General features: G+C 38.1%; 1 long non-coding RNA gene across 1 annotated transcript; it reads left to right on the forward strand.

Moving 5' to 3' along the window:
- The first annotated feature begins 9,354 nt into the window (after nucleotides 1-9,354).
- LOC140247351 (uncharacterized) lies at nucleotides 9,355-34,607 on the forward strand. Its single transcript, XR_011902640.1, has 3 exons — nucleotides 9,355-9,414; nucleotides 32,498-32,587; nucleotides 34,488-34,607. It is a non-coding gene; the product is annotated as an uncharacterized lncRNA (long non-coding RNA).
- The last annotated feature ends 37,482 nt before the right edge of the window (nucleotides 34,608-72,089 follow it).

Consider the following 72,089-nt stretch of genomic DNA (forward strand, 5'->3'; position numbering starts at 1 on the left):
CTTTTCTGTTGTTTTCCACATCTCCAGTACATTTTTCCTTTGAGTTAAAAGAACATATGACACACTACAACTTTTAAGAAAACTGGTATCATTTACTGAGGGAGCTGACAGAAATGGTTGCCAAACCACTTCGCTTTGTATATCAACAGCTCTGGTCAACTGAGGAGGTCCCAGACAACTGTAGACTTGTCAGTGTGACACCCGTGTACAAGAAGTGCTGGAAGGAGGATCTGGGGAACTACATCCTGACCTTGGATTGGGAAAAATTGTGAAGTGCAATCACACAGCATGTGCAGGACAAGCAGGGGATAAGACCTAGCCAGAATGACTTCATGAAAGGGAGGTCCTGCTTGACCAATCTGATCTCTTTCTGTGACATGGTGACCTACCTTTCGATGTAGTCTACGGAGACTTTAGCAAAGCCTTTGATTCTGTCTCCTACAGTATTCTTCTAGCAGCCCACAGCTTGGCAAGTGCACTCTCCACTGAGTAAAAAAATAATTGGCTGGGAGGCTGGGCCCAGGTAGTGGTGGTGAATGGCATTAAATCTAGCTGGTGACTGGCCAGGAGTGGTGCTCCCCAGGTGTCAGTATTGAGGCCTATCCTGTTCAATATCTTTGTTGATGATATGAACAAAAAAAATGAGTGCACACTCAGTAAACTTTGCAGATGACACTAGACTGGGATGAAATCTTTTTGATGGTAGAAAGGCCTTGCAGAGAGATCTGGATAGTCTGGATCAATGAGTTGAGGTCATTGTGATGAAGTTCAACAAGATCAAGACTTATGGGGAGCATGTGAGGGAACTGAGATTGTTCTGTTTGGAGAAGAAGTGACTCAGGGGAGACCTCTTTGATCTCTACAACTGCATGAAAGGAGGTTGTGGTGAGGTGGGGTTCAGCCTCTTCTCCCAGGTAACAGCAATACAATGAGAATGAATGACCTTTAGCTGTGCCAGGGGAGGGTCAGGTTGGATGTCAGGAAACATTTATTCTCTGAAAGAGTGATCAGGCACTGAAATGAGCTGTTCAGGGAAGTGATGAAGTCACTGTCCCCGGAAGTGTTCAAGAACCGAATAGACAAGGCACTGAGGGATATGGTTAGTGGGCATGGTGGTGTCTAGATGTTGGACTAAATGATCTTAGTGTTTTTTTCCAACCATAATGATTCTACGACTCTATGTGTTGTGTTGAGCAATATGACAGTGTAATTTCCTAGTATACCTTATTCTTTTTTGCCAGAGTTTGCTTGATCTGTGTGTCAAGGCTAAACCATTTGGCCTGTTATATCTCCATTTACCTTAAAACTGTCTAATCTGGTGTGAAGCATTCCCTATCTCCCATAAGAAAAATGAAGAATTCCTCTCTTCAGAGAGGCTTCACTCCTAAGCCAAAACATCCATAAGGCAGTAGCTACTGTTTATTCACTTGCGAAAAATCTTCTATGATGTTTTACAATTTTTGGATTCAGTTGCAAAAAAAAAAAAAATCAACAAGCTAAATAATAAATCTTTTTCCCAGAGATCTGCCTACATTATTGATGGGGCCTTTAACAAACAGGAAAACAAGTAAGAGAGTAGCAGTCTAGCCCCTGCTTTGATCTCAGCATGTGCCGGGGAATGGTCCTTGCCAAATGGAGAAGGTATGTGTCAAAGCAGAGGAATAAGGGAGGACATTGGCAGGACAGCCTCTAACCTTATGTCTAAACCCTGCCAAGACTTCACAATTTTTGCTGATATATGTGAATAGTTATTAAATACCCTTCTATTTCCATAAGTTCCTCTTTGTGTTACACCACACCAGACTTGCAGTAGCTTGCAGGTGATTTCTCTTAAGCATTGAAGTGGAACTATATCTGCTGACAGGGAAAGCTTTCCTGTAATTCTTTCACAGTAATATTTTGCATACCATTCTGTTTCTACGCATTTAAGAGGAGATAGATATCTCTTCTGCAATAGTAAATTGTGCTAATTTGTTAACTGAATTAGTTCTTAAGGTGTTTGCTGGAAATTAGGATTATTTATGAAGTGTGAACGGAACTGGGAGCTAGGTTCATTGTGAGCTCTTCCTGACGGTGGGGAACAATCTGCCTGCCCATGTGATATTGTCTGTACATAAGGTACTTAGTTAATTTCAAACAACTAAGGTTGTTTGGGTGTTGAAAGCAGCAGATAAAGTAATTGTTATTTCTGGAAAATATTTATATAACATTGATCGCATACAAAAAGTAAGGTTGTAATAAAGTAACCTGGGCACAAACTAGCTCGTAGGTGGTTCACTCTAAACACCAGGAAGAGCTTCTTTGCTGTGCTGGTGTTAGAGCACTAGGAAGGGTTTCTGAGAGACTGTAGAGTCTCCTCCTTGGAGACCTCCAAAAAAAAGCCTGGACGTGGTCCTGGACACACTGCTCAGATTGTTCCTGCTTGAGCCAAGATTGGACCACATGGATCTAGAGGTCACTTCCAGCCTCAGCCACGCTGTAATTCTGTGGTCCCTGAGATAGGAGGTTATATGATTAAACTGAAAACTGAGACTCCCATTAACAGTTCCCTGAACAAATGGCTATATCCAGGCTCAGATGTGGTCCTTTGACAGGAAAAGGAGATCTGGCTGCTGCTCTAATTATAGTACTGGAAAGGAGAACAGAACTGAAGCAGACAAAAAAAACCAAAACGCTAGCTTAAGGATGTCCAAAAGGTAATGCCTGAGCTTGTGAGATTTCACCTGGGGGTCAATGTTTTCCTAGAGAGCTACTTCACTGCAAAGAGAGGGAGCTGACTTGATGCTGAGCTCTTGTTGTCTTAGTCCATTTGCATGTGAAGTTTGTAGAAGCTTTTGAGCTGGGAAACATTGCTAAAGCCACAAACATATACAGTGCCTACAACAAGCTTCCCATTTCCCTTCTATTCCAGACTGCACTGACTCTGTAGTGCTTACCCAGAAATGTTTGAATGTAAGTGAGTTGTGACTATCTTTTATTTGTTACTTCACTAGGCTCTGGAAAAACTAAAATAAACATAAGACTCTCAAAACAAATCTAGGAAGATCCAACAGCCTACATTCCAAATTTTGGCAACTAGTATTGTATTTATTTTTCTTTTATTTGACTCAAGATGCCTTCTCTCAGAAGGAAGAAGCCAAAAGCATATTTTGAGGTGATTCTGTGAATGACTGGAACATTTATGGCACTGAAAGAAAGTTGTTTTGCCCAGCTGTTTAGGAGAATATGCTGGATAATTGGTTTTGCATAAACAAAATGACTATTGGCGAGCACAGATGTCATTTTTATAGTTAGAATTGATGGAGAATCTGGGAGTAACCTGTTAGAGAAATCTGGTATATCTATTTCCAAATTCTTTATTTGGAAGCTTCCAGAAGAGTCTAGAGCTTTTTCAAACAAACATGATGTACTTATCTCCACAGGGAGAAAACCGTAATCATTTTACTCAATGAGATACAGCACTATTTACTTCAGACTCTTAATTTCAATATCCAAAATTTAATTTCTAACAGATTTGCTTTCAGAATTGTGCATGTAAAATGAAGCAATCAAGCCACACTTTATTGGGGCTTTTGTATGTGTAGTTTTTCTTTATTTATTTATGAGGTTAGACTATGATTTCTAAAGCAAACAACTTTCTTTTGTTCAAAAAGAAGCCATATTCAGTAATCAAATTGTAAGAAAAGCTAATGTAGTAAAAAGACCAGTATGTGACTTCTTGGATCATACCTTTGTCAGAGCTGAGCTAGCTTCCTGAAACAGTGAAGAAATAGTAAACTAGCTCAGAGTAGGAATCTTTCGTTTCAATAGTTCTATAAACAGATCCACTCTAGAAACTGCAAGTGGCAACTGCTCTTGGTGTGATGATTTTTCTAGTCATGGAAAGAGGAGAAAGTATCTTGTTAGAACTTTTCCACATTAAGAAATAAATAAGAAAAGATTTAGACACCTTGTTGTCAGGATATGGGACCTTATGGGCTCAGTAAAGACAATGTCAAGTCATGTAGTCTCAAAACTTCTTGGCAGTGGAATTTGGAGGGTATTATAGATGCCTCTCCCTTCACTAAATTGCCAGCTGAGTGGATCACACAGAAGAATATGGGACTGGCATAGAATGAAGGTGAAAGAGGGGAGGACAAACTCTCTCCAAAGGGCTCTGCTTCCTAAAGAAAGCTTGCTGCCAGGCAAGACACTTTGGAACTTATATTTGGTAGAAGAGGCTTATTATTTATTATTTCTATAGATTTTCCAGAGGAAGATTAAGACTGCTACAAGATTCAATGTAATGTTGATTCTGTGACCTGTTCTCACTGCAGGTACTCAGTGACTGAACTGCAGAAAACACTATACGCCAGGGAGCTTTTTTGTGGCCTTCAAGTCTTAGCTACCTGCTTACTGCTCCTTACTGTCAGCCCTTTGCCTTCAGCTTCTACTTATCACTCTTCTGGTCCCAAAGGTGCCAATGGGAGCAATCCCTACATTTCTATGATGAGGAGATTGTAAAACAAATATGAGCAGACAAACTTTAAAGAAGCACCGTCCATCCACCAAAGTAAGAATCCCAGAATGAGGGGGTAGCTTCAGCTTGAGAAAGTGGCTGTATATTCTTTTTTTTCAAAGATTAGAATAATTTACAGTATAAAACCTAACTTTAACTTATTGTTTAAAAAGCCCTGAGAACTGGGAGGTGTAGGACTGTGAAGTTTCCTTAGTGTGTTACCATATTTTCTTAAAAGCTAGTAGGCAGAATCCTAGGTAGCTATGGAAGAGACCTGATGAGAAACACGTGAGGTTAACCTTTTTGAATAATAATGCCATCCACAGGAGTTTCCCAGCCATCAGCCCTTGTCCCAGAAGACCATTTGTACTTCACAGCATTAATATTCATTAGGTGTAACACCATATGTTGCACAGCAGGATGCATTGCCAGCAGAATGTTTGTCATAAAGCCAGATTTAATAAAGCATTGTAAAACAAACATTATGATGATAAATATGAAATGACAGGCTAATTAAGAGAATCTTAATTGCCATTTTTCCATAATAACATTTGTTTTGTATGTATCTATCTTGAACTAGTACCTTCCTTGTACAGCTTTTTACTTTGTATTTGCTCCATAAGGGGACCTGTGCCATGTATGATTTAAAGCACTTAATGTTCTGTTAGAAGAAATAAATTCAAGATTAATAAATTGTTCCTGCCCTAGGAATGTTGAGTACTCATTGATCCCTAATCTTGATGAGTACAGAAAAAAAAAAAAAAATGTGAAATATAGATTTCAGAGGGTTGTGAATTGGTTGGGGAGAAATCTACTGCCCTCTTTTGAGAGAATCTGTCTGAAAATGCAATAGTTGCAGTTCTTTGGACAGGTACTGTGCAGATCTTTTACAGCAGTACTACTTTTATGTGAGCAGCTTTAATATAAATTGCAATTTTCACATAGCGGACTGAAAGTCCACTTCATTCCTTCTTCACTAAGACAAAATTGCATTACTTCTGTATTCCCCTACACTGGTGATTTCATGGGAGAGGAAAGGGTTTAAAGAATGTGAAAAGATATTGCAAATTAATGCAGAGAAGTGACACCTATTTTCCTACTTCCCATTGCCATTTTTTTTATCATAGTAGCTGCTGTCAGTGTCAGTAAAATAATATATATTGCTTCAAACCTGTCAAGAAGGTAAGCTATGAAACTTTTCTAAACTTTCCTAGTATTTCTCCATGTTCTTCTTACATTATGCAATGTCTTCTATTCTGTCAATTTTCTGAATCTCCATCTAAATGAGGAATACAAAATTTATGATGTGAGAAAGGCCAGATCAAAACTTGTGGGTGATTTGCCCTCCATAAATAAGGTTACAATTGGATTTTAATCCTCATCTTGATGATATTTCCTCTTCTGGGGGTATCAGTCGCTCTGGTAATCTAGATTATTTAGGTTTCAGCCTCTGGATGCGTTATTTTGCAGAGATGGATCGGTGATTGTAACTAAAAGCAGGTAGAAAACTGGAAGTCAGGAGGAAAAAAAACAAGCGCACTGTGACATGCTTTGAATTCTACCACAGTTTCTTTCCATCTGGATACCTTATAGCGTTCATACATTTCAGAAAACAAAATATCCTAAGGGACAAAATAGAGTGAAAAGGGGTCAAAAAGATAATAATTCATGTCAAAATATTTATTCTGCTGTGGTACCTTATACAGAATAGTTTTACAGTGCGTGCATTGAAGATTTTGAAATAGCAGCTATTCAAAAACAGTAGTGGGTGTTGTGGATTTATTTATTCATTTATTTTCCTAAATTGCAGTTTCGTATATATGCAATAGACCTTACCAAATGCATGAAGTTTTCTGAAGTGAGATGATGATGTTGATCACTTCAGGAATTCCCAAATTTTGAATCACTATCTTATCTCCTACTCTGTCTCTGTCATCAGATTAAAAGAGTATTTATTAAAAAAAAAAAAAAAAAAAAAAAAAAAAGAAAAGAAAAGATGGGGGTGGGGGAACTTATCTGGTACACTGTTATATACTTCCCCACCCTCAACACCCCTATTATTTTATATGGCTTGTGATAAAACTGCAGCTGAAACAAAATAAATAACAGAAGTCTTGAGCTGTAAAGGAGATCGCTGTAATGTATAAGGACTTTCTTTTTTGGATGGAAGGAGGTGAAAACGATTTTATTTCTTCCGCGAACATTTTCTGAACTGAAATTTATAGTCCTTCCCAGTATCCCACCTGGATCATCTCCCAGTGATAGCTTGTCTAGTATTTTATTCTTGTTTCTCTCACTGAGTATTGCTTCATTTTGTGCTCTTAGTTTTTGACCATACTTCTCAGGTTTCAAGGTTCTCTCTTTAGCACACATAAATTATCAGTGTAGGATTTTCCAGTTTTATTCTGTCCTCCTTTTATTTACTACTTTCACTCTAGGTTTTAACCATATTATAACCATTATTCTCATTGCATTCTGTGCTATCTTCAGATGGCTATCACGTATCTCATGTTGCAGGTGATAATCAATTCCCTTAATGTCATGCAAAGTATGAGGTGAGTAAAATATCTATCTCTATTCTGTCTTGTTTCAACAGATATTGCCTCAAAAGAGAAGATTCCTCAAAACATTCACTGTGGCTAGAGAAAAACTTGTATTATTTTGTAAAATGCTTCAGGAAAAATAATTGAATATTCCAGAAAAGGTACCTGAATTGCTGAATTACCAATTACCTCAACTTCACATGAGGCCTTAGTTTGATAAAGTGCCCTAGTTCTTCAGCAAGTGTCTTTATCTGAAATATCTACTAGTGTTTCACTGGCTTGGACAATGTAATGGACTAGAGAAGCCATAATTTACCTGATTGAACCCCAAAACACCTTGTGGCCACTCCTGGCATGTGTCAAGGCTCACGTGTAAACCTGAAGACTATACCTGAAACTCTCCTGCAAGGACATGGAAGGTCACTGACAAGAATAGCAGTCGTGGTTGTAAAATCATTTGTGTTTGAGGAGAGAAGTAAGATGACAGGGTAAAATTAATAACTAATGTATATTTTGCCTTTGTCATACTCTTGAGCAGGAAAGATGAGTCATTTATAGCAGGGTGTTACTGAAGTACAGAGACCTTTTTTCAGAAGAATGGAGAAGGAATCTGAGGGGACTTACTGAACCATCCAGTTTGGTTGGGAATTGTCAGTGCTATCTTAGGTCTTTGCCAAAGATCTACAAATATTATACAAAGGCTAGTCCAAAAGTAATGCCAGCTATTTTATTATGTTGGCCCATAATGTCAGAGGTAGATGGTGGTATGTCAGAAGATTCCCACAGTTCTTCTGCTACAGTTTGTTACTGTGCAATATATGACAGCAGAGATGCAGACAGATATAATGGTGTCTGACATGAAAGCCTGTATGAAGCGAAGGTGTATCACTGAATTTCTCCATGCAGAAAAAAAAAAAAAAAATTGCACCCATTTACATTCAGTGAGGTTTGCTGAATGATTATGCAGACCAAACAGTGCATATGAGCAAAGTGAGATACTGAGTGACGCATTTCAGCACTGGTGACAATGATGTGAAAGAGAAGCCACATTCTGGACAGTCCTGCATAGGTGGCACACCAATTAAAGAGTATCTTGATCAGTTCATCCATGGTAACCAGTGAATGACCATGGAACTGTGTGTGGAGTGGAGTATTGGCTTCAATGTGTTGGAAACAATAGGATCAGTGTTGAAACACCACAAAGTTTGCAGCTGGTGGGTCTCACTAATGCTCACAGAGAAACAGAAAGAATGTCATATACAAATCTATCAGGACCTATTGAACCAATATAAAGCTGAAGGTGAAAGTTTCCTGGATTGCATTATGACCACTGACATCAAAACAACACTCTATGGAGTGGCGACATATGAATTCTCAATCAAAGATTCATGCTACAGCACTCAGTGGATAAAGTGCGGTACACTATCTTTTTGTATAGGAAAGGAGTGATCCTTCTGAGTTTCCTAGAATCAGGATAAACCAGCTCTGACTACTGCATTGTGACCCTAACTAGGTTGAGGGTTTGAACTTCCAGAGTTAGGTCAGGGAACAGAACAACCTTTCTCTTGCAACACAGTGATGCCAGGCCCCAAGCCAGCTGGAAGACCGTGGAGCGCACTGCTGTCTTGGCTGGACTGTCCTTTCATACCCATCATACCGTCTGGATTTGGTGCCTTTTGACTTCCATCTGTTTGGGCCAGTGAAAAATGGACTGTATGAGCAACATTTTCCTAGCAGTTATGCTATCTTAGCATCCATGAAACAGTGGGTAGCATCTGCTGGAGCTGATTTTTACAAGCATGGCATGAAGACTTTTGTTCATCACTGACAAAAGTACATAGCTAACAGTGGTGACTATGTTGAAAAACAGCGTTCTGTAGCTGAGAATTTGCTTTATCAAATAATGTTATTGTACTTTTTGTATCCAGTGAAATTTCCATGAAAATAAACAGGAGGTATTACTTTTAGAGCAACCTACATATTTGATAGATTGATAGATTTCCATGTCCTGAACTTTAAGCTTGATAATTCAGTTAAAACTAAACTTTTAATCTATCTAATATTTCCTTTTCTTCCACTTTTCCAGTTGTTCTAAAATGAGAATTTTGCAACTCCTCATTGTTTTATGTATGTAAGGAAAACTGTTGATCACAGCCTGAACCATCTGAGGCAAGTGACAGGTCAGCTGCTGGAGCACAGGTGAAAGTAATACAGCTGTGCTTCTGGAAGGGGTGGAGCTTAACTCCACCTCTCCTAGATCCCATTTAAGAGCTGATCACCACTGAGGTAGCATGGTGATTGCTCCTTTGTGGAGTTTTTGTGGTGAGCCCCAACACTGGTGAGCATCCATCTCAGCTGAAAGCCTCATCACTGGTGAGTCTTTTCTTAGGTACCTTCTGGCTATTTACTCTGTACTTACAACTATACACTTGTATAATTCTAACTATACATATGTATAATTTAGTAATTGGGTAAATGTGGTGGTTCCTTATGGCTAGAAGGTTGTCCTGGTCCCACTAAAGTAACAATTCGTACATAAATTAATGGGAATTGCTACTGTCTTTAGCAGAAATCGTCAACCGTAAGGCTTCAATGCCTTATCTGTGTGTTATCTTAGCACGTTTTCTGTTGATGGTATATGTTCTTTGCCAAGTAGTGAGAAATAGTACTTTTAAGATCATTCTAATGGATAAAATAATTTAATCTGCCTGAGAATTAGAACTTGGTGTCCGATATCAAACTGAGTGCTATCTGCTGCTGGAAGCACCTTGTTTTATGGATGACATATAAAACTGGGAATTGGCTCTTTGGAATAACTCATGATCCCATAGCATATAGTGTTTCCTTCCCATTTTTGTCAAGGTGGAGCTGTGAGGTCTGGTATCAGCTGTAAATGGTTGAGTAGGCATTGGTATCTGCATTCTCTCTGCCTTTCAGTCATGGCAGGGTGCTGACTTGCTGACACTGGCTGTGCTGCTTTGCACTGGTAATAGCTTCCATACAGCTCCCTGGTGGCAGCTGCATGGTAGGGAAGGCAGTGACTGATTCACCAACTCTGTCTCAAGGGTAGCTTGGGGTGAATAAATCCACCTAGTTCTTAGTGTGATTTACACAAGCACTGTTGTGATTTATTTCAAACAGCAACTGTTTTCTTTATGTCCTCACACATACCACTAGTGCTGAAATAAAAAATTGATAGACAGATGTTGGTTTCAAGGTGCTATTATGGCCCTATGAACATCAGTGGGACTTCCTGTTTGTAAAAAGGAATATGAAGTCATATTACGTGTTGGGAAATGGTTTGTGTTTGCAGTGCTTGTATTCCGTATGGTTTTAGTAGTTCCTTATTGAGGACTCACAGCTTGAGGTTCGTCTGTGTAGAATGCTTTTTGCGCTGGTGACTAGTCAAAAGTGCTACATAGACAGCACTATGTAGTCAATATCTTAGTTCTTAAATTGCTAATACCATGTTACTCATTAAGAAGAGATCTACAGTATATGCTAAGAAGGGATTTTTATGAGTGTTTTTAAATGAAATGTTTTCAAGAACTTAGTGTTTCTTGAAACCTGTGTTTAACAGTTTTGCGATCTTAATCTCTTGAATGAGCAACAGCAACTACAACTGATCTTTTTCAGATTTAAATGTATCAAGGCTTTCAAAACAGTGGTGATGAAAGGAACAAAAAGTATTTTTGCCTTCCTGTAACAGGCAAATAAACTGGTGCCCTGCTGCTGAGTCTGCCATTGAGAAATAGTTCTCTTGATAAATTTTGCAATGAAATGCTTTGTGGAGGTTAAAAATTTCAGAATTGAATGCTTGTAAGCTTGTAGGAACAAGGCAATAAATATCAGTATAGAAATGATAGAGTACCTCTGCAGCAGCGATGCTGTTCTTTGATTTATGGTTTCTAGATCTGATTTAAATAATGAATGAATAGAAACCTAGATAAAAATCAGAGCTGAATACTACTGAAGTGCTGCACATCTCTCAAAAGCAACTATCCTTATTTGTTTTTTAGTACTAGTATATGGCTTTACCTCAAAAGCTCTGAAGAGAATTTCACCTCTCAGTGCTGCTGTAATGCTTGTAACATCCATTTTCACACAGTCACAATGCATATTTCAAGATGACGTGCAAGATGAACAGTAGTTAAAGTATATAAAATAATTGATATTAAATACAGTGTTATCAAATAAGGCTCAGAAAGAACAATTAACTGGAGGTTACAAGGATATTTAGGGAGGCAGAAATCATGGCTGGACTCTCATTCTGACTTGGTGGTGCCATTCTGGTGATGACAGGAAGGTCGGTGTAGGAAAGCTGCCAGATAGGCATGGATATCAGAGGTGGTGCTTCTCACAGCAGAAGTTCATTTGCCTCCTAATTGGACTTGGAGTAAACAGAGGAAGACCTGTTTTTCCTGAGCAAGTCTTCATGATTAGTAAGGACTGCTACTCCTTTTAGAGATGCCTAGTTAGCCAAAGGGAGTAGCATTCATCTTTTATCAGCAGCTTTTGATTTGGTGCAGCCTCTAAAGCAAGCAGGAGCACAGGTAAGCAGCTCAGCACGTAGTGGACCGTACACCAGCCTGTTATTTTCAAGGACTCACAATATAAATCACCACAAAATGAGATCGAAATGAAACATGGCAAAATGGAAAAGGTATCTGTAGAGATTTTAAGGAGCTTTGGGTTATTTATTGTCAAGCCATCCGACGGTGTTAAGAGAATATAGCATCCTAGACTTAAAATTCATAAACTTTTTTCTGCTGCAATGTCTTTAATGAATATTTAAAACAACGACAACAAAACCATACAAAATACCTGAGGTGCCCTATAGTCCTCCTTCATGTTGCTATCTGGTGTGCTCTTACAAATCATTCTGAAGTCAGAAGGGAGTTGTTATTAAAACATTCTCCTAGAATAGAGAACAATGCATAAATGGCTTCTGAACCTCTTTTCTAACTTCCTCCTGCACAACCCTGACTGTGCATCCCTAGCTCAAAACGGATTGTAACACAGTGAAAATATCTAACCTTATTGAACGAAGGTTTATGCAGAGCTGAAAGAAAACTATCAAGAAGATGAGTTGGGACAAAGAGGAAGGCTTAACTAAGTTTCATAGCTTGTGGGAACAGGTGGTGAAAAGGGAAAAGTAACCAAAAATTTCTTCACTATTAAAAATAATCACAGATGTCTATTTTACACTGGAATCCTTTTTTTAAACAGATGTTGATACTCCAGTATTTTATTATGCATGTGTACTTTCAAAGACAGAGGGTGTTTAGGATGTTTTCTAACTTAGTATTTTTTAGAGCTGGAGCATGAGTGATGGTTTTGCCTCTTGAATAGAGAATTACTGTCTTAAGAATAACAGACAAGAAAGGTCACAGTACTTAATGGGAAGTTATTGCCATTGTATTTTGGAGGAGAATCAATGCCACTGACTGGAAGTTATTGTCTGTGCTGTTAAAATATACTTTTAAAATATTTGTGTAGCATGTGTTGTATACTGTGTGTGCACTCTTCTGAGCTATACTGCACTGTTTCTTTCCACAGTAGAGAAATGCCAGCAGTGTGTTACTAGCCTTATAAATTATTCAGGAACAGTCATGCTGATTTTGATTATGGTTTATGCACACTGACATTTTGTGGCAAGCTGCAAACTTGGAGGAACATGTTAAAACAAAGTACTGAATTGGATGACTATAGGAAATGAAGATACCTGATAGGAAATGAATGAAAGCTAGAAAGAATGCAGTCGTGATTAATTTTAGGAAATGCTGTGAAGTTCAGCATCTAGATGCTGGGAAGAGGCAAGAGAAAGTGCATAGAGCAGAGTAAAGTTATTCATAGACAATCATGAATTGATAGTAAATGAAAATATTTGGGACCTCAAATCACAACAGTAAGAACCAGGTTATCCAATTTCCTGGTTCTAACATTACATAGATTTTGTACATTTGGACATTTGCATTTCAGATTCTGTCTTATCTGGTGTCTTTCTACAGCAAGAAAACAGCAAGTCTGCACTGTAATCAGATCAGTAAGCAATAAATCTTAAAAAAGTAAGCTTAGACTAAAACAGTCTAAATTGTTGTTGTTCTTGAATTTAGCTGGGACTACTCATGCTCTCAGCATCCCCTGGTGCATTTGCTGGAAAATATCTGGCTAGGTGTTTTCACATCTGTCAGTGAAGCCCAACCCCTAAATGCAAAGTTCAGCACTTGGGAACACTTTGTGATTTTGTGATGATCCTCAGAGGACTCCAAGTCTGTAAAAAGCAGAAAAAAAGAGATTAGATGGGCCCAGAAATGCATTACTGTATGTTCATCTGCAGAGGAACAATGTTCCTCCAGCTTGGTCCCTCAGGTTACATCACTTTGGACAATGATCTTGCCAGACTGTAACTACTGCTGTGTTTGAGAGGTGAAAGTGTTAGTTTAGAAATCTTCAAGGTGAAATCAGGAGCGGAAGGAAATATTGTGAATTATTTTAGTATGTACTTATTTCCTTTGCTTTAATATATGACAAAACAAATCCTCTGATGAATGACTTGCAAAAACGTGAAAGAAGTCATGTACAGCATCAGAGAATGAGAGTGACTGATGGACACTGGCAGCCTGTTGGAAGCTGAAATTTCTTAGGTCTTCCAACCCTAGCACAAGTGGCAGCAAGGCAGACCTATACTGATCTTGGAAAAAAGCCATCATCCTCAAAAATATTTGATATTTTCTTCCAAATCTTACCAGGAAAAATATAGTTGCATTGCAGAAGAGAGGCATGTCATCATTGGTGACGCTTCAGGTGGTGAAGGGGACCTAAAAGGACTGGAAAGACCCCTAAAATAACACCCTCAAATAATCATGGTGTGAATTCATATGGGGGACTGTGCAGGAGTTATACCTAATGTTTGTCATTACCTATAGCTCATTTGATGTTTTATGGGGAGATCATTACACTGGAACATTTTTGTTATTATATCATCAGTTAGCTTAGACCAGAGTCAGATCCTCAATAGAATAAGAGATGTTGCTGAGGCAAAGAAGGTTGCTCTTGGAGAATGATTCTTCTTTTTGTTTAGCCCTTCCCGATGACTTCTGAGATGATTAGTTAAAAAGACTTAGCATCCCGTCTAGACAATTATTTCTTAAACATGCTAATGATGATACATTCTTGAACACTGCATGTCTGCTTGCCTTGCACTAAAACTGTGGTGTGAATATGTGATTTTATACAGTGAGAAAGGAAAGGCTGGCAAAAATGTAATTAGTGTGATGGCAATAGCTGTGGTAAACTTTTGACTTAGTGACCTACAGTACTTATTCCTTATTTATTCATTCATATAAATGTTATGCTTAATGTCTATCACAGACTCTTCTGCAGCAACTCTGAAAGCACTAGGTTAATCTGGAAAGAAATCAAAACACTTCCAAGCACAGTATATTTCATCCATGACCAATGGAATAAGAGTTTCTGCTTTTCTCAAGCAGTTGCAACTGCTTGAGGAGGAACACCTCTGGACTAGCAAGCTGCGCAGTCATACAGTAATTTGCCCTCAGGGGATCCTCAGCAAGCTCCCCCATTCCCTCGGTTCCTGAATTCTTGGCACTTGGTAATGCAAAGAGGAGAGAGTCCGACTGCTGATCCCTTTTCTTTAAACACTGAACTGCCTAATTGCTCTTATTTGATGTGATGTTGTGGATTCTTCATCTATTTACTTCCTCTAAAGCCAGCTGTGTCTTTTTATGAAGGCATGAGAGCATCTCCACAGATAGAGGGAATTCTGGACTAGCTGTAGTAAGCGCTTTCCTTGCTTTTGTTTTTTTTTTTAATTTTTTGAGGGAAGGGAGCTGTACTACTGAAAGATTATACTACTTAGAAGCAACCACGGTAATTATAAATTTCAGCTTTTTTCCTTCCAATTTCTGGCAAGAATAAAATACTGGTACACAAGTGACAAAATATGCCAGTAGCTTATCAGTGCAGAGCACTTAGCTTTCATTGCGTGTACGTCTTCTCAGTGCCTAGTAAACAATGACAGACATAATTGTTGAATAAATTCACCACTTCTGTGATGTATTGACTTGATTAGATAATTAGCTAGCTTCTTCTGTACTATCGGGCCTTTCACCTTCAGTCTCCAGCTACTTGCATCTGGAGAGAAATATGAATGGCTGGACTTCTCCACCTGCGATCTCCTTCAAATATTCATTATAGCCCCCGACACATTTTCTGGGCCCCCTTCTTTTCCCACCCAGCCCTCTCTTCCCTCACAAAAATCACCAAAGCGATTTCCTTTTGGAAAAGGAAAGAAGGAAGCAAGATGAGCAGTGAGAGCATCCCTTGTGGTCGAGGTGCTTCTGCACCATTTGAAACTTAGATTTATTGCTCTGAGGGAGAGCTCTGGTATAGCCAATGATGAATCACCAGGGACAGTGTTTGGAGAGATGCTTATCTAGAAATACTATTTGATACCTAGGGAATAGTAGAGAGGGATGGAGGTGAGGTAGAGTTTATTTTCCCAAGCTTGCCCCTATTGACCACAAAGTCCTGTCAAAGGGATTTTTAACTCTCATATCTTGTGTTCAGACATTTGAAAGTCTGCCAGAAAACAGAGGCAATAACTTTTTTTTCTGATAGCCATCTGGAAACAGTCCTCTGTTCTCTCTTTCCACTCCACAGTCCTCTGGGCAAAGCAAATCAGTCTGGTATCAGGAGAAGAGGGGACCACTCTGTTGTTCAAAGCCTCCCAATTTGCAGCTCATTCCTGAGCTGATTTTTTGCCGTGAAGATGACCAGGGAGTTTAATTGCATGTTTGAATTGGAAGCTCTGGATGGGGGCCCCTTTACACGTGTTGCTGGGGCTGCTGCCATGGAGGGCCTAAGGAGATGTTGGTTTCCAGAAGATACTGGGGAGAGAGAGGAACTTCTGAGGTCAAGGATCTGTAATTTTAGGCAACATAGGCTGGGAGAGGAGTGCAGAAGGTTGCTGAAAGGGAGTGTAGTTCTGTGCTTAGCTTCCCCAGGGCTGCTATGTCCATTCATTCTGTGTCTATCCATGTGGGCTTTGTGTTGTTTAAAATATCTCTGCAGTTGAAACTGGGTTTCTTTTGGATTTGTACTTTGGGATCGCTTTGACATTAAAAGCTTTCCCCCAGAATTCCCTTGGCTGCAGAATGAGACCTGTCTGTACCTCCTCCTGCCTGCAATGAGTTTGGTAAATGAATTCTGTGCCTCCAGATTCCAGTATAATCTGATGTGGCAATAAATAACAATCTGTTCCTGAAGCCAGTTTAAATAAATACATCTTAAAATGTCCAATTAAAAATCAATCAAACAGCTCAAATCTGCCTTTCTTTCCTTCAGAAATACCCAAGTTTAGTTTTGAGAGTATGAATAATCTTTTCACTGATAGCAACAATGGCAGGTCATTATATATATTTTGTGTGTACAGACGCAAATTATATGTATGAGCTCCACAGAAAACAAATAAAGTGTACTTACAGGATCAGTGAAGGTACTAGCATGTGTGGTTTCAACAGTTATTTAAATTTTAGTTAAATATTTATTAACAAGTGTTTTTTTGTTTTTTCTTTAAATCTAGTTCTGATTATTGAATATTATTAAAATGGTTGGGTAATAGCTTCTGAGAAATGGACATGGTTCTGCTGTTAGTGTTTGGCTTCCATGGTGGCTCCCAAGCACTTTTGAATGAAGTCAGTCTCTTAATCTCAGTTTTGCAGATGGAGAAGCTGGGACTCAGAATAGGAAAGTGACTAACCTAAGGTTTCACAAAAGCTCTTGAAACCAAAGCTGAGTCCCTGAGTTCCCATCTAGTCCATTCATTTCAGGCAGCTGCATAATACTGCATCCTTATTTGTGTTACCTCAACACGATTGCCTGTTTGCAGGAAAAGAGGGAGTTGCTTGCTCAGTATTTCTAGCAGCTCTTTTATTTATTTCAACTGTTGAAAAGCAATAAATATTATATAAAATAACATATAAATAAAATATAAGATGTCACATAAAATATCATATCAAATAACATATCTTGAAAATTTGTCTCTGTTCACTGGTTATGATTCTGGTTATTTTGAAGTAGTAACTGCTTCCATTTGGTAAAAGATTGCCATGTTCTAATTGCTCTAAAACAATAGTCATCACCGTAGGTATTTTTGGATAGCTCTAGCCATGAGTGACTCAGTCAGCTTGCCTTGCTGTTAGTTTAAACCAACCGATCCATGCTCATTCAGCATCAAATGTGCAGTAGTCACTAAAAGGAAGAGTTAAAAAAAACTGTCCTGAAAGCTTTGTAGTAAAAAAATAACTCACTGTCTAAGGTTCTTCCCTTCCCTCATGGGGTCAGACAACACAGTCCCCTGCTCCAGCATTTGTTCAGTTTTATTTATTAGTTGATTAGTTTTCCTTGGTGTGCGTTTCCCTGAATCCAGCTGTGGTTGTACACTGCACCAAATCAGAGATGACCAATTGCAGTTAATTTAACATGTCAACCAGAGTGTTCTGTGCTCATGTGTCTGCAGTGTGCATGTTTGCAGTGGTGGGTTTTATGACATCTCTGCTCAGGTGTCTTTCCTCCACCTCATAGTGGTCATTGCTTAATAACTTTTATGGGAAGACTGGTTGCTGTAGAGCAAAAAGGGGGTGGCTAAAGCTGAATCTAGGTGAAGAGCCAGCTGTAATAGTTGCTCTGATATGGTGTTTGTGTAATTACCAGACTGGTATATAACTGGGATAAGAGTTGAACCAACAAGTAGAACTATTGGTAGGGCAGTAAGAGCTGTCAGTCACCCTGACAAGAAGGAAAGTGGGTTTGCAGCCTATGTTTTCTAGCTTCGAGGACAGCCTGTCCTTTACAGACTTAACTCTCACCACCTGCACTCCCCAGCAGCACTCAATTATCCATTAAGATTTTTAAGAGAAACAGAATGGCAATTAAGCTTGGTATGGCAGTGCAAAAGCAGTGGAAGCCTTGAGCTTGCTGAGAAATCTATCCATAAATGAATTAACTGCACAAACAGTTCCAGCTAATTAGAGGTATACATTCCCCAAATAACTTGATTCTCTCATTTACTTAATTGAGTTGATAGTTGCTCTGGGATGGGGCAGCAAACTGTTCAGTGGCTATTAGAATAAATATTGCTGACTAAATATTGTTAAACTGTCTTTTTTTTTTTTTTCCTGATAAGTTGGTATTTGTCATAGAATTGAGACTGCTAATTTATTGGTTTGTTTGGTGGGTGTTGTTTGGTTGTTGTTGTTTTTTTTTTAGTTTTTTGTTCAATATTTTAGAAAATGAAGTGAAAATTCATCTGCAATTTCCAAAGTTCAGCTGAAACGTAGGGTCTATAAATAAGTATGGTTGAACAGTGAAGTAGGGTCCTTATTTCACACTTCAGAGAAATGCTGACAGGGCTGACAACTTTCAAAATGATGACACACATAAAACTGCTGTGCTTGGATAACAAACCCCAGAACTGCTCATGGTCTAAACAGTCTCCTTTTGAGTCAATGTGAGTTCAGGATCCTAATATAAGGGAAAACGGAAGAGACCTAGAAAAGCTAGAAAATACTGCTGAGATGATTTCTTCCTAAATGATGTGAGACAGTTAAAGACATTAAACAGCTCCTGTGTTGTCTTTGTTTTTCCAGCTTATTTGAGCTCTTCTTTTTATTGTTGATTTGTTCTGTTCCCCACATAATACTTTTCTCCTCTTCTTCAGTATTTCCCCACAGATTCTCAAATATACACTGGAGGGCTCTTACACATACCAAATTGCTTTGTTTGTTTTTGTTTTTAAACTTCAGATTTGAAATTCTAACTTTATATACAAAAAAATTCTAACTTTATACATATGAAATTTACCACTCAGTCAGTGTCCAACTTCCTGATCCACGTTCTAGTGACCCTTGGCCACCAGCCACTGGGCAACTATATTTTTCCCATTTATTTTTATTTATACTAAGGTAGAGATATGCTTGTATTAATGAAAACACTCTTTTTCAAGTTGAATATATTCTAAACACCCTTTTGTGTTATAACTGAGATTTCAGTTTTATTCCAGTCTCTAAAAGTAAGGTAATGCTTAATGATTATGAGTTTCCATGATGAGATTTAGGGATTACAGACACTATTAAATGCTTTAAAAATAAATCAACGAATAGAAAAAATGAGAGAAACTAAAATAGGAGATCTCAAGGACTAAAGGAAAAAACAGATGTTAGACACCTTTTTCTTGAAGGGAAATTGAGGGAGAAAGGTGTTCTTGCTCCTTGTTTCCTTGGAATCATTAAATGAACTTGTCCATTCATTAAGGAAATAATTTAAGCAAAAGGTAATGGCAGCAGTGCTGTTTGTCATTAGCCTGTACCTGCCAATAAACATGGAAATCCATCTGTTATGTGGTCACTTTCCTCACTGACTTTCAAAGACATGTTCCACATGTCAGTGTTCACAGGGAAAATCAGGAAAGAGACTGCCAGGCCACCCAGGTCTTCTTCAAATAGAAGATTTGTTTGAAGAAATGGAGAGCAGGTCCAAGACAACAGCCACGTGCACAGCAGCACTTTTCAATTTATTCTGCTGTATTATTACTTCACCGGCAAAACCTTTTCTCTGTTGTTTCCATTCTCACCCTTTCCTCGTATTTCTTGGCTCCCTCATTGAAATTCCATTTCTGCCCTGTCCCACACTCACTTTCTACCCCTTGTTGTTCAGCTGTTTGTTTCTCTTTTTACTGTACTTTCCAATTGTATGGTGATGAAAATTAGTGCATGTGTTTGGAGCAGGACCATTTGAGATGCTTATGGACATGGGAACATTTTTCTTTAAACAAAAGGGCAGGTTTCCTAATTCTGTACGTTGTTGTGACTTGAGTTATTAATTTTTTTTTATTTGATCTTGAGCAGATTCAGCAGATGTTGCAAAGCAAATAAACCATATGCAGTGGTTGTTAGACATTACTCATGGTGTAATCCCTTTATCCAAATGTGAAAGTTAAACATATGAAAGAAACCATATCCTTAAATAACGGGAGAAGTTCAGTACATACTGAGAAAGCCACCGTGACTAATTCACTTCATTATCTGGTGTAGCCCACCTCTCCTAAGGAAGGTAGGCAGACAGAGAAAAGATGGATTCATGACTATGCTTTTAAATAATAAATGTAAACTAACCACAGCGGGTCAAATTCGCTGCTGATGTAACACTGCTGACTTCAGTGAATTTACACAAGGGATTAATGTAGTCCTTTCTCTAATATGTGTTTTCAGGAGGGAGGAAGATAGTTTTTATATAGATTCAGCACAAGGTCTGCTGGCACATAAACAAACCAAACAAAGCATTGTTCCCTTCTCAGACATCTGTTAGCATGACTGTCCAAGTCTTGTGTATCTGCCACAGGTTGTTATAACATAGCTGCTTCACTTTAACAAAAAAAAATAAAAAATAAAAAATAAAAAAAATGCAATAACCATTTGGTTTCTACTTTAAACAAGAACCGAAGAAAATGACTTTCAGGTGAAGGGAGTGGTGATTTGGCAAGGTGCTCTTGGCAGGGCTGTGGATTACACATGAGGGAAAGTTGTTTGGTGGTGGAGTAGACAAATTGCCTAACAATTAATAAAAACAATGCCTTGTGTTTCTACATGACAGGGGGCTGTGTGGGAATCATCTTCCACCCAGATGCTCTTTACCAATAAAATATGGTCAAGTCTGTAGATTTTTAAATCACATGCAGTGAAGTGCTTTGAAAAGCAGTAACACCTTACTGATTTGCACAAAGTGAGTAAACTGTGGTTACACAGGTTACAAATTTGAGTGGTTCATCTATACTGCACAGTTTGCCTTTGAAAGTATTGAGGCCTCTAAGGTCCAACATCAGTCCCAAGTTTCAGCTTATTCTGAAGTAAATTGGCAAAGATATCTTTTATCAAGTCCTGCTCTGGGGAAATTGTTTTGACTAAATCTGAAAACAAAACAAGAAGAGCTGTGAAGAAAGGAAAGGCACACTTTAGTACTCCTTTTTTACTTTCCTCCTTTCTTTGTTTTGTTTCAATAGTTTTTAGACTGTGGTTGTTGTTTGATGGATTCAAGTCTGAGAAGTTTAAGAAAAAATATCTTATTTTGGGATGCTTGTAAAATTTCTACACGTACATAAGCTACGTGGACGCCTTATTTGTTTTACAAATTTACATGCGTCTTCCTGAACTATAATTACCATTTTAAATCTGTTTTATTTCTTGTATTCTTTAGTGCTTCTATTTATCTATCCATAGTCATGCTTCTTCCCATTTAGAGGCTTTCTGAAAGTTTCTTCTTGCATAAGCTGGCTGTATTGCTAACAATTATTATTTTTTTAAAATGCTTTTAACATTTTTCTTGTAAGTATTGGATCAGCATAATACAGAACGTAGAGATCTGCTTAAGGTTTGCTTAAGACTCGTTTGGGCCAATTTTCATCAGAACAGATTAAGCATTTTAATTCTTGTTTTACGAAGTGACTGAGACATTACTAGCCAAAGTGTGATATGAAGTAAAAAAGACTCTCCAAATAACTTCTTAAAGTCATAGAGGGTTTTTTTTTCTTTTAAATCTTCTGATGAGCATATGTAGGAACTTAATTCTTCTTGTATAAGAGACAAACTTTGTCTTTTCAGCCAGACTAGATCAGTGAAGAAGGGAAAAATTTGCTTTGTTTCCTTAAAATCAGCATGCGGGTTCGTTCTGTTGGCAGTCCTGCAATCCAGCTTCCTTCTGTGAGACTGCCGTGTCATCTGCTCCAGGCTTGTTCGCTCCTCATGTTATCAGCTGCATTGTGCCTCTGAGGCGTTCTTTCTGAAGTAACCCGTTTTGCTCTCTTACCAAGAATGCTTTGGATATCTCATTGAGTTCTGCAACTTCTCCTTCCTGAAAGCAATTTTTCTAGCAAGTTTTGACAGTTCAGACTGTTTCCCTTGGGAAGGGGGAGGGAATTTTTTGGAATTGCTGCACTGCCAACAGATGTCAACTATTAAAAAAAAAAAATCAGGTTCCTGGAAGCATTTTTTTCTTCTTAAAAACAGTATTGACAGTGCTTTATCAATGGTAATTAGAAGATGTTGTAAGCATTTCCCCTTCTTGGAAGAAATAGTTAAATGCTGTCTCTTTTGAGCATATATTTTCCTTGAATTCATCCTATCATTTTGTACTTAAGATCATGGTTTTTCATCTGTGAATAGCTACTTTCTTCTTTAGATTTTAGTATACAGCTTTGGTTTGAGACTGTGCCATCCATCCGTCCATACATTCTTCTGCCCTTTCATTCTAGTTTGAATAGCTTTAGCTATGCAAACAAGAAAAGTTCTAGAAAACTGATGAAAACCTTAGAGATTGGATTTGGCATTTATCTGATGTGATAAATGCTGATGTAAATTTGCTTTCAACGAGAATTTTTACTTCTTTAACACTTAGAATCAGTATGGCTAGGATACATTTTTGCAGTTCTGCAACAGTGGAAAATCATCATTTTGGGTCTGTCTTTCCCTGAGGAGGAAGACTTGGGGGTCCTGATTGGTGAAAAGCTGGATGCAAGCCAGCAGTGTGCTCTTGCAGCCCAGAAGACCAACAGTATCCTGGGCTGCATTAAAAGAGAAGTGGCCAGCAGTGAAAGGTGACTGTCCCCCCGGCTCTTTGCTAGGGAGACCTCATTTGGAGTAGTGTCCAAACCTGGGACACTCAGTGCAAGAAGGATGTGGGGCTGTTGGGAGTGAGTTCAGAAGAAAGGCACAAAGATGAACAAGGGCTGGAGCACCTCTCCCATCAAGAAAGACTGAAGGAGTTGGGCTTGTTTAGCTTGGAGAAGGCTCCAGGGAGATATTATTGGGGCATTCCACTACTTGAAATTCTTATAAGTAATAATATTTACAAGCCTACTAGTCACTAACAGCAGCTAGTATATTTTTCTAAGCAAATCCTTTTAAATGTAGTTGAAGGATGATCCACTGTTGAGGATCCTCAGTGATGCATCTGCAAATTTACTGCAGTAAATTTTACTTGAATCCTCATCAATTCCTTTGAGCAAAGAAAACTCTTCTCCTCCAACTAATATTCTATTGGTGTTCCCAAGGGGTCGGTGCTGGGGCCTGTCCTCTTCAGCATCTTTATTGATGACCTAGATGAGGGCATTGAGTGCACCCTCAGTGGGTTTGCGGGTGACACCAAATTGGCTGGAAGTGTGGATCTGCTTGGAGGCAGCGAAGCCCAACAGAGGGATCTGGAGAGCTGGGCTGAAGCCAGTGGGATGAGGTTTAACAAGACCAAATGTCAGGTCCTGCTCTTTGGCCACAACAACCCCAGGCAGTGGTACAGGTTTGGGGCAGAGCAGCTAGAAGATTGTATAGAGGAAATGGACCTTGTGGTATTGATTGATGCTCAGTTGAACATGAGCCAGCAGTGTGCCCTGGTGGCCAAGAAAGCCAATGGCATCCTGGCTTGCATCAGAAACTGTGTTGCCAGCAGGAACAGGGAAGTGATTGTTCCCCTGTACTCAGCTCCAGTGAGGTTGCATTTTGAGTACTGTGTCCAGTTTTGGGCCCCCCACTGCAAGGAAGACATCGAGGTCCTAGTGTGTGTTCAAAGAAGGGCAACAAAGCTGGTGAGGGGTCTGGAGCACAGGCCTTATGAGGAGTGGCTAAGGAAGCTGGGGTTGTTCAGTCTGGAGAAGAGTAGGCTCAGGGGAGACCTTATTGCTCTCTATAATTACCTGAAGGGAGGCTGTTGTGAGCTGGGGGTCGGCCTCTTCTCTCATGTAACTGGTGATAGGACTAGAGGAAATGGCTCCAAACTGCGCTAGGGTTCAGGCTGGACATTAGGAAATACTACTTCTCTGAAAGAGTGGTCAGGCAGTGGAATGGACTGCCCAGGGAGGTGGTGGAGTCACCGACCCTGAAGGTGTTCAAGAAACATTTGGACGTTGTGTTGAGAGACGTGATTTAGTGAGAACTATTGGTGATGGATGGATGATTGGACTGGATGATCTTGTAGGTCTTTTCCAATCTTGGTGATTCTGTGATACTGTGAATCATTGAGTAGCAGTGAACCTACATACCTGAACATTTTATTCTTTGCAGTAACATACATTATTTGTGCCTTTACAGTGGAAGTTATGAGTCAACACAGACTTCTCTAAACATTTTTTTTTTTTTCCTTAATGTAGAATGATTGGGTGCTATCAGCACTTTAAAGTGTACTTTAAAGCTAAGAACTTGCAATACTACAAATTAAATCAACGGAACATGTCAGGAACAAAGTTCATGTCAGATGCTGATTACTTACTGACTAGGATATGAATAAGGTAGGGACTGCAATTCACACATGGAGAAAAGAAGATGGAATATCTGAATAGATTTGTCCATTTATACTTCATGTTCATTCTTTGTTTAACCAATGCTAAAGCATTGGTAAATTACTCAATTTGCTCAAGGTGCACACCCTTCTCTGTCATCATCCAATTTTGCAGAATGGATTTTGCATCTCTGCACCCATGTTTCCTAATTGGTGATAAGGAAAAGCAAAGAAGCCAGATGGAAAGGGGGGCATAACAGATCAAAATTCCTAAAAATAGGAGGAAACAAATCGAAAGGGGCATGCAAGATATTTTGATTAATTTTTCACTGAATCATTCCTTACCTGGGGCTGAGGCTGTTGAGCATAACACTGTTAACTAAAAAACATCAAGTCTGTAGCCTTATTTATTTTTTTTTTTTCCTCAAGAAAGAAACATCTCGCATCCTTTCAAAAACACTTAAAACACTTTAACCTTGAATAGAATGCACACTTGGAAGCATGACAGAAGCAGCTATACTATAAGGTTAAAGGGTGCTGAAGCAGCTTGGTTCTCAGAGGCTTATGGCAGTTCATGACTCAGACTCTCAAAGGCAACTTCTGCACTGCTGGAATGTTGGAAAAATCACTCTTCATCCTCAGTCTTTTCTGATCCTTGCACTTGGAAAGCTGTATTGCTAAATCTTATGCCAATGGCCATCTCATGAGTCTTCCTTCTCTCTTGAGCTAGCTCACAGTTGCTTGCCTGGTCACCAAGAAAGAAGTCAAATATAGAGGGTAGCTGAGTATCAAGAAGCAACTTGTAGACTTCTAACTGTCAAAAAAAACAGTTGTCCCTATGTGTTCAAGCTTTGTTGCTGGGAGGACTACATTGTCTCTGTGACAGATTGACATCTTGGGTGATTTCTGCTGCATCCTTCCTATACATTTATACTGTGTTTGTGCTGTGCTGTGAATACTTGCATTGTTCTGAAGTGCCACATTAATTCTTATTGCTTAAACAAGGATTTTGTATATTTACTAGCTCTCCTAGGCACAGAATGCCTTTGCTGTATTTGGCAAAAATAATCTTTATTTCTAATATGTCATTGCTTAGAATTTCTACCAACCTTCTCTAGATCTAAGCAGCTCTAAAATGAGAAAACTCTTCACTAGTCAAAAAAAAAAAAAAAAAAAGTTGAAATACTAGTATAAAATGAAGGAGTTTTTCACATTTCTCTCTCAGAAGTATTCCCATAAGATGCTTTTTGTGCAACCTACATGTAGTCTCTTTGGGTTGTAAAACCTCAGAAGTATTTTTATGGTGTTGTACTAGCTCTGTCTTCTGGAGGGGACCGAAGTTTCATTTGCCTGGAAGCTTTTATTACAGGTGCCTTTGGAAGGGTAATGACTGGAGACACAAATCAAAAATAAAGGTGGAAAAGAATTACTACTTGTCAGAGACCCTTATCTTTCCTGACAGTCTATAGGGATCTGTAAAATGGCCTAGATTACAGATCAATAATGGAATGCTTGGCCTCAGTTAAGAAAGACCAAATCCTCATAAAATTCAAAATACACTATTGGTAGTGAATTGGTCAATTTCTGAGACTTGATCTTTACTACTCTGCTCTTGCACCTGAGATCTGTGAAATAATTACCTACTGGATAGTATCAGTATATGGTGAGCTAACTGATCTGGTAGTTTTCCCAAACTTCTTCAGTGACATCTCTTAAAATGCTCTAAAAGACTCTGCAAGTGCATTTGTTTTCCCTAGTATGTTGTATTGGTGTCATAAATCGGTAGAGTTGTTAAAGAATTGCGGGAGACGCACAAGAAGGTAGTAAGGGTGATTTCAGAAGGAATAAATAGTAGCACTTCAGGGAATGTGTTCCTTTACTTGCTTTTTTTACGGTTTGAGAGATGAGTCTTTGTTATGTGCTGGTGAGATTTGCATTGCGAGTTGAGAGCACTATGCTTTTCTCTTATAAATTCTGCTTTTACTGAATTAACTGGCCTTTAAGTGTGGAGAAAGTTTCAGTTTCTGATACATGGCTGGACGTACAGGTTTAGAGGAGGTTTTTTTTTGTGTGTGATAGCTTTGCTAAAGATCATGTGCTATTTTCCTTTCTTGCAGCCCTCCTTGAGCTGTTTTGGACAATCTTTTCAAAGAATGTTATATGTAAGGTTGCTCAGGGAAAAAAAAAAAACCACATAACTTAAATATGTTGTGTGCTTGCACTTCTATACTGACCTATTTCTAAACAGAGATAGTTGCAGAAAGTTAAGTAAACATTAACAGATCTACTGTTGTTTGTTTTGAAAATGTAGTCCCTTATGATTACATTATCATAGCCAAAGGTCCTAAGAGCTTTCACTACATAATCCTCTACTTCAAAAAATATCTGAAGGAAACTGAGGACATTCAAATGCCAAGGCTGTACTCACTGTGCTAGGTGTTCTGAGGCTGTCAGTCCTGGCACTGGGAGTAAGCTAGTGATAGTCAACTTTATTTATAATGTACTGTCTTGAAAATCACACTGGAAAGTATAGTTGATTAGACACTTTAATTTCAGCAAAATTATATGGAAGATTTAGGAAATTTATATCCTAAAGTCTATGCCAGAGTGAGACTGGGCCACAAGAGGGCTAGGCCACATTGTCTTGGGTGACCCAGTACAAACTGTAGTTCCTAAAGCAAATTGAGTGCCAGGTGGGCAGAGTGGTGGTGATGGAGTTTAGAGACAGCTCCAGAAATAACAAGGGGATGAGGCAGGACCAGTCTCCCTTGGGGGACTGGAGATAATGCTATGACATCTGACCTGAGCAGATGTTCCTTAGATCCAGACTGAACTGCTCCTATTTCAGCTTCTGCTCTTTGTATCTCATCTTCCCATTATGTACCACTCTGAAGAGCTTGGCTCCATCTCTCAGTGACCTCTGTGTAGGCAATGGGAGAAGCAATTGTGTTCCCTCAAAGCTGTGTCTTCTCCAGTCTTTACAAGCCCCAGTCCTTAATTCTTTCTTCCAAGGATCAGTACTCTAGCCACTGATTATCCTTCTGACCCTCTGATGATCTCACTCTAGTTCATTGATATCTGCCTGTAGCAGAGGGACAAAATGAGATGCTACATCCTAAAAGCTAAGTAGAATAGAACTCTTGACTTCCTGCCTATACGTCCATTCAGGCAGCTCAGGATGCTGTTGACCCTGAAACATGTTTCATGTTTCCTTTCAAGATGCAAAGTGCCTAGGAAGTTGTCATGCTCCTCTGCATTCATTGGGCAAGTCTCACCTCTTAGGTGCAGTTTCCCCTCATACTAGATTAAAAATGTCTGAGTATTTCTTAGCTTTCACTAAATAACCTTAATATCATACAGCATCTGCAACATACGTCTGTTTATTTGCTGGATTAAGTTAGAAGAATTAAAAATAAGACTGAAAACAAACAACAAACTTTCAAGCAAGACTTAAGAAACAGCTTCACTGGAGTAGAATGGCTGGATTTATTATGTCAAAATAATTGAAAAATTGGTAGAGAAAGCCCTAATCTTTTGAAATGATGTTCATCCATTCTACTCTGAAAACAAATGATGGAATGAAGTTCAAAATCAGAGTAATGCAAACTCCCATGTGAAGACTAAAGCTGCAGATGATGTTTCAAGGGTTATGAATTAGATAGTTGCAGTTCATTCAATTAAGGACATGATGTGTACATTACAGATGAACTTGTAGCCTTTGGTAAGAAGACTTGAGCCAGCCAGAAAAAGATTGAATTACTTCTTGTCTCACAGGAGGATCTCTTTTGATGGAGACTCCAGGCACTTGGAGGTCAGTGTGGGGCAGGTTGCACAATGTCCTCTTGGCTGTGCCCCAAACCATCAAATGTTTTCTACTGACTTTCATTACCATAGCTTGCTTAACCTCCACCAACTCCAAGATGAGTAAAGCACAATTAAAAACAAAAGGAAAAAAGAGAAACAGTTCAGATAGAGAAATGTGGCCAGATGTTTCGGTGAGAGTGGGATGATCTCTTAAGAATAACGCTCTTTTGCTGCAACAAACACAGAAAATATCCTTGTTCATTGAAAAACACAAGTTTTCATTGTCCCAGTTGTTTGTTCTTCCCTTTCAGACATATACACTTCTGTAACTGTCCACAAAGCTTCCTTGCGTCATGGGCTTCCATGCCTAACTAGCATGTTTCTGCAAAGTGAATGCTTATAGAGTGGCGAGACTTATGAGTTACTGATGGCATCTCTGATTGAAATTTTTAGGTCTGTTCCCAAGTTATCAAATGGCAAATCTTACGGAACTTCATACATAATCATGGATTTTCAGAAAACATTTGTGTAAGCTGTTGTTTGTATTTACTCTCTTTAAAATTAGAAGTTAACTATATGATCCATAGCCAATCAACATTTCTATTTTTATCACTGTTAATAGTGAGGCATAATGATAATGATGTTAATGAGGCATAGCTCTCATTAACAAAAATGAGTGTTACAGACTGGGCAGATACATATAAGCAAAGAAACTTCTGAAAGAGACTTTTCCCTAGGTGTCTTATAATTCTTGACTTACATCTTGGAACAGTAACAGAGCAAAGTGATCTAGATGAACACTTTTTCCTATTGGAAAGCCCTCAAAGTCAAAAGTTAAGGAAGTAATGAATATTTTAATAACATCAACTAGAATATGGTTGCATGCAGAGTATCCAATTTGACTTAAAGAGCAAACTTGACAGGAAAAAAGAAAAAAAGAAAAAAGCAATAACAAAAAAGCTTAAGCTAATCATAATTTATCTCAAGGTGAGGAGACCAGTTGGTAACATAATTTAGCTTTCCTAAGAATGCTGTCTGATTCCACTGATGTGGTTTGGTACCTTCCTTGATGTTGTAGAGATTGCAGTTATTTATGAATAACATGAGAAAATACTGGTTCTTGAACTAGATGACTGACTGCACCTGTTCTCTGGCTCTTGGCTTTGCTGTTCATCCCACATGGCATGTGTAGTGGGTAGAAACTTACATATGCTTGATGTACATTTCTTGAATGGTGTGCTGGCTGTGGATATTCTCCTTTGGTAGGATTTGGCACATACTGGAACTGGATCATGTTCTCAAGAGTAAAGTGCCAAGCTGTGCAAGTGTAGCCAAGTTGTATCTTAACCTATCAGCATTTCACTGAAATTAAAAGACAGAGTTAAATTCACAGGGGAAAAATAATTGCACTCAGCTGGACTTGGGATGGTGCTGCAGATGGCCATGTGGGTGGAAAAAGAAAGCTAAGTTTTGTTCTCGGAGGACTGAAAATAAGAGGAGGCAGTGCTGGTGCACCACCTCTTCCAAGCAGAAGTAGATTGCCCTTGATTGTATTTCACATCAAATTCACTCTTCTCATAGCTCACGCCTGCTGCTGTATCCCTGCCCTGTGTTGCTCTCAGAATGCAGGCTGTACTGCTCTACGTTCCTTCAAAGAGAAGTGTAGAGTGAAGAGATCTAAGACCTGTCTCAAAGTGCACAGGGTGAATATAAAGCAGTCTATTAGGATGCTGGGTGTGTTTCAGCTTTTTCTGTTGATGAAAAACACCAGTGTACTCTCATACACTTTTTGGTGCACACCTTTATCATTCTCTTGAAATGTATCTCTGAAGTTTCCCTGAAGTTCATCAGACTGGAATTTGCTTCCTATTCATTCAGTTTTGACTTGAAGCTGTAATGCTAAGCCTTTACCAAAACTAGCTTTGCCTGTCTCCCCATGAATTTGTGACTACTTCAGTACACACACGTACACATAGCATTTATAGTTGTGTAATATCTGCCATCTTGCTGTAGTGATGTGAAGCACCCTAAGCTCACATCACTGGGACTTGTCATAGCAGTGAATGCCTTCCAGTTCTCAGAGGTTTACATGACACAAAGTTTGAGAGAGTTCACTCACAGGAAGCCACTGTTCTTATTTGAAAGTTACTGTGAATCTCCAGCAAATTTGCAGATTGAATACGTTCATAATTGTACAGCTTCACTGACTTGGCTTTTTTAGTGTGTACAATACTGTGCAGTTAACATCTTACATGATATTATGGTGCCCTGCATCACGGAAGTTGTTTTTCAGAGCTAAATGCCTGCAGTGTACTGTGTTCTCTCAGTCTGCTTTTGCAGAAGGTAAAACTTCATTTGCTAAAGAGAGCAAACCTTTCCATGCATATCTGGAGGATACTGTAAGGCTACTTATGGAGAGATGGTCTCTCCATTGTCTTCTGAAGAAGCAGGTTTTCCTTCTTCACAGGGATAGCAATTTCTGCATTCAGTAGCTATTTGACAGGGTGTTGTTCCTGGGACATTTGCTAATTAGAGTAGCATAAATTATGATAATAAAGAGGAGCAAGAATGGAAAAAAAGAGCTGAAGAGGATGGAAGTTTTGTGGAAAGAATCCTAATAATCCTAATAAGATAAGGATTAAGGAAGTAGCTTCTGAGGAAAAAAAAATCTTGACAGAGCATGTTAGTGTCAGATATATAGATGTGAGAATATATAATGCAAGTTGGTATCAAGTACTTGCTGGTTACAGAGATACTGGGTAGGTGAAAAAATAAGGGAATAAGAGTGAGGGGATATGAAACAAAAAAATGTCTTTCATGCTGTGAGCTTAATAAGGGAAACTGAAATACCTTAATCTTGTCATGTTTGTATTCGAGGTTACTGTGAACAGGAACTTAGTGTCTTGCTAATGCGCTCATGTACAGCCAAAAAAAAACCCAAACCATCATATGGGCCAAGGGTATAACAGATGTGTTCAGTTTTCTGCCTTCGGGGATTGTTCTCTGAATGCTAGCAGTAGTTTATCTCAAATTGAACAGTTCCACTACTCAATGAAATAATTAATTGCTCACACGAATGTATCTCTACTAAGTTAGCCCTGCAGAGGTCTGCACATAGAGTTCCTATAGAAGCATAATATACAAGTCGTTTGCAATCTTCATAAATTCAGCATTTAAAAATAGTGATTCTGAAAGACAGTAATTATTTCCACACACACACACAAAATAAAGGCACATTTTATGCAGAATTGAAAGAGCAAAAATTGCAAATAGCAAATTCAACAGATAAAATATTTCCCCTTCTCGTGGGACATTTTCATTTATTTTAACCTAATTTGATTGTCAAAAATGAAGTGAAATTTTGTACTGATAACAAGCTTGCAATAGTTCATTTAAAAGTCTAATTTAAACAAAGAATTGGCTGACTAAGAAGCGTAGTCTGCATCTGTTTTGAAGACGACTTATGACACTATTATTCCACCATGATAAGATAAAGTGCCAGATGCGTGCAGGAAAACGTTCCTCACTCCATTTCAGAATTATTATTTCTGTTTAGTTGCCATTATATCCTTTTCTGAAGAAGTTTTTGAATAATTATATGTTATCTTTTGAAACAGAGAAGCTCTTCCTCCTTTATACATACAGGGGTATTTGAGTTGCACAGGTGCAATTCCCATTTTTTTCCAGTGACAGAGTTTGGCTTTGTACACACTTTCAACCAATCCAAATATAGCATTTCCCTCCTGGTTTTGAGATGTGAGTAATGCTATACATTTCCCATTTCTTGACTGCTTTGGCATCCCTCCCTGAAAAGGAGGAAAAGCCTTATAAAGTTTCCTTTGGCCCCCAAAAAGCAGAAACATCTGCTGCTGCAGCCGTGAGCGGTTTGCTGGATGTGTTCCATGGTGGGAAGATGCAGCTCCACTACCTGGGGAGTAACATGGCCCCTGGGGTGGATGCCAGACCCCTAGCTACTATGCACAGGGATGGTCGAAGCTCCAGTGAGTGTTTTGCTGTCTCAGTACTGTCCCATTGTGGTATGAAACTGCCTAGTGGTGGGGAGGGTTAAGGCACTAAGGTATCACAACCTCTGAGCCTGCCTTCCAAAATGCTGCAGATATATTCTGTCTCCTTTCTTATTCAGTGATCTTTTCTTCTTTTTTGTTTGCAAAATACACATTAGGTTGTCTAAAAAAACTAACATGCTCTTAAATATTTTTAAGGTTCGTGAGACAGTACGAGGAAGCTGTTTTTTCCAAAAAGAAAATATTGCATTAATGTATTCATCATATAACTGTTATCATCACAGAATCACAGGGAGGAACCTCTGAAGATTGTTGAGTCCAACCTTCCTGCTAAAGCAGTTTCCCTACAGCAGGTTGCACAGGAAAGCTTCCAGGTGGGTTTTGAACATCTCCAGAGAAGGAGACTCCATGACTTCTCTGAGCAGCCTGTTCCACATTTCAGTGGTCTCACCAACTGTCTGTGAGTGGATCAGCCACAAACTGAAAGTACAAACAATGTGTGATTGTTTAACACCCAAAGAAAAAGATTAAACGTTAGCTTATGTTTGCCAAAAGCATGCACACAGACACCAGGGGTTTGTTTGACTTGTGGTAATTTGCTAAGCTACGAATGAGTGAAACTTAATATAGAACCTGGGTCCTCAGAAACGCAGACAGACAGAGTGCCATTTGCCTGCTGTTATGGAGATGATGAAATGACATCCACAAAGAGAGGGGGACTGTCTGAAAGCACAGGACTGGTTTGGACCTGATGAATTTTGTCTCTCCTCCTCTGCTGTAGACTCTTTCCTGGTGGAGGGTGTACAACTGGTTGCCTTTGTCTTCATTCCACGTCATAGAAATTGAAGACAACAAACGGTATTTTTGTATTTCATGTGGATTGTTTGGGGGATAAATTCACTGAGTTCTGGAAGTTTTAAGCAGTAAAAATAAGCTGTTTAAGTCAGGTAACTTAAAAAAATAAAAATAAAATAAAATAGTGAAAGCCGAGTCAAGACTATTTAGACTAGATTTAGACTTAGGGCAAAAAAAAAAAGGAAAAAATAAAACTTCAGTTTTCCCAGGATCACTGAGCCTGTGCATTGTTCATTTGTGTGCACGTGCAGTATCATCTTAAGTATTCCCCTTTCAGAGATGACATGAGTATTAGGAAGAAAATATGAGCATTGTACATTTAACATGTGAATACTGCCAATATGTGATGTGTTAAGCGTCATCAAAGTGTTTGAGGTCCAAGAGACCATGCTGATATGGAAGCCACATTTGATTTGATTAGTAGATGACTTGAAAGATAGATGTCAGTATGAACATAGCACACCTGCAGTTCTTCTCTTGTGCACTTTGATCTAGCAGATGATAATTTGTAATGGCATCACCTCAACTCTGCTCCACCTGCAGTTTGTTAGGATGGCAGCCAATGTACATTACAGCTCAATTGCTGGCAACCAAGATGTCGGTCAGCAACAAAAAAGAAGTCAGTTGTCATTTATCCGCAACTCTTTGTCCAGTAAGTGCTGCTTGTGAGGTACCAATGATGCCCATTTGTTTCCACATCTGCCTTATAAATGTATGTGCAGCTTTCTTCCCTGTCCTTTTCCCTTACAATTCCCAGATGTTTGGCTATTTGAATGTCAGTATTTGGAAGCACCCCTGATGTCAGCGGATGCAAGAACAGCTTCTGGCTGGCACTGGACATACACCTGCTGTGCAGAAGTGGTACTTCGCCACGCTGAAGCTGGCAGAAGCTGCTCAGTGCATGGTGAGACAGGTAGGTGGGCTACTTCTGAGTTCACCTGGCTGCTAGGCAGGAGAAGTCAGATTCGCATCAGAAAAACAAGAATTTTAATTGAGAGTGAAGCTGCTCCAGCTCATTAAGTTGGTCTTAATTCATAGCTTAAAGGTAGCTATCTTCCATTAAGACCAGAGATATTTATATACACCCAGTTTGACCTGTTTTGGGTTTTCCTATTCTTCACAGACCTTCATGGGGCCTCCCAGGGAACAAACAAGGGAGGATGGAACATAAATCCCTTTTGCAGAGTTTTCAGCAGAGCACCTGATCTGAGGAAAGATTTTGATTTCCTTCTAAGCAAAAAGATGAAGCTCTGGTGCTCAGAACCCTTCAGTTCAGGTTGAGGCATATGAATGTTTTTTGTGAAAGAGAAAAGCTGTTGGTGAGCCCTACTCTCCTTCATGCCCTCCTGAAATTCTTCTGTTGTGACAGTATTGTGTTGTCAATATTTTCCTTCTTCTCCTTTGGCCTCAAAAAAACAGTGAGAAGATGTTCATTAATGCAGTGAGAGCAAATGGAGCTCTCCAGCTAAGTCTCTGTGCTGGAAGGAAAACCTTTTACCTGTCTGAATCCAGCTGGCGCCTTAGAATAAAGCAGAGGATGCTGAGGTGAGTCCTGTGCTGATACGTGTTTCATAGAGCAAGATCCTCACTATGGCCTTGATTATATTGGAAGTCCCTTTTTCCTTTTAACATCTTTATTCTTGGTTTCCCACAAAGACAGTACACACACATCATTCCCAAGTGACAGTGTTACAAATTCCTGTCTTACTAAATATCATAATTGCTGCTGCTTCTCCATTTGTGCAGAGGATTATTTGGATATTATTCAACTGGGTGTAAAACACAAAGGCGAGATCTCTCCAGCACTGCCAACTACAGGCCATACACGTGTAGAGCATGGAAAAATGCTCCTTGTGTCAGCTCTTAACTTCATGTGCAATACCCTCACAGTATATGACAGAAGAGAGTTGTATATGGTTAGGGTTTATGTTGCATTATAGCCCGTAAGAGATACTACCACTACTGCTCAAATAACAGTACTGGTCTTTATGCATTCCCCTCATCTTTGCTTCTCTCTCCCCTTTTTTCTTTTTGCCCCTTGGGACTGTCTCTGGTCGGGAAAATTGTATGTCTGCAAACCAGGTAATAGACTTCCTTAAAAGGTAAAACAGAGACTCAGATGAAGGATAAGTTTACTAAGGTTGCAAAAGCAATTATAACATCAATGTAGTTGATTTCATGGAAGGTCCCTGAGGAAGTAATTTCCTGTATATATAGCTACAGTGCAAAGCAAATTCAGGAAAGAGAGTTACAAATGCCAATCACATACTGGAGACATAGGCTAATCCATAATCTAAGATGAATTTCAAACTTTTCTGAATGTTGAACCTTTTTGACTTTTTTCTTCGCTCTGCGGCTGGCTGTGACATGGTCATGCTTCAGAGAAATAAGCTTAAAGCCTCTTCTTTTCAGATGCTGTATTAATATTGATCTTCTTGTCTACTGTTATATTGATAGAATGACAAGCTTAATGGCAAACATCTAACTTGGGAAATGTTTGTAAATTTTCCTCATTTCAGAATCAAGCTCAACACTCCTTGTTGTTCATGTGTGGGGTTTATGTGGGAGAGAACTTGTTTTTCTCTTCTGTCAAGTTCACTGCAGTACCATAGCTATTAAAAATCCCTTTTAGAAAATTGAAATTTAAAAATCCTTCATCACAAAGATTTAGTTTCAGAAGGGCTCTTTATGGAGACATTATGAAACCTTCTTGTTCCTCTGCTCTTGCTGTAGCAAGAAGGATCATCATAGCCAGGTCCCCCCAGCCTCACTCAGTAGCATGAGGTACCAGTAGCGCCAGGCCACGGTTTTCTTCACTACTACAGTTAATACTTCAGAGGCTGAAATTACAAGCCTTGGTGATACATTGCAAAGATAACTAAGTCCAACATTTCTGTGTTTAATCTCCACTTTAAATGTTGTTGAATGAGCCCAGGTGTGTGAACCATGACGGGTGCTTTCATTGTAGGCCTCTCTTGAGGAAGAGCTTGTCTGGCGTTGGTCACCATGTTCGGTTTCAAGCACTGTGCTGTGTAAGTTGTTCAGGGCAAGACGGAAGGCTGAGTATGACTGTTCTCTGTTTGGGTGAATTGCCCTTGCATGGCTTTTTGCATTTTGGGAAATCAGCTTCTGGCCATATTCAAATCAGTATCTGAATGTTACCAATTTGCATCTAGTCACACAAAATATGTGTTGTCTCAGGATGCTTAATCTTTCCCATCTTGCTGCTGTGGGACCTCCTGTAGATTTTTCACATTGTTTGGGTAGATGAAGTTGACTTACTGCAGCTGTGCTTTAGATAAGAAATAAAATGGATTGCACTTTGCTCACAGATGTAATCAGTACAAACAATGTACATGCATGTACTGGGGCCAACATTCTCTCTTCTGAAAAGCATAGAGGTGAAGTCCATATGATAGGCTAAATCACAGTACCTGTGTGAGAGAATGCAACACAGTGAAGGAAGGTGCCATGGTGGCTCTACACCTGCGTGCTGAAATTTCCCAACATTCCATCTGTCACTGTTCTTCTGAAGCACTAATTCTGTGTTTATCTTAAATAGCAAAGTATTTTATGCTCTGGGTTTGCAAAGGATTTATTTACACTGAACCAGGAGTGATGTGAAAGCCTTGTCGAGGTTTCAGGTCCTTTAACCCTGAGTGTTCCTGTCTGTCCCCATCTTGAACACAAATTCTGGTTGTGAGACTCAGCTGTACTGATGAGATGCCTTCAAGGGTAACAGAGAAATGTTGGGCTTTCTGTGAGTTCACACAGAGCATTGCACTGCCTGCTTGTGGGGGTGATATTGTGCTGTCAGTGCAGTCCCACCCAAAGAGGCTGGGGAGCTACGAGGGATTAGATATGCGCAGGTGGTACTGCTGGGAAGTTTGACTGTGTGCATCAGCAAAGGACCACTGCATTGCCCTTCTGGTAGGTCATGACACCCCTGACTGAGGTGAGGTGATGAGTGGCAAGGAACTGTAGTAGCTGAGTTCTTGCACACACTTATTATTGGCAAATATTCTATTATTCAGAACAAGAAAATAATATTTCTTCAATCATATTAAATAATGTAGTATTTTGTTTTGTTTTAAAAAGAGATTGTTTAAAGGATCACTGAATTTGTAATTTCTCTGGTTTTGGAGCCATGCGGGTCTGAAACAGAAGGCAGAGAATCCAAAACATGCACAGACTTATAGTAAGGAAAACTATAGCCAAATATTATGAGGACATCTCAATCCTTAGGTCAGCATGTGTTGTTAAATTAACAACAGTTGATAACGTCCTTCAGGAAGGACATTTCTTCATTCCCCCAAGCAGTAAGATATATGACACTACCAGTGATGAATTCCTGGGGATGTGGAAGAACAGAATGCCCTTGTATCCTGTTCTCCAGCGTCCTCGGGCTTGGTGCATGTGTCATTGTCGAGGCAAGCCTGAGGATACCTCATGGTTTGTTTTCTCCTTAAGAATTTAAATGACAGAAAGAATCTAAAGCGATACCTCAGCTCCAGACATGAATCCATATTTGACAGAGCAGAAGGTAATGAAGTTAACTCGTGTAGGGTGCATCCAGAATAGCATAGCCCTACAGCATAGTGGTACCCACTATCAGGAAGTGATGTTTAATCAAATAAAAATCTTGACTGCTTCTGACAGCCACCTGGTGGAGTGTATGCCGTTGCCAGAACTAACAAAATATGAACTAAGAAAGATGATCTCACGCTATGTTCTGCACAGAATTATGTGTTGTCTTCTGATATGTTTTTTTTTTTTTTTTTTTTTTTTTTTTTTTTTTTTTTTTTAAGAGATCAGCACACCATTTACTGCTACACAGCAGTACTCCAGACCTTGTGCTACAATTAAAGCTGAGCTGGTTATCACCTCCCTTGCTTCCTGTTTACAGTATTCCAATTCTATAAGCACCTCCCATGAAAGAAACTTCTCAGTTAGCTTCTCAGAAAAGAACTGTTTTTGTTTATTTGTTTTAGTTTTTGTTTTTAAGTTTCAGTGGAACTGAAGCAGTCCGTGAAGCCATTTCACTTCCAAATAGTGCTTCAGCTACATTTTACAATATAATTCTGCTTCTTTTTAAAGCCAGTAGTGGAGTGTCTAGGAGTCCTCGAAGGGCCTCTTATATCAAGGGTCATATCAGCACCATTGCCAACAGCAGTAATAAAACAAGCACATAGCATTCAATTATTCTATTCAGTGAATGCTCCTGGAAAGGGTGAGCCCCATGCAAATTTCTCTCCTTTAAAAAAATAAGTGGAAACTCAGGATAAAAAAGGGCTTTCTTAGAATAGTTCCTGCAATTAGCAAGCTGTGCTAAAGAAGTTAGAAATTGAATGTTTTAAGTCACAATTTTATCTGCAAAAAGATTAGGTTTAAATTTTTTGAGAGTTTTATTGTATTAATTGCTTGTATCATTTTATTTGATGTGGCTTATCTGTCTGAAAGTAGTTTAATTGCAGGTTACATCTCAAACATTTTTATTTTTTTTTTTTAATCTTAATATTGCCATATAGCTAAGTATCTTCCACAGAGTTGTTCAAGAGATGTTCTCAGATTCAGTATAAGCAGGCATTTCCAACCCATAACCAGCCTATATGTGGCCTGGTACAGCTTGTAATGTAGCTTCACCCTGCACTGCAAGAGGACCCAGGTGTGCACCCATCACTCAGCAACAACCAAACTATCAGTGCTCTCTTAATGCTGTGCAGACTGAACCTGGGGCATGATGGGGGCAGTGCAGTGCTGTCTCAAGTGATGCATGTTGATACTTTGGCTAAACACAGGGCTCTGAACAGCAAAGAATACATAGCCATGCTTTCTGGTTTGAAAAAGGAATTTGAGAATAGGTTTCAAGATCACAAAAAAATCATCAATTTATGTTTGAGGCACCATTTTCAGTTGATATAAATATGTTTATGTCTCTTTACCAGACTTTCAATTCCCTATCTTACCAGACAGAAATAGCCTTCACTTTACAACCACACCTTATTTGTGTCATCATTTTTTGGCAGTATACACATTTGTGAACACTGACTGTCAAGGATGGAGCGCAGGAAGAGTAAAATTTCATCAGTAATCTCTGATGAGTACCTTGGGAGCTCAGTAAGAATGGCTGCCACTACCATTGAACGAGACTGATGCATTAGTTTCACTAAAACAAGGTAAAATATCCCAATAATTTTACTCTTTTGTTTCTATCTTATATATATATATGTATATACACATATATATTTAAAAATAAATAAATAAAAGTAAAATAAGTTTTGTTACATATCTAGATTAACTATACTGCATTTTTTTAATGAGGTCTGCCCTGAAAATAACACCTCCTGTTTTATTATGTTTCTCCATTGTGTCAGAGGTGGGTTTTGGTGCTATGACAGTAGAGGCTGAACCTTCCCACCAGTATCCTGTTACATGTTGCTGCTATGCAACAGATGGCAGCAGAGGGGCAGTCTGAGAAAATGACAGGGAAGTGTGTGCACAAAGCAAAAGTGTGTCATTGAATTCCCCCATGCTGAAAAAACAGCACCCACTGACATTCACTGTCACTTGCTGAATGTCAATGGAGATCGAACAAAATGGAGCCAAGCATGGCATGCATACTGTTGTTCATCACTGGTGAAGATGAATAGCTAGTGATGGCAACTATGTTGAAAAATAGTGTTTTGTGGCTGAGAATTTGTCATATTATGTTATTATGGTCTTTGTATCTGCTCAAGTTTCCACGGAAATAAATAAGAGGCATTACTATCCAAGCAATATATGTATCTGCAGCCCAAGACAATTCCTATTCCCTCAGTGGTGCCCAGGTAAGACAAAAAGTTGGACACACATGAGTGTAAGTATACACATTGTATGGGAAACTGTTGATCACAGCCTGAACCTCTGATTAACCATCTGAGGCAAGTGACAAGTCAGTTGCGGGAGCACGGGTGAAGGTAATTCAGCTGTGCTTCCAGAAGGGGTGGAGCTTGACTCCACCTCTGCTAAACCCCATGTAAGAGCTGACCACCACTAAGGCAGTATCTCTTTCTGGAGATTGCTCCTGTGTGGAGTTTCTACATTAAGCCTTAACACTGGCAAGCATCTTGACTGCGAGCATTGATATTGGTGAGTCTTTCCTATATAATCTCTGGCTATCCATCTACTTCACCTTTGTATAATTACAACTATATGCACATGTAACACACCTGTTTTAAGAAGGAGACTGATTCAAAATGTACTGCTATTTTTAAGCATGCATTTGTAACCTATCTTATTTGACTAAATCACTTGTGATTTGTCAGGAATGTGTGATGGATATGTATCATGAGCAATTTTTTGTCTTACCCTCCTTCAAAGATGTAAAGCAGGAGGAAGTTTCATTTTAAATTTCTATTGAAAAGCAATCAAACTGCCTGATAAGATGCATAAAATGAAAATTTCTCTCTCAGTTTATAAACAGCTTTATCTTATGCTCAGTGAACCCAGAGTAACTGATCAAGTGTTCTCAGAATTGTCTGGGCTTGGGCCCAGATATCCTAGGCCTCCTGACGCATCTTATCTGTTCTTCTCTCACACTTCACTTCTAAATTAGGTGCATAGGGTCTCAATATGATACAGGAGGCACAGGAATCTTTGGGAAAGGTCCTCTGAAAGTTAAGCAGTGGCTACCTCTGCTAGCCTGGAGTGAAGCCCTGTTTGTTTGTTTTTTCCTTTCTGTTGAAGACTATATACACTTAGATGACTACAGGCAGCATACTCTTCTTTCTACTGTCTTCTTTTCATGAAGGAGGGAAAGGTGGAGAGGAACCATATGTGTCGTCTTGTCCCACTTGGTGTGTTGTGAGAGCGGTGACTCTTGTTTGCTCTGAGTGAGGGATTTCCCTAGTCTGCAAGGCCCCACAGTGGTAGTGTCACTGTGACTCAGTCACTGTAATGGGCCACGGAATGTAATAGGAACAATTTATTCAATATACTATCCTCAATACTTTACAATGGGAGCTATGTGAAACAAGAAGTTCAGTAAATCTGATAACAGTTATAACTATGTGATACAGCAGTGAAATCATGTGAAAGAGGAAATCCAGAGAAAAAAAAGATTCTGTTTTTGATAAGTCTTTTTTCAGAAGAACACATAAACAACTTATATTATCTTCAGTTTCAAAGGCTGAACATGGAAGGGAATTGAGTCATTGGATTTGTCTGACAGGAAAAATGAACTACTAGGAATTTAAAAATGGGTAAATATACAGTAAAACTAACTAACTGAATAAATGCCAGACCCTCAGACTTTAGCAGACACAAGATCATTATTTGAAAGCTAACTAGATTGTAGGTAGCTTTCAGGTAGCTGTCACTGTCCTGTCTCAAGTTTGCTTAAAAAAGTTGAGTATGGTGATGCTGATGCCCATGGCATATTGTGAGCATTACTGCCAGGGCACTGGGTGATTCTATGTAACTGACTGATTATGTGATTTCCAGATAGGCTGAATAAAACTCCAGAAAATGCACTGTCAGGAACCTCTTTGACCAGGAGTGAGTGAGACCATTAAGCAGTAAGCATCTCAGCCAGAAATGTCCATCTCATTTTATTCCATCGTTTCAGTGATTTACCATTTCCTTGACTGAATATTATGGCAACTTTGTCTTCGGTGTTAAAGTTTTTCTAATTAGCTTTTTTAAAATGTTTTTACATGTGTTAGTTACTAATTTTACTACTTCCCTTTCAAAGGAAATCTAAATATAGGCTGTTTTTCTAAATGTTCACTTTGTCAAATCAATGGAGACCACTGAGCTAGGAGCGTCTTCTGTAATTTACAATTATAGGATTATCTTCTTCCTGAGGAAGCCAACAAAAGAAAACATAATGTGTTTCATTTCAGCTCGTAGCCATTTCTGAAAGTCATGGAGATGGCAAAGGGTAGTCATGTCTTTAAAGTCACAGAAGTGGGAGCTGGACTTCAACCATTAGGAGGTCTTACTGTTCATTTGCATTATTCTTGACTTTTTAACATTAACATCTTCATAACTAATGTATATTAGAAGCTCTTTTTATGTTTTTGGGAATTGGTTATGTGTAAAGTAAATTGGGATCTTGTTAGGGAAACAGCTATGTACGGCAAAGTTCAAGGATCTAATTCAATCAGATTTGTGTGTTCTCAGTGAAAGAAAATTTAAAATTACAAAATCTATATAATGGTTTTGGAAAATAATTGCATTAGATTTAGGCTTGAAAAAGATTTACTGTCATCCAGCTTTGCTTTTGGAAATTACAGAGACCGTCAATTTTCTTATGTATTTATTTGTTCGTTTGTTTTTATCTGAAAGCTTCAGAGGGCCTCATCTATGACAAGTAGAAGATAACTTGGTTTTTCCCAGAGGTGGGGAGTCGGTACTTTTGAAAGACAAATCTTTCAAGACTGGGAGCTTTTGTTCTGTAAATTTTATATTCAATCATACAGATAAGTTAAGGAGGAGAAAAAAAAAAATAATTAAAAAATGTTAGGTGATTTGTCCTATGATCAGGAATGGGTCAAGGAAGCAGGAGATCCAGGCAGAGCATTCTGAGTAGGGGGAAAGGACAGACAGCAGAACAGATTCTGGCAATCAAAAGCAGAGTGGATAAAAGACAAAACACCTTGTGCAGCTATGATGGTTTCAAATTTTGAAGGGAAAGTACTGACAGTAGTTGAGGAGCAGAGGCTGGAAATAGCAGGTGCAAAACTGAAATCTAACTATCGGGAGTACTCTTAGCAGAGGGTTTAGTCCCAGTTTGCGTTCACAACCTTTCTGGCATGATGAGACAGTCAGACTTTGCCTCACGAATGCAGTAACTGTGCCTGGAGGGATTAGGACCATGTGTCCATTTTGTATTGCTGTTCATTTCATGTGTTGACAGGCTGCCATATGCCCTGAGGATTTTTCTTCCATCTCTTTTTTTTCCCTAGTTGAAGAATTTTCCTTCCCCACCTCTGTGTGAAAAATCACTTTTATTCACCAAAATTAATAACATCTCAGTAAATTAAGGAAAACGATTGGCAACATTCTAAAGGGAAAGATCTTTCAACTCCAGGGTTGCATTAACTATTAAGGTTTTTTTTTTCTTATTGTAGTTAAGTTACTTTTTGTGCTTTTGTTGGTGGATCCCATCTGATCAGCTATTCGTGTGAGTAAAAAGTTGGTAATACGTCTGTTTGCTTTGTAGTAATAGCTTAGTCATGACAAACCTCTTTGAGTATCTAGTGCATTAGCATGCTGATGTCTTTTATTCTGGCCTCTTAGTAGAGCTTAGTCTAGTTAACTCCGGAGGGGTGAATGAAAGTGGAAGAACAGACAGAGATGGAGAAGCAATAGGACGGTAATGGAAAAAATAGAGAATAAGCTGTGAGCCTTAATCTACAAGGGGAATTTGTTCCAACTGTTAAGGAGGCAAACACAGAAATCAGTGCAGCTGCTGAGCCTGTAAAGCAAAGAATTTCTGAGGAAGAAATTGATTATTCCTCTCAGCAGGACTATTTGGGTGTTAATTTGTCCAGTGATGAAGTTAATAACAGCTGATGCCCATGGAGGAATATGCTCTTCCATTTTCTCACAACAGTTAGCTCATCCCTGGGAATTCATATCTGCATTGGCCAAAAAGCGAAGTGTCTTACACTAGAAAATTCAAATATCCCTTTAAGTGGAGTCACTCACAGCAAGATAATAGACATACTAAAACTATAAGAGTTTACAGTGAAAAAGTCTTGAATTACCATCTTGAAGGAATTCGGATGGCTTGATAAAGGTGTTGTCTTTTAGCAGTTAAATACTACAAACACATAAATTATACATGAAATTTTATTTCTTTGGCAAGGAAAGGACATTTTCATTGCTGACTCAGTTTCATTTTCCAGAATTAACACTTGAGAAAGAGGTCAAGAAATTTTATTCTCACTAAGAGAGATAAAGAATTGCTTAGTTTATTACTCTGACCTCTGTACAAGTGATATCTTAAACTAAAGTTCATCCTAAGTCATAGAAAGTATATGTATTGTTATGACACAGAAAGCTTCATTAGTTATTAAGTAAAATGATCATCAACACAATAAACTGAAGAAAACTAAATATTTTGTCTGTAATTTATGCATGCAGAAGAAATTGTTTATCACCCTTCCTCAAAACTAAGTCAGCGACTTCACTGAAAGGTGAAATACATTTATTGCTGAAATGCATTTCAGAATGTGATGCTCAACAATTCATTTTCAGTGAATCTTCTGGTGTTTGGGGTATGGAATTTCCTGCAGTCAAAGCAGGGTGTGGAGGTAGCTCTAAGATGGCTGTAGGTCACCTGGAGCTGGATTGTCTTCATGCTCAGGGTTCTTGAACTGACTGCCTCTAGCAAGTAAAAATGTAAATGTAGCTATATATAGCTTTGACTCTGAAACCAAATAACTGCCTACAGATTCTTAAGTGACTTCAGCAAACGTGATTGGTAAATTGGAACCAAACTGCATTGCATGCAATTTATTTGACATTTTGTGGGGTGTTTTGTTTTGTTTTTGACCGTTACTGGACACCTGGCTTTTTTTTCTTTGGGTATGTTTTTCTTCTCTAAAGCCTTTTTCGTATTTTAGATTACACAAGGATGAATGATGTTTGTTTACCATATAAAGTCACATCCTTTCCTTGCAAAATCAGTCATTTTCAAATCCAAGAGCGATCTACACAAAATCTTAGTTTTATTGGTCTCAAATGGCAAGATATAGTTTCAGAAACAGAGAGGCCTTCAAGAAAATGAGAATTCTCTTATGCATCTATCCTGAGTACTAAGTAGTCAGTTGGGGAAGAAAAGGAGGAAATAAGCAGCTGATATTAATCTAAGTAGATGATTTTGCCAAAACAAGCCATGAGAAATCAGCTACTCTTTCTTGAGAAATGAAACAATCTTTCTCTGTGATATTTCAACAACTTTTTTGCAAATGAAATGCTTTTCAGATTCCAGAGTAGTTCCTTGAAAATAACACTGCCTCGCTTGCAGGCAATAGCAAATAGAAAGATTGGAGAAGAGCAGTGCTCATGTCGCTTCTTTTTATGGAAAAACTTAGGGTCGTTCATTCTAAAAACCTTCCAAGACAAACTCCAAATACAAAGAAACAAAGTCACATGCACCATTCTCCAACACTAGGGAATCTTGTTAGAGAAACATGCTGGAGAAAAAGTGTTAAAAACACATAACTCATACAAATATAGTAAGTGATCTATCTTTGTGCTTCAGGATAATACAAGACTTTTTAATTAAAAATATGCAGTAAGCATATCAATATGAACTGGAGCAGCGTGGACATTGATATAAGAAAGATCATTTGTTAAAGTGAGGATATGAAAACCGAAATGTAAGATCTTGCTGCACAGAAAAGTTGTATTTAGCTTTGTTGAAAAGCATGAGGTGGTAATAAATGTGGAACAAAGCAGTGGAAAAGCTGTGCTAAGAGTCATTGGCTAGAGACAACAAAAATACCCTGAGCAGTAACCTTCAGTCACCTAAGGAGGTGCAAACAGCAGGGGGAATGGGAATATTCACTGCTAGAGGATGAAGAAATGAGTATACACCAAAACATGTGGTTCGAGGGCATATCAAGGGGAAAATAAACATGATTCAGGAATAAGTTCAGCTGAGAGTTTTTTGATGAGATCCTTTTAAATCTTATGCTTTTAATGGAACCTGTCAGTAAGGACAACTTGCTATCAGAAAAGTGACCTTTGGGTCAAAATTAGAGAAACTTTAGAGATTAGTCCCAAAATATCTTGCATCATTCTAGAGAAAATGCTGACTTAAAATGTAAGAGTATAAGAGAATAGGAAATCAATATGATATTAGCTATTCCAATGTGTGAACCTCATATTTACTGTGAGAACTTGACAAAGTCTGCACAATGTGTAGTTCTGAAAATACAGTAATGTTATGTGTTGGAACACTGTCTTGTTGCACCCTTACATGAGGTGCAGGAGTACTTAGATCATTTGTTGTGGGAGGAGCACAAAAAACTTTCAGTCTCAAGTGCTCTTAATTTCATTTCTGTAGATTAATTCACATAGAACTGCATAGTGTTTACTAGAGGCTTCAGTTTTTATCTTACTAAATAAATAAAAACAAATAGAAACTGGAGCATAGGAAGTTCCACACAAATGTGTGCAGGAACCTCTTTATGGTGAGGGTGACGGAACACCGAAACAGGCTGCCCAGGGGGGTTGTGCAGTCTCCTTCTCTGGAGATATTCAAGACCTGCTTGGATGCCTACCTGCACGACCTGGTGTAGGGGAACCTGCTTTGGCAGGGGAGCTAGGCTCAATGATCTCTGGAGGTCTCTTCCAACGCCTATAATTCTGTGATTCTGTGAAATTTTAAAGTGTCTTCATCTTAATCACAATGTAAGTAAATGTGTAACAGAATATAAGTTAAAGCTACTTTTCATAGCATGGATTTTTATTATTATTATTATTATTATTATTATTTATTTTTTAACTCTGGGAAAAATGAAAACAAAAACATCTGCCCAAAAATGGAATGCAAAACCTTAATCACTCTTTAGTCTTTGAAATGAACACTGAGTACTTTTCAGTTTTTGTAGTATCTACCAACCAATCCATCTGACCCAATGTATCATTCTAAGTATCCAGAAAGCTAAGAATTATATTTGGAAACATAGCTTCTTTTTTTTTAATTATTATTTTTTTAATTCTAAATACATCATATGGTCTCTACATTCATATATCGGTACTTCCTATGCATAGATGCTGGGACTGATGGAAGAATTAATTGTTACTATAAAGGAGATAAATTTTTGACATCAATAAATCTCACTCTGAATCCTAAAATTTCAGCTCAGCTTCACTAATCAAATTTAATGGAAGCAATTAAAAGGGGAGAGTATTTAATTAGGTTCTCTAACAAAGGAGCTGGAATGCCTAGGCTCAGTAAGATGCTTGCTGAGGTGTTAGAAGGTATAAGAAGCATCTTAAGGATTTGATCAATTTTATATTCTTAATTGTCTTCCTTCTTTGTTCTTTATTCTTTTCTCTTTTATATCCTAGTGCTTAATGTAACTTCAAAATCTTGCTCAGGTATGATGAAGGTAAAAATCTTAACGTATGCAGCTGTTACTGGCTTTTGAATCTTTCCTTCCTTCCTTCCCGCTGTTGTTAGGTACATGCTCTGCAACTCAATTGTGGAAAGAAAAGGAAAAAAAAGGAGGAAAGACAGCAGTTTGCATCAGGAAATGGATATTACTGAAATTCAGTTGTGTGAACACAAGAAGCAGTTTAGTTTTCTCTGAAAATATATTTTCATGCCTTAAATGTTGCAGAAATAATTGATCATTGGTTTGGTATCAGCAAGGTAAACAGTAATTGTTATAGAGAAACTCCACTAACCTCTCAGTACTGAGAAAATTAAGCTCTTGATGTATTTTTATTACAGCAAACATCCAAGTTTACTGATTGAGCTATAGATTAAATGGATAGTCTACCCTAATCCATAGATTAGGAATGGATATATAAACTAAAGGAAAAAATTACTCATAGATAGCTCAGTGCCTCTATGATCTTCCTTAAGCACAAATATATATATATATATAAAGAGAAACACAATAATATATATTGTATATATATAATATAAAAAATATATATTATATAATATTATTATGTAATATTTATAATATATATAATATTATTATATATTTATTATACATATAATATTATTATATAATATTTATTATATATATATATAATATATATATTATTGTGTTTCTCTTTCACCCAAAACCAATTTGCTATAGTAGATAATCATTTGTTGGTATAATTGCCAATCTCATGGAAGCATTTAACATATCAGTATTCAGAGATGATAGACTAAATTCTTCCACTTGCTCTTTTCAACCAGTGTACGAACATCAAATCCTTGCTATCACATTAGGTACCTGAGGCTGCTTGGTTTGAGTGTTCTCTGGGATCACAGTTACTTTGCATGCACTGCTGACATTTAAATATCAGCCAGATGTTGTTGTGAGTGTTTTTCAACTCCGCTGGACAAATTGTATGAGTTACTCCATGCTGATCAGGCTCATGCAACTTGCTGGAAGAATCTTTCAGGCAAAAATTATCATCTTATGATGACCTTCTTCCTACCTCTCCCCAGTGATTCCATTTGAACGTATTCTGCTTTACAAAGGAAATCAGGGTCTCAAAGTCTGATTAATTGCATTCACAAATTATGCAATAAACTGCAATAAGCTTATAAATACAGAGAGGTTCTCCATTCTCCAGTCTCATAAATACTAAAACCTTCAAATGGAGCTGGTTCTCATTCATTTTGAATTCTTTTCTTTAATAGCAATCAGAATCCCTGCTTTGAGGACAACTTCTCATATTCAACAATGTCTATCCTTGTGCAAGGGGAAGTTCATGCTGGATATTAGGAAAAATTTATTATCTGAAAGAGTGGTGAGGTATTGTAACTGGCTGCCCAATGAGGTGGTGGAGTCGGCATTCCCAGAGGTGTTCAAGAACCGTGTGGATGTGGCACTGAGTGACATGGTTAGTGGACATGGTGATTGGACTGGATGATCTTAGTGTTTTTTTTTCCCCAACCTTAAAGATATTCTGATTCTATGTAACAGTTCTGCCTTACTAATTTTTTTAAAGAACCAACCTATTTCATTGTCAGTTAGTTGGACTAGAAGAAAATCATTTTGCAGTAACTGAAGGTGAAGTGTAAAACAACTGCAGAGTAACAGATGTATTTAAAAATGAGACAGTGTTCAAAAAATGTACATAATTTTTCTTCTGGTTATAAATCCATTTCATGTTTAGTTTCAGTGGCATGATCACTCTGTATTTTATTCTTTGAGATTAACAGATTCTCTGTACCTTGAGTGATAAATTAAGATGGAGACTTGGAGAGGTGGAGGGTTGTGTCTTTTATTTTGATCCCGTTACCCAGCCACCTAAGAGCACAAAATTAGAGACTGTAAAAGGCAGTAATTCTTATCTAAATACAGAGTCTAAAACCCTTACTTTATTTTGGGCCTCCTAAAATATGGTTAATCTTACCAAACCATACTTCCACAGCTGCTCCAGACCTCCTCGTGTTCCCATTCTGGATTCCAACTGAGCCAAAATCACCCACATGGCTGTTAGAAAAATCTGATTTTCTTCCCACCTGCCCGGGTATCCTCAACACAAAGCACCCGATGAAGTGCTGAACATGCTGACCCCAGCCAGATTGATGTCAGGATGCAAAATAATTTCTGCAGAGCCCAGGTTTTATCCCTGCTGTGAAATGAATAGGATTTGGAGATTAAGTAAATGAAGAAGGAAAATTTCATCATTTTCTCCATCACTCATAAATGGATTCATACTACACATAAGATTTTGAATGAAATCACTCTTCATCAGTTTTCAGTTTGAAATGATTGGTCTGATACAACTGCTCAAAGGCTATTGTGAGTGAGATCAGTAACAGAATTTTGGAAACTAGACCACATTTTCATCTAAAAAGAAAATCTTAATTTTACTGTGATTTTTATTTTATACAATTTTCTGATTTCATTGTGTTGATGTAGAGACATTGATAAATTGTGTATACAGTTTAAAAATATTGCATATGCTGAACCATATGCCTTGAGGTCCTCATCTATTAGTGAACTTAGTGTCTATGCAGATTAGATGAAATATTATAATTGTATAGGCTGACCAGTAGGTGATTCTTGTCTTACGTTGGACGGGTCAAAGCCTGTATGCCTGTACCTTACAGCATTATGTTAACTGAAGTACTTTCTTTTCTCCTTTCCCACTGCAGAAAAATGTAGATTTTCTGTGCGCATTTCTAAAGAGTGAAAACTTCTCTGTCTAATAACCCTTTTTCTTTTTTTCAACCAAAAAGAGCTGAAAACCTTCATTTTTAATGAATAATATATTGTTTTTCTGGCAATTCTTGGGGAACTTCCTGAAGTGGGAGAATCTAGTGTAAAGGGGAAAAGCAGTACCTTGGTACCCCTTAATCTTCAAGATCTAACAACGATAATCTTGGGCCTTTATGCTATCTGTGTTAGAGAAGGAGTGTTGGGCCAAATGAGTCTTCCCCTGTACCTACCACCATATGGAAATGCTTTTTGTGAAAGTGTTCCTTGAGGGTTTAGAAAGCAGAGGAAATGATTTTCATGATTGTTTTAAGACTTCATAAGGATCCAGATAAATTCCTTGCTTCACCCACAACTGACAGCTATTGTAAGAGATCGTACTGACTGGAAATTCAAATTTTCTGTTGAATATCAACGTCATCCTGATTTAACTCTGGAAAGTGGGGTTAAAGAACAGGCTGCAGTTAAAGTCTGTGGCAACTAAAAGCATTATTGCCTGAGATGCTGTTGTGAAGAGCTGAGGGTTTCTAGGCACGCAGCCAGTGCTTCTCCCCCCTTATTTTACTAACTGGACTCTAGAGATGTTAATAATTTCAAGTGGCAGATTATAGTATGCCGTGGTGATGAGGATATTAGGTGAGTCTGTTTTAAGTAGTTTTGGAGGGTGTTTTATTCTTCCTATCATTTTTCAGGCTCGGATTTAAATTCCCAGAGTTCTAATCCAAAAGGGACTACTACATCAATTTGATTGAACTCCTGTTTGCCACAGGCCATTACGCTTAACACAGTTAATTGCATGTTGAGCCTAGCAACTTGTGTTGGCCTAAAGCATAATTTCCAGAGAGGTATGAACTTGTGACTTGAGGTTATCGAGCTGTTTCTCTCAGAGGCCTATTCTGATGTTTAGCATAATATACTTTCAAGTACATGGATCTAATTGCTTTGTTTTAATTGCCAGTTATTGTTTCTTTTATGTCATTGTTAACTGGATTAAATAATCCTTAATGTTAAGTTTCTTTAATTGCCTACTTTTAAGTTTTAAAGAGATCAACATGTTTATCTCTTTAACTGTCTTGCAATTCAACACTTCCAATAACTCTAGAGTAACTTTGTATCTCTGAAAACTTTCTGTTTTCAATGTATTTTAAGCCTTTTCTTTACTCTCATAGGGTTTTGTCAAGAATGTAGATCACCACATGTGGTATTATCTACAAATGTTATCATCAGTGATAACGTTTAAACCAATCCATCGGTAATCAAGTTTAATAGACTCAGCCTAGGAACAAGTCCTAAAAATTCCCAAGCTGTTCAGGAGTGATTAATTGCTGATGTTCTTTTTGGCACTTGAGAAAGTAGACAGGTCTGAATTCATTTAAGATGTGCTTTGTTGCTATGCGCTTTTAATTGGGAGTTCTGCGGTGCAAGGTCAAAAATCTAACAAAAGCCTGATTTTTACAGATCAGTTACTTTTATTGACTAAACTTGTTATCTTATTAAAGATGACATTGTGATTATTGGGCACTACTTGTTTTTCACAAGATAATATTCTTTAAAAACACAACTGCTTTAGTTCAAATCCTCAGTTCAAATTCTTGTTACATTTTCCATTGTTTTGTCTTGAATTGATTTATCTGGCTTACTATTATCTGTATTACATTATGAGTCTTTCTGAGGCACTCACTCCTTTCCTTTGTAATACCCCTGTTTTTATTCAATTTTAAGAAATAGTAGTAAGCCAGAGATCTCCTCAGACAAAGCTTCAAGGATTTAGAGTGAAAGTTATCATCAGTCCTGGAGTTAAACTTTTTAGAATGTCTAATTCCCTACTGGATATTGTCTAATGACATCGCTCTCAGTTACTAATGGACTAGAAAGTACTTCATCGCCTTCAAAGGATATGATTATGTCATCCTCGTTCCTTCTAAATAGAGAACTGTAATATCTGCTAAATGTCGCTGCCTTAGTACTTATTGGAACTAAATAGATGTCATGCAAGATGGAGCTGATCTGTCAGTTCTGAGCTAATTCTGCACTTAACTAATTTTAGGTGCCTCACAGTCTAGAATTCCCATTAAAGATCGGTTTTACAAGAGCTGTTTGACCTGCATTGCATTTACTTGTTTTAAGTATGTATTGCTCCCATTGCCTTCTACTTCTTAAAAGCAAAGTGACCGTTTCTCCACCCTCCAAAATTACAGACAATTCTTTCACAGACAGGTTCTTTTGCCTAAGAATTTTCCTCACGTAGAAGAGGCAAATTACCAGTAGTGTTATTTAGTCACTGGAAGAGTGAAATAATTTCTTCATTGTGTTCTCTGTTTTCACTTCTTGCAGGTTTGCGCAACAGCACATTGCTGAGGAGGTGGAAGAGCCGCAGGCTGATGAGCAGTGTTTCCTGTCTCAGAGGAATGGTTTGTTAGCTTGTGAGATGAGTCTGCAGTTTGCACAAGTGCCGCATGGGGAACAATTCTAACACTGCCAAGTCTTATTTTTAGTCCATAGCAGACAGCTGAGACTGCTCAATAATTATCTAAGCTGATTTCTTACCCACTTGATTCAAAAGGAAATGGCAGCTGAAAATTCAGGGCCTGCAGCTCTCCAGCTTTCATTGTAAGGGTCCCAGGAGTGGAATTAATTTGGGGTTTGCCAGCACTGGCTCATAATCAACGCAGACTGCCCATGGGTGGCCAAGCATAGTGACACCTGTGTGTCCAAATCCACCCCCATGGGCAGAAGTGCCAGAGAGGGACTTGCAGTTACTGCATTTCTGTGGAAATTAGTTGGGTTCCTTTTGTCTGTGAAACATTTTTCAGTGATCCTTGAGCAGCTGTGACAATCTAATAGCAAACAAAGGACTTCAGAATTCAATTGTACCAACGGGGCTTTGAGGAGAATGATAAATGACCTAAATTAAGCCACTGTTCTTAAGTACCTAGTTTAAGCCTTGTCCATAATGCGTATTTTCCTCAAGCCTTCTTGCACCTGTCACTGTTGGAAAACAGCTAGTATTTGCCTGTCTGTTGTTTGTGTTCTCAATAATTTGTTTGTCAAATGCCACCTGAAGTATTGGCATAAAGAAATCAGCATGTAGGTTTTCTGGTCCCCCTTTAGCCTTCCATGTCCTTGTATGTAGCTCAGGGAATAACTTGTGATTGGGTGAAAAAACTCTACCTTGGCTTAGAATACCATTGATAAAAAGGGATTTCTATGTTTATGTCTCTAAAATTATGTTTAGATTCTCTGTATCTCAAATTAGCAAGCAATGGTTTCCCGTTTTTCTTAGATTATGAATTCAGAAGACAGATTTTTTTAATAGATTATGTGAATCCAGTTCCTCTGTTCCAGCACTTTTAACTGCTGGGTTGGTCTCACATGTTTTCTGCTTAAGAAAGCAGTAGGAGACTAAGGGATGATACACTTCTCTACAGTATCTTACATGTGTTTTTAAGAGGGATGGGACACTGGTATTGATTGCTACAGTGCCTAGAGTAAAAATATTGAAGTAAAAATCATATTTTTCAGTTTCTTTTTGTACTATGAAAAAACATATGTGGTATGGCACTTAGAGATTTAGAAAGGTAGTAACTAGCAATTGATAACCTGGGAACCCTAAGATGGGCTTTGTCTAGTAATTCAAAGGGTTTCTATCACCATCGTGAATCCAGCCAAATAGATTTCTCCAAAGTACTTCTTCAATGTTAGTATGATGGTGACAAATCATATGGCACAGAAGAGAACTTCCTTAAGTTATCATTCTGTGCATTTGCTTCACGTTTTGAAAATTTGTAACTACTGGACAGTGCCACAAGCTAAATTTGAGACACATCCTGGTGTGTGTGTGTGTGGAAGGTCATCATTCTGTAAAAAGAAGGGCAACATTTCTAAAGGAGGCTTTCTTATGGGAAAATCCTCTATTTTGCTTGTTTCTGGCTGAAAAATAATCCTGTGATTTTAATCATTTTTAGGACATTTTGACACTTCCTTTTCTACTGATAAGACAGGGCTCAGTTTTTCAATGCACTTAACTGCGTGTTAAAGTCCTGTTGAAGCCAACTGAGGTTTATGATCAGAAATGAGGCTGTGCTTCAGCGCCTGCCAGAGCCATCAGGACATGACAATTCCCACTTGTTGTTAGCATTTTAGGATGAGAATTTTCTATTTTATTCATAAGGACAGCAGGATCCAATCTGCTGCCTTGATATTGTTAATGTCTACTTTTTTTCCCTGTATGGAAGTGGGATACCAAATTCTCAGGCTCAGTCACACAGAGCCGCACCAGTATTTGACTCACACTATATTTTCAATCTAAAAATCTCAAAGCACTTTCAGTAGAGGCTCACGTCCTACCATCTACCTACAAAAAAAGAAGATAAGCAGGGAGGAGGTGAAATGGCTTGCACATGGACATCCAGAAACCTGTGGCAAAGAAAGAATTATGGGGAGTGGGCTGATGCCTGTCCTCAGTCAAACCGTGAAGAGTTTATTTGCACTTGCTCAGAGTAATTCTGTGTAGCATCTATAGCTAATTTGGATGTTCTGTGCGTGAGATCTTATTCAGCCCAGTGTATATTTGTGAAGCGTGAGCAGGATACTAACTAATTTACGCATTTTTGTACCACTGACAAGGCTAGACTGGGAAAACCCATCATCAATGCTGCCTGTTGCAGCTTTTTTGAAACTCAGAGGAAAAGACCAGCCTAGACCAGGCCAGGGAAGAGGACTAGGACTAAAACTGACTTGGTAAAATTGGACAGTTTTAATCAGCCTCAAGAAATTGCTTCATTCAGCCAGAATGCTGCAGAAAGACATTATCAAAAAGGAGGCTACCCTAGCTGAATAGAAAGTAGGGAGAAGGATAGAGTACTTTTATTTTTAACTATTTTTTAAATAATTTCTTCAATTACCTTATTAAAAGCTGTATCTCACCTTCTTCTCTTTCCTGAATACCATGTCAGTGAAGTAAAAGATTTAAATTGTGGGCTATAAAAGAAAAATATGAGATTATGAAATGAGTTCTGTTTTTCCATTTCCCTTTACCAAGTGACATTGTGTGAATCCACACCATGCTCCTCAAACACTGAGGTTGCTTGTTAACATCCCATTGCTGGGCTGGCTAGATTGATGAGAGTTTAAAAGTGACCTGGAAGATGAAGTTTAAAATCAAATGCATGACTACTTTTACCTTTCTCCCGAGGCTCTAAATTTCACAGGGGTTTTCAGTGGTTTCTTAAATTCTCTATTGAAGCAAAGGGAAAAACAGAAAATAATTTTTTAAAGTAAAAGTTGAGATTTCCATATGTCATTTTGATTCCACAGGGTAAAATGTCAAATGTTGTAGGCTCACCACAGTGACTTTGATTATTGCCAGAGATCCAATAGAACTGGACCATTTTAAAAATCAAACTGATTGGGAATGTCTGTGCAAAGCAAATGTCAAATGTGTATGCTGGAGCATTCATGATCCACATTTCTGGTTTTATAAACAAGAATTTGAGCCAACAGTCTGTAAGTATCAGCCTGATGGAGGGCAGGAACACTGCTGTTTACTTATCTAACTAATGTGAACTAATCAATACACCTCAACAAGTGAATATTTGAGGAAAGGAATCATGCTTCGTTTGTAAAGTTGAAAGAATTAATTGAGCAATTTCTGATAATGAAAACATTATAGGAAATTGTAGTTTGATTATGGAACAGGAAGAGAAGCAAAATGCTCTGGTTGCCATTCTCTTCATGAGTTAGTGCCTCTTGCAATGCTTCTGTTCTGAGAGGTCTAATGCATGTAGTGTGTAACACAGTTATCACTAACTGTTATGCACAGCTCTTATGTAATACCCATCTACTGTTAGAGAGGTGTTTTGAGGGGATGAATCAATAGTCAGTAGTTAAAATTCCTTGAGTAGTTCATCAAGTTCTTTTCTTCTAGTATTAAAAATGTGACATTTCCCAGATTTCTGAAAAGCTCTGGATTTCTATGGATTTTATTTGTATGTAGGAGTAATCCTTTCTCTCTTGTCCTCCCGTTGTCCTTCTCCCTTCTTTTTCTTCCTCCCTTGTGTTTACTTTTCTAATCTCTTTCAATCATATAATAGAAACAAATCCATATAAACATCATAGCTACTTGAAGTTTTTTATGAAGACTATCTAGCAGAGCAGACACAGTTGAACCTCATGGCACCTACCATTTTTATCGAGCCTTTTTGCTTCCTTTGGTTCCCAAAATAAGGGTATATATGTAGTGCTGAGTGTATCTCTGTAGTTTGTTGCTACTCAGTACTACCAAATTTCTAACAATTTCCTACCATGTTTAAAATTTCTGTAGAATAAATAACTGACTACTTCAATTTAGTCATGCACTTTAACACCTTGGCAAAATTATTTGGGTAGCTCCAGGTTTGATTTTTGCATGGGGCTTGTTGGTTTTGGTGGGGGTGGTTGTTGTTGTTTGCTTTAAGTTGTTGTTTGTTTATGCTGCATGATCATTTTTAAAGATGAATTAATGTAATCCATTTTTTAGTTCACTGAAAAAATTGCTTATCACATTTTTTGTGCAGCGAAGGATTCAGGAACAATTTCTTCCATTGACACTATGTAATCATGTGGCACAAGGGTTGCCTCTTTGCAGTAATTGGCATAAACCCTATTCTGTTTCACTGACATGTAGCATTCCTGATAGAAACTCAATTTCCCTGGTTCCTAGCCAGGAACTTCTTATCACTTTTTAAGGTGGAAGCTGTCGCAGGAGAAGAATGAATGGGGGGGGGAAAGCAGGCAGGTTGCTTTATATATAGCACTATGAATTAAAGCCTTCAAAGCTCATAAATCAACATTAGCAGTCAATGGTTTTTAAATGGGAGTTTGATTTTTAGTTCTTATCTTGATTAAAGTAATTCATGTGAACATTTTTGCATTTTGCTCAAGTAACAGCAGAGCTGGAGATCTCAAGCAGGAGCAGGTACCAGGGGCAATTTTGTAAGCTCTCTCCTGGTGGGAGCCTCTTTTGTGGCCAGAGGAACCGGAGGTCTGTGAGCTATCCTGGGCTCTGCATTTCAAATTAGAGCATTAGAAACCCTATAAATAAAGCAGAACATCTTTACAGAGGCAGGCATTTTCTGTCCTCACCCTGTAACCCAGACACAGCTTCTACTGTTGTTTTTGTTTTCTTTTCTTTTTTTTACCCTTCACAGCTTTTTAGAGGAAAGGGAAGGTGATGTGTGAATGTATCTACATGTCCCCCTTTACAGTACAGTTGAGAGCCCTTCCAGGTTAAGACTATATCCAGATCACCAGAATGTACATAGTTGCAACATCTCTGAAAGTTTCTTTCATATGGTTAATTTCAACAGTAAATGGGTAATGTGATCACATTACCGTTCCAGGATTTATTGGATAGGCAAAAAAACACTGCATCATTGTCTTACTTTTGCAGATGACTTCACAGACAGCAGAATTCAGTAGTGCTACCCTTCTTTCCTTCTGAATTCTACACATTCTCAAAGGATGTGGATCTTACAGTAATATATTAAACACAGTTTATGCAGAAATAGGATTCTTCTGTAATTTGAACAATATGAAATTTTAGTAGTTTACATTATAAAAATAATGTGATTTTATTTCTACTGTTTTTGCATATTCTTATTTCATTCACCGTATAACATATAAAAATGTATTTTTTTTTCTATATACTTCCCATTATAATACGAACTTTAATGACATTCATTTCCTTCAATTGTATTTTAAGTATGCTGTTTGTTTCACTCATATAAATGACTATGAGATTTTCAGAAAAGAAAATTAGTTGCAGATGCTTATTCTCTGTTTTCAATTTTGAAGTAATTTTTCAAAACCTGACAGAAACTGACATCTGGGAGGAGCCTGGTGCGAGACCGCCATTACAAAACTCAGTGAAACTGTGCTGTTCCTGAGAAGAAAGCGTCCTCACTCGCATTTTGAAGTCAATCATATATCCCCATCTTAAAGGCAAGGTAATTCTTCTGCTCTCATTTCAGCTAGTAGTACATGTGTAGAAAATTTACTCATCAATTTCATACTCAGGAAATATTCAACAGTATCGCTAGCCTAACTGCATACCATGTAAGGTCAGGACTTTATCCCATTTCATGTCTGTCTGGCCTTTGGAGTGATGTACCAATTTTGCCTGAAGTGCTGAACTGCATGTGCTGGTGGTAGCTGGATGGGCTCTTTGCACTTCACTATGTACAGAAAGTGCTGTTTGGTTGTTAGGTAAGCATGTGAAGCTTAGATGGACATGTTCAGCCTCTTCTGGGTAGGTTACGTAGAAATTTCCTGGAGTTCACATTCTGGTTTGATTTTTTTCATTGTAAATGAATTGATAACAACTTATTGATTTTAAAAAAGAAGAGAAATCACTAATGGATTTTTACCTTTCTTGTGCCATCTGAGTGGTGCCAGAATGCACAGTGACAGCAGAAAACTGAGAATAGTTTTTAAAACCAAAGAAAAGTAGTCTTGTATTTCAAACAAATTCAAGTTGGTTACACTTATTAAAAAATGAAAATGAATGGATATGCATGCATATAACTGAGGCAAACAATGAACCAACCAAAAACCTGTAAACTGTGCTCTAGTGAGTGGTCTTGGACAGACCAATGTGTGTGGTACAACTAACAGTACTTCTCTGATGCCTTTAACTTGTTGTCGATGTATATGGTTGCCAAATGAATGATATACAATATGAATTTTTATAAACATATAAAATGTAGTCTTGTATAAAGAAATATTTTCCTGTAACTACTTCCCATAAGAATATGTTTAACAAAGGCTATTTTTTTTAATGCCAAATGTTTAAATTAAAATGCTTACCACCAATTAAGTGCTTTCCGTCAGAACACATGTGTATCCCATAACTCCAAAGAGTAGGGTGCTGTCCCATATTAAAAGGGATTTACTCCTTGTAGCCTTCCCAAGCAGACTTGGAGTTTGAAAAAGGCATTTAAAATAAGAGATGAAAATGCAAAAATACTGCACTTCATTGCTTATTTCCAGTGAACTTATATACAGGCGATTAAGGAAAAGCCTCCAACAATAGGCTAATTTGAAAATGTAGAAGCATTTGAATAATTAGAATACCATTAGAAGCATTAGAATAGTTTTTTATTTCCCTCTGTAGATGTTCACCGAGAAATAAAATAATTTCAAGTCATACTGCTACTGCCTCCAGACTTTGTGTCGCTGTAGTTCCCCTTCCCTATGGGTAAAAAATACTGATGTGAAATTTGTGTGCTATACTGATTTGCACTTGTGTGCTCAGAGGGCTCCAGCAGCTGTGTTCACCTAGACAGGTCAGTGGCTGGCAGCTGCAGCCAGGCACGTCTCTCTCATTCCTGTCCTGTTCACTCATGGTCAGATGTCTGGATTGGCCTGGGATAAAGAAATAAAGGGGCCTGGAGCAACAGGGTGGCTTTGGTAGGCAGCTCTTTCAGTTGTGTAGTTTATTTGCGTAGAGGAGAAAGAGCACCTATGAGCCCTAATTGATGGCAAATGGCACCTCAAGGCCATAGTCAGGAGCAAGCTTTGCTAGCAGTATGTGCACATTATTAGTTATTGTTGTCAGATGACCATGCGTCACAAACCTATATGAAGGTAGTTTACTCCGGGCCCTGGAGACTACTAACTTACAAAGTGACAGAATCTTTAGTATGGTAAACCTGCATGTATGGGATGAATGCTTCTGAGTGGCTTCCCCACACTGGAGGGGGAAAAAAAACCAAAACAACCTGAACTTGCTGCTTCCAGTCTTTTTTATATGTAGATGTGAACTGTGCACCAAGTCAGTTACCCAGTCATAAAGAGCTTGTTTTAGATGAGGCATGGAAGTTTTGACATCTTGGTGACTTTTATATACATAAACACAAATAAACATAGATAAACCTATAGTTGTACTAATCAGATGTGCTGTTTAGGAGCACCGTGTTGGGTTATCAAAAGACTGAAGTGCAACATGCCCTGTGAAGCTTGAGTTTTTCAACTTGCATGAGCTTTGCTCTGTGTCAGGTAAGTGAGTAGACATTTCTTAAAACAAAGTGAGGCTGCTCTTGACTCTTAATTAGAAAAGATTCTAAAAGAAGCTATCCAGAGTATAAAATATTCATGAAAAGGGATTTAAAATATCATTCACTTCATATTATTTTAGTAGTAAATTAAAGCCAGTCACATCCAACAAAGTCATAAAGAAGGTTAGATTAGCAGAGAAGGAATCAGCCCTATTTCAGCATGCTGAAGCTACAAAATAGTTCTCTCTGGCCCCATTAACAGGTTCAAGAATTGTAACAGGGCTCTCTAGATTTCTATTAAAATAGCATATACAGTATGATTACAATACATTATATCTTTATATAATATTTATTCATTTCCTCCTAGTCTTTTGAACTTTGTAATCCTTAGGTCAATTATTTTCAGAGAAGGAAATTGAAATTTCTGCCATGGCAACTTTGACAAATGTATGGCATATGTATTGTAGGGTATTCTCATGGGAGAACTTCAGAAAGAAAATTAGTTCCGTCAATATTCCATGAGTTCATCAGCTTAGGCCTTCCTGAATCTTTTGGCATGGCAAACATACAAAGGACTCTTTCATCTTCATCGCCATCTTAGAAACATTGTCTAAGATCACTCTTATTATCCCTCCTAACTTTCTTGCCCATCACCCACCCTTCCTCTCTGAGCATGGATTATTAGAAAAGATGCAGTTTCCCTGCCAAAAAAATAAGTAATATAATCTATATATGTGTGTGTAGAAACATATATATGTGTTTATATCGCTGTAGAAATAAGAAAGGAGTACTAGACCCTTTGGATCTCACACACTATAATTATATCTTTCTTCAGGATATCTTTTCTTATCTTGACTGTTAAAACCCAAAAAGTTAGAGACCACACAGCTCAGCTTTCACCATCTGTATTGTCCAAACTGTCACTGGCTGTGCAAACACACGTCCTGGTGTGGTTCAAGTACCATCGAGTTGGACTTGATGATTATTTTGGGACCCTTCCAATTTGTGATATTCTGTCATACACATACACACACACATACAATTTAGCGGAAGAACTACAATCTCACCAGGCAATAGATGTCTTCCATTTAGTAGCGGGCCAAAGATGATGATAAAATCATTAATTCTGTCAATATAAATGCTAAATAGGAAAGGGAAATTGGATTCTGTCTTGTGTCACATTTTCTCTGGTAGGAAATTATAGTGGAGAAATTGAATCTGATGAACCTTCTGCTTTTATGGCCCCTCATGAAAGGTACAGCATATAGTCTACAATAAATAGCATGACACCTCTTAATTAAACAATGCCATTGTTTAGCTCAGATACATGTGTTTTTCACTTGGCCAACGAGCAAGCTACAAGCTCCCATAGGGATCATAAAATAAAGAATAAAATAAAAAGGCCATAAAGTTAACCAAAATCAAATTAACAAGCCTGCACTAATTATCTCTGGTATTACAGCACTGCAAAGGTTGCTATAGGTTGACAGGTAATGGAAGTGTGCTCATTAGTAAAGTACTGGATGTTTTAATGTTTGAAAAGAGAACATTTATGGCCTTTTGTCTATATATTGCATGCACTGTACAATTTTCTAAATTAGCATCTTAGGTTTGTAAGCTGAATTCATAAAGGCACCATTTCTAGTAGAAAATGACTACATTATAGCTGAAAAAGCCAATTTTAGACATACGTGTACTGTTTGAATTTCACACTGGATGATTGCAGGGACTTGCAGAAAGAGTAGTGAGGAGAAGGTGAGGGAGAGAGCATGTGTGAAGTAAATGAGCCTGATATGATAGTGGGAGATCCGTCACAACAAGATGATTATTCACAATTTTCCTTGTATACCTGTGATATAAAAGTACTGCTTCCCTGAACACATGGAATACTTGTTAGTCATGGATATAATTCAACTTTGACTAAAGACTGTACAAAAAGATTTTTAAATTTTCTGTGTTCTTTTCAGTTACTTTAATGGAGGGAAAATACCAGCCCCTCCACCTCACAAAAGGCTAAGGTATTAATAAAGATCTCTTAACACAGTCAACGTCTGTGTATAAAAATAAATAAATAAAGCTAAAAATCTTTCTGATAAACTGAATTATTTTGTTCGTGCATTCGTATATGATTTCCTTAAAGCTCAGTCAAAAACTGTTTAAGAAAAAGAATGTCCTTCTTTATGTCCTGAGACAGCTGGCACACACGATACTTTGCTTTCTTTACACCTGAGTGCTATGTTTTGCAATGAACAGCTCTGTAAAGTGAGTTGCTCTTTCCATTATTACTAATGGAGGCAAGAAAGATGAGCAAAACTCAGTGCAGAGGGGAGAGCACTTTGCAGCACCTCACTGCTGGGTTACAGAAGGAAAAGCAAAAACCTTTCCATGGTTGCCCAGAGAATGAGTACCAGCTGGCAACTTCTGCAGAGTCCCCACCACAGGTTAGTAAGCTGCCACTGACTCCTGAGTTATCCCCGTTGTCTTCTGTTTGTCTCTGAGTGAGTCTTTCTGGTTCTGTGACATGGCCATACATATCCAGGGCTCTTCAGCACTGCATTATCTCTTTCTCTCCAATGCAGAAATCCTACAGGCACTTCCCAGCATGATCTTCTAGGAAGCTCTGTGGAAGCCCCAGTGAGCTGGAAGTAGCGCAGAGCTGGCCTGTACCAGGTGTGATGAAGGAAACACTCCAGGTATGTGGGAATGTTGTGGCCAATTGATGGCATCCAGGGCAATCACTGCCAGTGGAGCCAGTCATGATTTTTCTCTTCAGCAGTGGAACAAATAGGGCAGACAGGAGGGATTTTGTTTTCCTTTCCCCCTCATTTCAAGCACTGAAAAAAAAATCCATTCTGAGTACCCTAGACTATCTTCCCATTCTGCTGCTGTTGGATAAAATTTGGTATTTTACTTAACTTTGAACAGATCTGTATGCTCTTAATTCAGGTCCAAGTTGCCTTCCAGCTCTTCATAAGAAAGACAGCCAAATTAGTACTCAAGAATTGGCTTTGCAAGAAACAGATCTGGATTAAAAATCACGCTAGAAGCAGTTGTTTCTTGTAACTCCTAAGTAACACTAAAAGATCTTGTTGAACTCCCAGATGCACAGAGGCATTTTAAATGATGCATGTTTCTTTTACTAGCTAACCTTTTCCAATCTTTCAAGTCATGTTATCTTTAGGAATCAATAAACTAGCAGTAAAAGAAACTAAAAAAACCACGGAATCCTCTGAAAGACCTTTCTGTGACTGTGAGTGCAAATGATGGAAAACTCTCAACTCAAATTACTGTTTGAAATATCATTATTCATAAGGGCAAACAACCCCTTTGCTATGGCCATTAGCCTGAATATGAACAACATTAAAAAGTGCCACAGCTGAAATACGAAACCCATTGAAGATGAAGTGAATGTTATGGCTGTGTTCACATGCAGCATTCTTGAGTGCAGTGTAGCTATCAGGCTGGAATACAGAGCAAGTCTGATTATTATCAGAAAGATAGAACTGATAGCTGACCTAGTGTCACAGATATATTTTACTGTGCTTTCATAACTGAGGGATTGTTCCAAAACTCAATGTGTTGCATGGAATATAAATGTGACTCACATTTTGAATTGAAGGAGTTTTACTTCTTTTTCCTTTTTTCTGTTTGTTGTTGTTGTTTTTTACTGTGTGTAGCATAATAATACTTGCATAAAAAGACAAAATAGTTTTTACATGGTAAATTTTGATCTGATGGTAAGCTTTGGGGGAGAAAAGAAAAAGCAGTGAGAATCATATAATCATAGAATAGTTTGAGTTGGAAGGGACCTTTAACATCATCTAGTAATAACTCCCTGTTATAGGTGGGAACACCTTCCCCTCAACCAGGTTGCTCAAAGCCCCATCCAGCCTGGCCTTGAGTGCCTCCAGGGAAGGAGCATCCACAACCTCAGTGGCAACATCTTCCAGTGTCTCACCACCAAATTCTCTAGCTCTCAAAACCCTTAATTCAAGTTTGGTATTTCTACAGGATGGGTAAAATCAAAACTAACATGAAGACAGGTGACTAGGAGAAGATTTAGTCAGTAGTGGGAAAACATAAATTCCCTATTTCTTTTAAAGATTCTGGGCCAACTGGAAGATTGGGCCAACGGGAAGATTGTCCCAACTATCAGCCCATCACAGTTCTCTTTAAGACCTTCACAAGCATTCTAGGCACAGCCCTAACAGGCAGCCTGTCATCAGTTCACGGCTTTTATTGGTTCTAGATTTGCATTGTATTTTCATTAGTGAATTCTGCAGTAACCCTTAGAAGTCATTGTTTTCACTCATTGGTATTTTTTTCAACATGTTCTACAAGTTAACTCCATCTGTGTTTCCTAACCTACCACACTCTGTGTGTCTTCAACCAAAAATGAGTCTGATAATTACATACATCAGCAAAAAGGCTTGGGGATACCTATACCTCACCATATTTCCTACTGACTTCTATATCAGTTTAAACCTGTCTGCTTCAGTACTCCTGCTTGTCTGTACTATGAACTTAGAAATAGGCTTTTAGTTACATAGCTGTTGCTGCACTTTTGGAGCCTGTAGTTTTCCTTCTTGGGGCTGGGACTGGACTCCAAGCATTCAAGAATCCTTTGAGAAACCTTTTGGGTGCTTGACCTAAGGTTGGCATTGGGCATAAAGAGAGGTTCATATGACTGTTTTGTGGCTTTATGTGTATAGGATTATTGGATTTAAAAGTTCAGAATACGCTGGACAACAAGACTCTAGATTTTAGATTGAACAGCTCCTGAGCAGCATAATGTAGCTCCAGTCAAATGGTGCAGGACACAGGATAGATACCCTGTGTTGGTAAGCCACCCTGCATAGGAAGTTGATCTGACTTTTGTGATTTCGGTCATAATTTCTGTATCAATTTTCAGTTTTTAACCAGTTTAAACTAAATCTAGCTAAACTAACTATTATGTTATTTATGACAGTTGAATCTTTTTGCAGTTCAGCTGAATGGAAGACTGTGTGCAGACTGATGGTATTTTTCTTTTGCATTCCCTTCCAGCATGCTCATAAATTCTACACTCCCTGTTCCCTTTTCCTTTTTCTCTTTTTTTTTTTTTTTTTTTTTTAAATATTCCCACCAATAACATCATTGTTTGCACTGTTCTTTCTTTCTTCTGAAATACCCAAAATTATTTTGCTGTTTGCAGAAATTTAAATGAAAAAATACTGCATGTGAAATCATCCATATTATAAATGTAAAGCAGGTCTGAAAATTCGCTAGGAGAGTGGTTAGTATGAGTGTCATCTTGTGTGGGAGGCATGTTGCCCAAATGCTTTCTTTTTGTCTGTCAAAAATACCTTAGCAGTCTTCTCACTGATGCCAAACATAAAGTACAAAGAAATTCAGGCCCACTCAGAGACCACCTCTAGACTGAGAAGAAACATATGCTCCAGAAGCAGCGTTCTTTTTCATTTGTTCAGCCTGGCATAATCCTCACATTCCCAGACTGACTCTTTTCAGGATTTAAAAATGTAGATGGGGGCAGCTGGAGTAGTTCCTGCTCCACTTTATTTAAGCTCTACCTCTTAGCCTGCCACAGACTTGGCAGACAAATGCCAACCTTCTTCAACTCCAACAGAGACGGCTGAACCAAAACACTGATATTGATTTTAGTATGATTTAGTACCCCTATGTTGGGAAGAGGTCTATGGATTCTTTTATTCATGTCTCTACAGTAACAATTTAAATTGGCAAGGATACACAATTCTTCAGACTTCATCTCCAATTCATATTAATAGAATAGCCCTTCTTTTCATTAGCTCTATTCAGTATGGGCTGTGTGCTTTCTTGATGACATCAGACCATCCAATCTTGTATTAATGGCATACCTTTTTTTTTCTCTACAAGTGAGACTTTCTTGACTTGTTTGTTTTAAAGCATTTAACATATCTTGGCATCAAGTTCCTTTATCAGTAGTGTAATTGTACTCCAGGGTTGCTTTCTCCAGGAACAAATTTGCACAGATCTATGGCAACAGACCTGCAATTGCCTGTAGGATTAGGAACTGGCAACATCCAGATAGACAGATCCTGAGTGCAAGAGAACTGCTGGTCCAAATCAGCCTTAATACTGATTATCTGCACTTAATGTTTCAGATTTCTTTTTTACTTCACTGGAAATTTATGTGTGTAAAGAAGGCAGGACTGAGATTAACTCATCAAAATGTTAATGTATGTGTGGCAGCATTTCAGATTAACGAAAGGTACTGCTGCAAGACAATTACCAACGTAAATATCAGCATAGTAGCAACGTTCAGAAATGATAGCAATGATATTGCTATCTACAATTGTATTGGACATAATGGGACAGGTTTGTTTATGTGAGGAAGTGTGGCCTCAGGTTCCTGTCAGGTTGGAATGCAAGCAACAAGACATATGTAAAACCAAATTTCATTTTCATTTGATTGTATTTGTGTTTGTGGACTCAAAGTACATTTAAGAGCACATGAATACAGTTTTAAATCCATCAGCTAGTGAACTCAAAACTAAATAATATTAAGCATACTGAAAAATATGATAACAAAATTGAACATTGAAACAGATTTTGAGAATGCTGTGATTTCTATAATAACATTCACCTACAATATATGTCTAGGACATGTGTAGATTTAACTTTACTGGTAGAGACAAATACTCCAATATGTGTGGAGTCAAAAGGTTATCCTTCTTAGAATACTCTCATATGCCACATTTTATGACCTGATTGTAAAGCTTAAGACGGTAAACACATTTCCTCACTCCTTGGTTTAAGAAATACCTAATTTAGGTTGTCTTTCTTTATTCCCATTTTCCCCTACTTTCTAATATTCAAGACTGAGAAGAACTTGGTCTTTTATATGTTCAGAAATTCCTTCAATCAATAATTCTTGTTTTGGGGAACGGATGTACTAATTATGACTATTTTGAATTTATATGGTTGAAAGCCTGCCTCTTTTTATTTCTGTAATCAGCATTGGTGTTACAGTTCTACATATACGCCATGATGTCTGTTCAAAAAGAGTTCAAAACAAAATAAGAATAAAAACATGCAGATGTTGACCTTGTCTTCATATAGACGGTCTAAATACGTGTGGTTTCTAGCATTAACCTTTGGAATTTATACATCAGCAAGAAAAACTCAATTTGAGGAAACGAAGGTCATGTGCACAGACACAGGTTGGAGTTTAGGAAACAGAGAATCAACACAGAGCCTTCCAGTTTCTCCGTTTCAAATTTCTATATCATTTCTGATAATAATGAATCCTCACAAAGCATGATGTAAGCATATGCAATGACAGTTTAAAATAATAATAATAATAATAATAATAATCCTTTTTTAAATATCAGGGATAATATTCAAGAGGGAAAAAAACAATCAACTACCCAACAACTCCTTACACTTTTTCACTATGTGTTCCTTAAATTCTTCGCATGGTATCTCTTGAATTGCCATCTTAAAAAATGAGAGATTTTGGCTTTACAGCTATGAATAAAATGGCCAGCCAGCACTAGTCAGTGGAAAATAATCTTGTTTAGAAGATAAAAGATGTCATATTCATTCTTTTGTCTTCCCTCAAGTAAAAGACTGCGATCTCACTCAGCTCTGGTTGAGGATTCATGATGATGAGCAGATCGTGTGTGACTTATTTACTTCACATACTTTTATAGATAAGCATACACATTGAAAGCAAAGCACAAGGACTTCTCCAAAGCAATGCTGCTTGTTTTGTTATGTTGGCCCAGAATATCAGAGGTGGATGTTGGTGGTATGGCAGTAGAGGTTGAAACTTCCTGAACTTCCTACCAGTGTTCTGTTATTGTTATATGTTGTTGCCATGTGACAGATGGCAGTAGAGAGGCAGTCTGATAGAATGGCAACTGACATGGAAGTACCTCTGAAGCAAAGGTGTTTTAAGGAATATAACGTGTGTAGTTTTGTGTTTGTAAAATCTGACTACACCAGCGTTAATACTAAAAATGGAGCAAGTAAAGGTTAGGCTCATTGATTTGCAGGTGTTCACAGTGGTATGAGCTGCTGCAAGAGGAACACACCTAAACGTTTACCAGTCATGGCAGAGAGGAAAATGACATTCAGAATTAAACTGGAAAAGGTGCTTGCTCGTGCTGTGTGTTTGATGTATATCATGTAGAAACAGATCAGTCCTTTGATAAGCAAGGTTCCATGTTCAGTGACTGCTGCAAGAAGGGAGGGAGAGCACAATTTAGCTTTCATCCTGTCTCTGCTAGATGATTGTATCCCTGTGGAAGAAAGAGCCAACAGCCACACTGCTATCTTTTGTAAATATGAGCTTTCCAAATGTTTCCTCCCTGCAAGACCCACTCCAGCTAAATTTCATTTTAAGAAAGACTACTGTATTTCTTTGAATACTGAATCTTTAAAAACATTTTAATTATAGCAAAAAAGTAATATGGCATGCTACCAGCAAAAATATATTAATCAGTTTAAGAATAATAAAAAGTCATTCAATTGATGGAGAGTACCGGTTTGGAAAATTGAAAGGATATACATTCTCCAGCTCCACTTTCATTCTGGACGCTAATAGTGAGTCATGTTAATATCTGACTCTTCCTGGGCTGGCTTATAAGAGCAATTACTGGATACAGTCCTTCTAATCACACAAAAAGTCTTGAGGCCAGTTTGTAATATAACAAGTATAACTCAACAGGATTGGATTTTTTGGTATTGTTGGTCGAAAAGAAAAAAAAAAAAAGTGAAAACATTAGTTTAGGTAGAAACAGAAATTAATTATTCAAGATGATGAGGAAAAGAGAGAACTTCATGACATAAACAAAATACATAGTTTTATTTTCAGTTTAGGCCAAAAATTTTCTATTTCTCCAAAATAAATTTGCTTTTTTGCTCTGTTTTTCCTATTAAGATCAGTTTCCAAATAAGAAAGGACACTTCAAAATGCTTTAAATATGCTTCCCCTCCTCAAAAGTTAGAAGGAAATATTTTAGAATATTTAAGAGCTTCCCACCCATATTTTTTAACCAATGTTACTTGCTGAATCCACCTTGAGTTTCCTGAAAGTTTTGGCTAGGGCACAGTTCAATTTTCCACTGACTTCTCCAGTCTTTTCAAAAATGTGCCAACTTTGATCAGGTTTTCCCTCATAAGGAATAGATATGTCCATCTGACAACAGTTAATTCACAAAATGAAAGGTGTGTTACTACAAGAAGTTGCATGAAATTCTTAGGGAATTAGAATGTTTAGGAGGGAAAAGGGTGTTGAGCTCAGGCTTGGCCTCCAGTTTTATGACCCTATGATTTATGAAATTATTTGGAAATGAAATCTTGACAGAGTGTATCACAGGTAGTAATACTTTCTATGATACATATGGTGGAGAGAGCTTATATTATCACAAATATTGAACTGTTCACATTGACAATACGTAGAGAGAGTCCTGGCCTGCTTCCTTGTCCTAGAGCCTTGTGGGCTTTAAAGGTCTTTAAATCAAGATTTTCCAGACTGACTTGCAAAGCTAAATGCAATCTGTGACCACTTAGAGAGATTTAATATCTTTCTTCAGATAATCTGCTACACCTCACTTTTTACTTCTTGAATTCAGCTGTAAAATTACATTAATTTTTTTGCAATTAGAAACTTTTGAGTAAACATTTAATATAATGTAGATTCTCAACATATTAGAAAGCCATGGAGAAGTGAGAAGAAAACTGGATAACTGGCACAGTTATCATACTATTTAATACATTACTTGTGAAGATTCTTTCTTGTAGAGAAAGAATAAGATTATTTAATTTGGGCCCAAAAGGTGCTTTTTGTAAACAGGGCCTGTGCTGAAAACTGCAGTTTTAACAGTCGAGAACCATATTAAGTTAATTATGCCTGAAAATCTTGCTATGAGAAAGCATCTTGAATAATGAACTGTTTACATAGGCAGAAGGAGGCAATTGCATCTGTACATTTGATGGGGTATTGATCTTTCAGTTTTGTTAAGGATTCAGTGCTCTTAATTGGGCAATTTGTTTTTTTGTTTTGTCTTGGTTTCACTGTTTTATATTTTAGCAAGAAAGGTTACCATTTATTGAAGTTCTTACAGCAGTAATGAGATTGTCATTTAACCTAATTCTGTTTGTTCTACTGGTAGAAATGTTTTAATACTGCCATATTGATTTTGTTTAAAATAAAATGCTACTTGTAGCATCTCTGGCAGCTGCAAAAGTAGAAGCTCATTTTCAGCATGAGAAAAAATACTTATAACTTGCTATTTTTCAGGTACAAAGTGGTAGAATAAAAACATGAGAGGGATGAGAGCTTTTCTTTATTTTAAGAGTGAATTATACTGGAAGAAAGAGTGTGGTTGAAATGGTGGGAGGGAAGAGGGGAAGTGTGTTTGATATCTGGGTGTTTCATGACTTTCCTTTCTGTAAGTTTCCTTACTGTAGATGAAGCCTAGTGGGAGGATAGCAAACTCCAGGACTCTAGACTCTAAAAACTCAGCAAAGGTGATAGCTGACTGACTATTCTTTGATGACAACTGCCTCTGTAGACTCCTTGGCAAGTTCCTCCTTGGAAGCCTTCCACCAGAGACTGTGAGTGCTCTCCATTTAACAAACAGATAGCTCTCATGCTTTGTGAACTGCAGAAGCTGAACTTTATTCAGCGTATCTAAGAACAGAGCTCATGTCTTGGAAAACCATTTCAAAAGCTCTGTCTCTTCTAACCATTAGATACATTTTGATTAAATCAAGCCAACTTTATTTGCCTGATGAAATAACTTGGTCTCTGACATATAAGATAATGTTAATGAATATTGAACCGCTATTAAAATAATATCCAGGAAGACAATCCTCTGTATGATCTAGTTAAGCTTAATATTGTTTGACATTAAAGAAGAATGTGTTACAGACAAAGGATGTCACCTGAGGTGCATATAAAAGGGAAGGAAATTGGAAACTTTCAAGAAAATAAGTCACTGACAGAACAGACTCCCTGAAATTTTGTTGCAGTGTAGCGTGCTGAGAAAGAGTTGACTTTGGCATATTATCCAAGTGGAGTACGTGCTTTCTACTGTCTGAACGTCTCTACTGCACAGCCTTACTATTTCCTCAAGTATTGATACATATTCTTCTCTGACAGCCAGTGTGAAAATGGTGATATAGTCCAGGCAGTACTTGAATTTCTATACAAAGGTATCCCAGACTAAATTATTCATACAGGACATATGAGCTGGAGCCCTGCTGTCTTTTTCTGCTCCAGCTGCAGCTGTTTGTCCTAGAGAAAGGACAATATCGTCCAAGTCTGAGTCCAAGCTTTTTTTCCAAAATGAAAGAAGAGAAATAGGTCTCTCATCTAGTCTAAGTAAATGCCTTCTGAAGGGAGAAGTGAGGAGAGGAAGGAAGGTCATTACAGACAGATCTTGTGCCTAAAGTAAGGCTTGGGGTAGAATTTTGCCCTTGATTGATAAAAGGAAATTAAATTTAGTTAAGAAATTATATTATTATTAATAATTATATTAACTTTTTTAATCTTATTATTAATATTTATATTAACTTTGACGAAGTTCATAGGAGCTCTTCTTCTGCTCCCTGAGAAGCTGAACTACTTGTGCTTGGAGGCCACATCTGTTGTTGGTATTTGCCTTCCTCCAGCCATATATCATGCTGTGGCAGAAACTTGCCTTCCTGACTTGATATCCTGGCTTAATACAAACATGGTGAGCACTTCTGACCAACCAACCCCTTGTGCTCTCACAAAGGCTGCCCAGCTGACCTAACTGGGGTGCTAGGATGAGACCCAGCAGGCAAGGGCTACCTTCTCAGATGAAGCAACTGGCTCTTACTGTGCCCTGGTGCTTTTAAGTATAGACTGAGTAGTTTGATGAAAGATCTTAGAGCACAACCATAATATGTTCCTATTTGGGGAAGCTGAAGCTTCTTTTAATAACCTGGTCAAGGCAAGGGCTTGAAAATCAGTCTTTCTCTTTAGACAGTCTCATTCTTTGTGTGCGTGTGTGTGTTCATGCATACATGCATTAGACTCTACTACAAAGAAGACAAATAATATACAGTGTAATATA

Source organism: Excalfactoria chinensis, chromosome 1 (genome assembly GCF_039878825.1).
Source record: "Excalfactoria chinensis isolate bCotChi1 chromosome 1, bCotChi1.hap2, whole genome shotgun sequence".
Classification (NCBI taxonomy): domain Eukaryota; kingdom Metazoa; phylum Chordata; class Aves; order Galliformes; family Phasianidae; genus Excalfactoria; species Excalfactoria chinensis.